The sequence below is a fragment of the Phyllobates terribilis genome, unplaced genomic scaffold (assembly GCF_046119375.1).
Source record: "Phyllobates terribilis strain yellow unplaced genomic scaffold, ASM4611937v1 Scaffold_12__6_contigs__length_324123572, whole genome shotgun sequence".
Taxonomy (NCBI): domain Eukaryota; kingdom Metazoa; phylum Chordata; class Amphibia; order Anura; family Dendrobatidae; genus Phyllobates; species Phyllobates terribilis.
In genome coordinates, this window is record NW_027362772.1 from 191,146,263 (window position 1) to 191,218,351 (window position 72,089).

Below are 72,089 nucleotides of genomic sequence, written 5' to 3' on the forward strand. Positions count from 1 at the left end.
GTAGATAGGTCCAGCACCATAGTAAGAGAAACTTGCCCATGTCATGATACTTGCACCACCATGCTTCACTGTCTTCAGAGTGTACTGTGGCTCAAATGCAGAGTTTGGGGGTCGCCAGACGAACTGTCTGTGGCCCTTGGTCCCAAAAAGAACAATTTTACTTTCATTCACATAATGTTTCTCCATTTCTCTTTAGGCCAGTTGATGTGTTCTTTGGCAAATTGTATCCGCTTCAGTACATGTGTTTTTTTATTTTAACACTGGGACTTTACAGGGACTTCTTGCTAAGAGATCAGCTTCACACAGGCGTCTTCTGTCACAGTACTCACAGGTAACTGTCTTTGATCATCCTGGAGCTGATTATTGGCTGACTCTTTGCCAATCTGGCTATTCTTCGATCCATTCCAATGGTAGTCTTTCACGTCTCTCTGGTTTTGTCTTCCGGTTTAAAGCATTGAAGATCACTTTAGCTGAACAGCCTATCATTGTCTGCACTTTTTTTTATAAGTTTTACCCTCTCCAATCAACTTTGTAACCAAAGTACGTTGTTCTTCTGAGCAATATCTTGAACGACCCATATATCTCAGACTTTCAAGAAGAAATGCTTGTACAACATGAGCCGACTAAACCCTTAAATAAGGGCCATCACATTCACACCTGTTTCTTCACAGAATGATTGACCTCACTAATTGAATAATTGAAAGGGGGTGTGTTCAAAATAATAGCAGTGTGGAGTTCAAATACACAGACTCAAAAGCGTGCAGATCATGAATGCTGAGTCTGTTGGTTTTCTTAGAATCTACTGCACCAACTGCTAAATTCTGACATGTGGCAATATAATTTATACCAAAAACAGTGATTAATATGGTTAGTCATATTGAACTACTATTATTTTGAACACTACTGTACATCTAGTATTTTGTATAGCCTTCATTATATTTAAGGGCCACAACAAGTCTTCTAGGCATGGAATGAACAAGTTGGCGACACATTGCAACATCGATGAGTGATTGAGAGAGATGCTCAACTTGCCTCTTCAGAATTACCCATAGGTGTTTTGGTTGGGTTCAGATCAAGAGACATAATTGGCCTTTGAAAACACTTTCACTCTGTTCTTTTTCAGAAATGCAACAGATGTCTGTTTTGGATCATTTGTCATTTTGGGAAAGTGCACATCTACCAAAAGAATGGAGTGATAGTAGCATCTTCTCCTTCATATAGACCAGTACATTTGTGAATTCATGATACCACCAATGAAATGTAGCTTCCTGTCACCAGCAGCACTCATGCAGCCCCACATAACGACACTGCCACCAGCATGCATTTAGAAAAATGCATGATGCCTACAGTGAAACATAGTGATTGCAGTGTCCTGATGTAGGACGGCATGAGAGCTGTTGATATCGGTGAGCTACATTTCATTGATGGAATCATGAATTCACAGATGTACGCTAGGGAATTCTGAAGAGACAAGTTGAGCATCACTCTCCATCCAGCACCCAGGTTCAAAAAGAGGAAAAAGATGAAGAATAGAAAAGATTGAAGAATGGAAAAAGATGTTGCAATATGCTGCCAACTTGTTCATTCCATGCCTAGAAGATTTGGTGCTGTCCTTAAAAATCATGGAGGTCATACAAATACTAGATGTAGTAGTTTTTTTCATGTGGGGTGTAATCATTTTTGCATAAGCTAATTTTAGTAAAACTGAAGAAGATTTTGCAATGAAACTTTGATTATTAACCTTACTTTCATGTTATGGGTTAAAAAATGTTCTATGGGGGCATGGCCTGGATCCCGGTGATGTGAGTCGTAGAAGTCCGGAGCTCCAGGAATACATTCTCGTTATAAGCGACAAACAGAAGATTCTCAGTCTCTATTTCATTTAGGGAAGACTCTAGACACCCTGTAGAGTATTTAGAGACCTAAACCATCTTTTTTGGGTGCTGGCTGATACTCTGGAGATATTTGGAGTTAAAGCCCCTGCCCGAGCGTGGAGAATCATCAACGTTTCCCTTCAGCTATTCCTGACGGCGTCATGGAGGCCTAGGGGTACCACCAAAAGCTATAGAAAATAGAGGGCATCATCCGTGAAGTCAGCTGAGGTGATCCTGCGACAGGACCTGGTCTGACAGCGAGTGGTGTGGACTGTCCATTACATACAGAGGTCTTATCTGATCATTGCTGTCAGCAGCCAATCCTGTGGAAACCATGTAAACGCTGGGTTGCAGTAAGCTGCTTTGATCTATCTGCAGCTGTGGCAACTTTCGTTTTCCTATTAGTCTCCTGAAGGGTGTTTGGTGAGGCCCTAATCTGTCACTCGGTTTTGAAGAGAGGAGGGAGATTTTGAAGCCTCAGGATTTACGGAGGTGGTAAATGAGGCGAAAATATATATATTAGCACTGAAGTGTCCAGGCTAATTTCAGAAGGATCCTCCATTTCTAGTGAGAATTTGGGTTTATATATTTCAGTGCCACATTATTACAGGAGACAGAGGGTTTTTCTCAACTGTTTCCTGTGTTATAGTGCCATTTCCTCGGAATTGGCCCTCATTCATTCTGAATTCACTAATTAATTATACACACACACATACATACATATATATGTATCACATACATACACATATACAGTACAGACCAAAAGTTTGGACACACCTCATTTAAAGATTTATCTGTATTTCCATGACTATGAAAATTGTACATTCACACAGAAGGCATCAAAACTATGAATTAACACATGTGGAATTATATACTTCACAAAAAAGTGTGAAACAACTGAAAATATGTCTTATATTCTAGGTTCTTCAAAGTAGCCACCTTTTGCTTTGATGACTGCTTTGCACACTCTTGCCATTCTCTTGATGAGCTTCAAGAGGTAGTCACCGGAAATGGTCTTCCAACAATCTTGAAGGAGTTCCCAGAGATGCTTAGCACTTGTTGCCCCTTTTGCCTTCACTCTGCGGTCCAGCTCACCCCAAACCATCTCGATTGGGTTCAGGTCTGGTGACTGTGGAGGCCAGGTCATCTGGCGTAGCACCCCATCACTCTCCTTGTTGGTCAAATAGCCCTTACACAGCCTGGAGGTGTGTTTGGGGTCACTGTCCTGTTGAACAATAAATGATGGTCCAACTAAACGCAAACCGGATGGAATAGCATGCCGCTGCAAGATGCTGTGGTAGCCATGCTGGTTCAGTATGCTTTCAATTTTGAATAAATCCCCAACAGTGTCACCAGCAAAGCACCCCCACACCATCACACCTCCTCCTCCATGCTTCACGATGGGAACCAGGCATGTAGAGTCCATCCGTTCACCTTTTCTGCGTCGCACAAAGACACGGTGGTTGGAACCAAAGATCTCAAATTTGGACTCATCAGACCAAAGCACAGATTTCCACTGGTCTAATGTCCATTCCTTGTGTTCTTTAGCCCACACAAGTCTCTTCTGCTTGTTGCCTGTCCTTAGCAGCTATTTTCCCATGAAGGTCTGCTGCACAAAGTCTCCTCTTAACAGTTGTTGTAGAGATGTGTCTGCTGCTAGAACTCTGTGTGGCATTGACCTGGTCTCTAATCTGAGCTGCCGTTAACCTGCGATTTCTGAGGCTGGTGACTCGGATAAACTTATCCTCAGAAGCAGAGGTGACTCTTGGTCTTCCTTTCCTGGGGCGGTCCTCATGTGAGCCAGTTTCTTTGTAGCGCTTGATGGTTTTTGCAACTGCACTTGGGGACACTTTCAAAGCTTGCCCAATTTTTCGGACTGACTGACCTTAATTTCTTAAAGTAATGCTGGCCGCTCGTTTTTCTTTACTAAGAATTTGTATTATGGCAAGAAAAAAGCAGCTAACAGTCTATTCAGTAGGACTATCAGCTGTGTATCCACCAGACTTCTGCACAACACAACTGATGGTCCCAACCCCATTTATAAGGCAAGAAATCCCACTTATTAAACCTGACAGGGCACACCTGTGAAGTGAAAACCATTTCCGGTGACTACCTCTTGAAGCTCATCAAGAGAATGCCAAGAGTGTGCAAAGCAGTCATCAAAGCAAAAGGTGGCTACTTTGAAGAACCTAGAATATAAGACATATTTTCAGTTGTTTCACACTTTTTTGTTAAGTATATAATTCCACATGTGTTAATTCATAGTTTTGATGCCTTCTGTGTGAATGTACAATTTTCATAGTCATGAAAATACAGATAAATCTTTAAATGAGAATGTGTGTCCAAACTTTTGGTCTGTACTGTATATATACACACACACACACACACATGTACATATGTGTGTGTATATATATATATATATATATATATATACACATACATACATACATATATGTGTGTTTGTGTGTGTGTGTATTGTAATGCAGCGGCTTGCTGCATTGCTAGAATGTCCAGGGGGTGTGCTCTAGCTGACCATTTACCTCCCCCTGAGGTGACTGATCACGTGACTGTGACATCATCACAGGTCCTGTGTGCACAAAAGGATATATAAACCCTGGTAGTTTTGAAACAGGGAGAGAAAGTGTGGCCTGGTGAGGCCTAGAAAGAAAGGCCTAGTAAAGCCTGGAAGGCAGAGGCTGGATCGCCTTATGTTTAGGATACCAGTAGCCTTGGAGGGCGAGAGGCCTGGTCCCTGTGTGGGACTCCACTAACCTGGAAGGCAGAGGCTGGATCCCCCTGTGTGTGAGATACCACTAGCCTTTAAAAGGTACCTGGTCCGGAGGCCCCATCTGGGAAGCCTTAAAGCCACAGCTGTGGCAGAACAGAGCTGACTGAAGCAGCTACGACCCGGCAAAGTTAAAAACGCTGCTTGATGTGGACATTGATAGTTACCTTGCTGAAGGCTGTGTCTGGAGCCAAGTGGGCATATCTGTCACTGGAAAGGCTCTTGGATGTTATGTGTAGCATGTCGGCGAGCCACTGAGATAGACTATGTTATGTGCGGTTTATGAGGTGTAATAAACTGCTGGACTGCATATTACCGGAAAACGTTGCATGTGTGCTTTAATTGACCCGGTGAAGCGAGTGCCCCCCCCAGCGTGATGAATAGCGCTACCTTATATGTGGTTGGAGAATGAGGGCAACTGCAGACTGGTTGCTAGGGGTAACGGCACAGGACGACGATTGTGGATGCAAGCATCTTGCTTTGGCTCGGCAAGGTCACGAAGATTAAAGCATCTTGCTGTAACTCGGCGGGGTTACGAAAATTGTCGTCGCACTCAAACCTGGTTTGCTGTGGCTTGGAGGGGCCACGAAAATTTTCCGGGGAGAGCGGTGTGAAATGTGTAGTGTGAACAGCGTACCGCGATGGCTATGAATGGAGCAGTCTCCCCAGACGGAATGGAGAAGTGGTTGGATGACCGGCTGCAAACACTCTTCAGCAAAATAGAGTTTTCTGAAGAGGTGCAGGAGCAGATGAAAATGACTGTGAAGGGAGCAGCAGATGAGACTGAAGCTGCTGAGCGGTTAAGGTACCTGTTAAAATTACAGCAACAGGACATGGTGCGGGAGCTGTTGGCACCATATAGAATGGCGGCAGCGGAACATTCTGTGAGTTCTCCTGGGGCACCGGTATTGTCCGAGAGTGCCCAGGGAGGTGGTAAGAGATGTTTTTTAAAAAATCCCCCTACAGGTGTGGGTGTCCAAAAGGGGGCGGAGTGTCAAAAGAGTGTGGAGTATAGAAAACCAAAATTGGTTACTGGTTGTGGGTTGGTACTGCCTAAAAATGACAATTTGACCATTGATAACGGGGTAGCTCCAGTAGAAGGGGTTGACGTCAAAGTGGGAGGTGACTTGTTGGTCCACAACATCATGGGGAGTGACACAGACCCCATAGCTGACGGTGACACTACGAAAGTAAAAAGACAGTTCAGTCAGGAGGAGCTAGACGAGGTGAGAAAGTCCCCCTCTCAACGTCGACGGCGCAAGGGCCACAAAAAGCTGCTCCTGTAGACTTTGCTGAAAGGGCAAATAAAGAAAATGCAATGCTGTGTGCTTTTATTCCGAGTGTCGATCCTCTTTTAGAAGCAGAAGAGGTGACGTTGCCAGTAGCAACCTCCGGTACAGTACTGAGACAGAAGGATCAGGATCTGACAGCCCTGAAAGAGGAGGCAGCCAGTCTTGACCAAGAGCTGGAACCTATCAGGCAGCAGTATAAGAGTGACGTGCAACAACTAAGGAAAAACCTGGAGAACGTGTCCTCAAACCAGCCGAGCCTGGAGTCTGAACGGCAGAAAATAAACCAGGGTGTGAGGAACTTACAGCGAGAACTGGGGGAAAGTAACAATTGGAAGGAAGTTCCAGAAAAGTAAAGAGGAGGTTTTCAGTTGGAGCTTGACAAAGTGGAATTTGAAGATGAGCTGTGCGAGTTGAAAGATCGGTTCTCCCTGGCACATTTAGAGCTGATGCAGGTGAAGCAAAAGCTGGATAAGGGACTAGACCAGAGGGATAGGGAGCTGTCTGCCTTAAAAGATGCGCTGCAGGATGAAGTTTCTGGACATGACCAAAACCTAGAACGACTGCGCGAACAGTTCAACCGGGAGCTGTGTGACTCCAAGAAGGAGTATGGTGAACCCATGAGGGAGCTGCAGCAATTCCAGGACCAAGTAAAGCCTCTAATGCAGGAGAAGGAGCGGTTGGTGGACTTTCTGTACCAGCGAGACTGGGAGCTATCCGCCCTGAAAGAGGAAATAAAAGATGAAGTGTCTGGTCACGACCGTGAGGCAGAAAAGAGGCATGAAAAGTTAAATAGGGAACTGCAACAAATCAAGAAAGACTATGAGGATCTCCTCAAGATTAAGGAAAAACTAGAGGATGATAAAACTGATGTAGAGCACATGCGCAAAGTGATTGAGACTACTCTACAGGACACCCGTGCTGAGAATGATGATCTACGCAGAAAGATCCCAGGTCTGGAAGCTCAGGTGAAGGAGCTGCAGACGTTCTGTGGTGATCTCCAGAGGGCAGAGATGTGCCTTAAGGATAGAATCTGCAGGATGGAGGAGTCCTTCGAAGAAGGGAGGTATGAAGCAAATGCCTCTTCGGATAATGCGAGCTTGGGTGATTCGGTGGATGTGAGCCGAGATCAAGGAACTCAAGGAGTCGCTACAAGCCCATTGGAAGCAAGAGAAGCTTGAGAGACTGGCTGTTGAGAGCAGAGTGGGAGCATTGGAGACAGAGAGCTCTGAGAAAATTCTGCTGATAAAGGAGCAGTTGAAGCCAGAAGAGCTTCAGAGATGGGCTGCTGAGAGGCGAATAGCTGAGCTAGAGAAAGAAGTTGTCGAGCTCAAAGGCCGCCTGGCAAAGTACCAATCAGTGAACGAGGCCTCCTTGGAGAAGGGCAAACAAGTTGCGCTCAGTCTTTTGGGTCATGAGAGGGTGGACTTGAGGAGAGCTGAGAGAGTGTTGAAAGAAAATAAGTATGAAATGGGAGTGGTCAAGACGAGAATTCTTGAGTTCATAGCTGTGAGTCAGCTCAGGGGAAGCATACAGGGTGAAGAAGCTGAAAGTCAGTTGTCCCTGAAACCTGAGCCAGATGATCATTTGGAGACCACTGGTGAGACAGAAACGTCTTGGTACAAGTGTCTTATAGATGTACCCGAAGATTTGAAAGAAGAATGCACCAGAGAGTCAGTGCATGAAGAGTTTAAGAAGGCCGTGGGAGCCTGTAAGGTGTACTTGACCTCAGAAGCTAAACAGCTGGTGGTCCTGTCCACAACCGAAGTCACAGTGAAGAGGGTGGCTATCCTAAGTGACATGCACTGGCGATGTATTCGCACAAAGCGGTTAGTCCGGTTGAAGACGGAACAAGCCATTAGACAACTGGAGCTTATGAGAAAAGCTTAAAGTCTGCGGAAAGAAGTCATCCGGGTCCCTCATGCTCTGGTAAGAAAGCTCATTGGGAGGAATGGTCAAGCCATGCAAATGATGGTAAAGAAGTCTGGTGTGATAAAAGTAAGCAGTCCACGTGATCATCAGGACTGGATACCAGATGAAGACGGCATGGTGTCATTCTCCGCTGTAGGAAAGGAAGAAAATCTTGCATATATACGCATGCTGATGGAGTACCGAGTGACCTACCTGCGAAAGGTAGAACAGTTGAATCTCACCAGACTGCGAATGGAAAGACAGCATCGTCTGAGCAGCAGAAGATGGCAGCCGTCTATAAATTGTGAGACCAAACAGAGAAAGGGCCCTTCAAATAATAGCACGGCTACAGTAGAAGTTAGAGACCTTTTAAGATGTCCTGAGGATAGTGGGCGTGGGTTTAGAGGTAGTGAGACCTCCAGTAACTCAGGTCTGAGAGGCCCATACAAACTGTAACATCCCTGGCGGCATGCTTGCATAGTGCACCACCTCCCACGATGCAAGACCGCAATTTTTACCTGTCAGTCCAGCCTGCAAACCTTGCTCCAGTTCATGCTGTGTGCATGTCTCTTGTCTGATTGCTTAGGGCGGCGGCCCAGTTACTTCCTGATTCTTATAGCTGCTGTGGGCGCGCTCCTATGCGTCCCCAGCCTATTGCTGTGAGTCACTGGATATTTAAACTCCCTCCACCCAGAAGGAGGTGCCTGAGCAACACCTTCACTCAGTTTGTCTTTGTAACTGAATTGCCAGGTCCTGTCCTGTATCTTGTCTGTTTCCGCCACTGTGGGGGCTGTATACCCAGGCTCGATCTTGTATCTGGTTGCAGTAGCAGTTCCTGTCTGAACTGTATCTTAGCCTGTTACCTGTTTGTCTCTATGTCCATACCTTGCCTTTACCTGCAGTATCTGAACCTGCACCTAACTCCAACTCGTTCTCTGTGTACTTCTGTTTGTGAGTTTTGTGTCCACTCGCTACTTCATAGTAAGTACCTTGTGTGTATCTGGTTCTGCACTTTTTTGTTAAGTATATAATTGCACGCATTAATTCATAGTTTTGATGCCTTCAGTGTGAATGTCCAATTTTCAGTCATGAAAATACAGAAAAATCTTTAAATGAGGTGTGTCCACACTTTTGGTCTGTACTGTAATATATCTACAGTAAACTCCCGATTTCAGATAGTAATAAAGCTATGCCTCAGAGAGTGAGATTATCTCAGTCTTCTTCTTCAACCTTTACTTCTTTGGGAGACTCAGCTAAACGCATTAGCACCAGGTAAAAAAAATGACCGGAAAACTGAAGATCCACAACGTAACCCCTTTATTCTCGAAGGTTGTTTGCACGTTAATGACCAGGCTAATTTTTACAATTCTCACCAGTGTCACTTTATGAGGTAATAACTCTGGAACGTTTCAATGGATCCCACTGATTCGGAGATGGTTTTTCGTAACATATTGTACTTCATAATAGTGGTAAGATTTCTTCGATATGACTTGCATTTATTTGTGAAAAAATTGGAAATTTGGCAAATTTTGCAATTTTCAAACTTTGAATTTTCATGCCCTTAAATTAGAGAGATATGTCACACAAAATAGTTCGTAAATAACATTTCCCACATCTCTACTTTACATCAGCACAATTTTGGAACCAAATTTTTTTTTTGTTAGAAAGTTACAAGGGTTAAAAATTGACCAGCGATTTCTCATTTTTCCGACAAAATTTACAAAACCTTTGTTTGCTTTTTTTGTTTTTGTTAGGGACCACAGCATATTTGAAGTGACTTTGAGGGGCCTTTATAACATAAAATACCCCAAAATGACACCATTCTAAAAACTGCACCCCTCAAGGTGCCAAAAACTACATTCAAGAAGTTTATTAACCCTTCAGGTGCTTCACAGAAATTTTTGGAATGTGGAAGAAAACAATGAGCATTTACATTTTTCTCACAAAAATTATACTTTAGACCCAATTTTTTTTTTATTTTCGCAGTTAACAGGAAAAAAATGGACCCCAAAATTTGTTGTGCAATTTCTTCTGAACACACCGATACCCCACCGATGTGTGGGAAAACCACTGTTTGGGTGCACGGCCGGGGTCTGAAGGGAAGTACTGCCATTTGACTTTTTGAATGTAAAATTTGATTGAATAGTGGATGCCATGTCGCGTTTGGCGAGCCCCTGATATGCCTAAACAGTAGAAACCCCTAACAAGTGACCCCATTTTGAAAACTACACCCCTCAAGGATTTTATCAAGGAGTATAGCGAACATTTTGAACCCAGAGGTACAACACAGAATTTGATAACATTGTTATCATATTGAATAAGTTGTCATTAATCTTGAGCGCAAGTGCATGCTACTTGAATTTGCATCGGGTTCTCGAGTGTGCACCAAGTATCGTGGGTGCTTGAGTGACATGCTCGTGCCCCCACCCCGCATGTTTCACGGTTGTTAGACACCCAAAAAAAGAAAAAAAAAAAACACAACACAAATATTCAGGGATTGTTCGTGTACAGCAGGCATGTTTTTTTTTTAGTTGTGTAACAGCCGCGAAACATGTGGGGCGGGGACTCAAGCATGTCACTCGAGCACCCGTGATACCCGAGCACACGATGAAAACTAAAGTAGCAAGCACTTGCGCTCAACACTAGTCGCCATATTGTCATTTTTTTTGTTTACTTTTGAAAAAATACCAACCATAACCCCCAACACAATCCTAACCCCATCCCGAGGGATCCATTCACTATAATGGAGGCAGCAGAGTTAATCTGGACTCCGTCTGGCCTCTGTTTAGCGGTGTTCTTTTTTCAGAGGTTCACAAAACTGTAGCTGATGGCACTTTTATGCATGTCTAACAAAAAGACAGACACCGTGGGATCACAAGCCAGACGGCGTCCACGGTGCCTCCATCTACCTCATTACAGGGAATCTTCCACTGGGGGTTCCGTCGGAATCACGCATTTCAGAGACTTACATGGAAATCCCACTGTAAGCGCAGGAGAAATGTGAGCAGAACCATACTGCGATCTTTGGGAGGCAGAATGAACAAATCAGCAGCAGGTGAAGAATTGGTTTTATTTATTTTTTACACTGTTCCAAGGGCAGTATAAGTGATTAGCCGACTTTATTTTTCAGGTCTGTGCGATTACGGTGATTACGATTAGTCACACACTAAAAAACGCTTATTTTCGCAAAGACTTGTTTTTGCATTGCCATATTTTGAAAGCCATAATTTTTCCATATTTCGGCCAACAGAGTCATGTAAGGGCTTGTTTCTTGCGGGACAAGTTGACGTTTTTATTGGTACCATTTTCAGGCACATGACATTTTTGATGGCTTTCTATTCCAATTTTTGGGAGGCAGAATAACCAAAAACCAACAATTCAAGAATAGGGGGGTATTTTTAATGCCATTTTGCATGTTGTAAAATTGATAAGGCAGGTTTTATTGTCGGGTCAGTACGTTTACAGCGATACTACATTTATATAATTTTTTTATGTTTTGGCGCTTTTACAGAAAAACACTTTTTTGCATCGCTTTTTTCTAGAAGCTATAACTTTTATTTTTCCGGCTGATGGAGCTGTATGGCGGCTTTTATTTACGGAACAAGATGACATTTTCAGCGGTACCATTTTTATTTACATTCGTCTTTTTGATCGCGGTATGATGATATAAAGCATCGTTTTTTTGCTTCTTTTTTATTTTTTACCGTGTTCACTAAAGGGGTTAACTAGTGGGACAGTTTTATAGGTAAGGTCATGCCAGACGAGGCAATACCAAATGTGTGCTTTTATTGTTTTTTTTTTTTTCTTTTTCATAATATTTATTCATAAGTACTAAGAGATTATATATATATGTATTCAAAGAAGGGCTGAAGGGATTGACAGCTGAATCTATAAATAGTAATCTTAATAAAAAGAGCCAATTTAAGTTCATGACCATGGACTCCAATGTTACTACCTCAGATGATATGGATACAACTCTATCTGCTAAAAGAAAAGAGCCAGAAATGTGGGGCTGGCAGAAAGACCAGAAAGACACGAAAGACTCCTCTCCGAACCAAAGTCCAGAAAAAAATAGACCAAGATTAGATCATAAAAAGGGACTTCCCGTTCAAATCTGTGATGTTAGACCAAAGATTTTTACTAGAATAGACGACCTCCCTTCTACAGAACAAAATGCTTCCGAAAATTTCATGAGGAGTCTAACTAAAAGCATTAAATGATAATATTGAAATCGTATTTGAAAAACAGGCAAAACTGCTGAATGAATGAGTGATCTAACAAAAACTCTTTACTGAATTTGACACTTATTAAATCTTCGAAAGTTAAATGCTATTCTTCATTAATAAAACCTACTAACTTTATGGCTCAAAGATTGAAACAAGCTAGAATAAAGAGCAGGATCAAAAAAAATTACGCTTTCAAATGGCAGTGTTAAAATTCATCCAAATGATATTGCGGAAACTTTCGCAGATTACTACTATAACCTTTATAATTTAAAACGTAATAAATCTTGCCCTCTACCAACATTAGAAAGTATCAGTAAATTCCTTTCTGATATTAATCTCCCAATAATATCTCAAGAAGGTTTAAAAGGCACTAACAGACCGTTTTACTGAGATAGAAATCTTGGAAGTTACAAAAAAACTCAAACTTAAAAAAAAAAAAAAAACACCGGGCCCAGATGGTTTTTCCAACGAGTATTTTAAATCATTTTCGTCTCTTCTGGCTCCTCACTTAGACATAATATATAATAAGGCTTCTGAAATTGGATCTTTCCCATCCGAAATTATGCAAGCTTCCATTATCCACATACTTAAACGTAAAGGAGATCTTGATTCAGTAAAAAAATTATAGACCAATCTCACTTATTAATTCTAACATCAAAATTTACTCTAAAATACAAACAGATTAAAAAATATCCTTCCCAAATTAATAAACGACCAGTTGGCTTTTGTCGAGGGCCGCCAAACTTCGTACGGTACTAGGAGAGCTAGGACGGTTGAGCATTATTAATCTCATAAATACACCAAAACTCCCTGCTCTACTTCTCACATTTGACACTGAGAAAGCCTTCCGCAGGCTAAATTGGGATTACCTTAAGTCAACACTATTCAAATTTGGCTTTAATAGCAATTCACATTCAACTATTTTTGCACTATACTCAAATCCCAGCATTAGAATTTATGCCAACAATCATTACTCTGACCCCATCTCAATTTCTAATGGAACAAGGCAGGGATGCTCTTTATCCCCGGTTGTTGTTCGCCTTAGCAATGGAACAGTTAACAGAAAAAATAAGAAACCCAAACATAAAAGGTGTTAATTTGGAAGTGATTATTAATTAAGAGTATTCATTTATTTATTTGCCGATGACACAGTTCTTTCTTTAACTGACCCATATATCTCCATAAAAGAAGAGAAGTCCAAGTGGTTTTAGACAGTTTCACATGGGCCTCCTATTTCAAGATAAACGCAGAAAAATCCAAAATTTTATGGTTTAACATTAATAAACAATTAAGAGGCAAAATAAAAAACACTTCCCCTTTCGAGTGGGAGAAAGAATTCCTAAATACGAGAGTCAATTAACTAAAAATTGCAAAACAATTATTTCTTCTAACCTTGACTTGTGCAATAATATTTCAAAAGAGTTGCATATTTTTGGAAAATCCGAATCAACTTGGCTAGGTAGAATTATAGTACTTAAAATATTTATTCTCCCCAAAATTTTGTATTTATTGAGAACTTTACCCATTCTAATTCCTCTTAATTACATCAGCAAGCTTAAGATAATGCTTAACAATTTCATCTGGAACAACAAGAGGGTGAGAATATAAAAAAAAAAAAAACTCTGGAAATATAAATCTCGAGGAGGTTTAGGTCTTCTGCACATGATGTTATTTTTACACAAATCTCATTAAACAAAAGCATGCAGTGGTTCAAAAAAAGACTCTTCCTCAGCTTGGTTGGACCTTGAAACAGCAATTAATGATAACAGACCTCTTCATGAAGTTATTTTAAGACATATATTCAATCCTTCCCTTCCAGAACCAGTGTATCCCAGATTTCAGCCTACGATACGTGCATGGAAAATTCTACCAAAACCCAAAAGGAGCTCACTAAAACTCAACCAACTAAATAATATTCCTTTATCTTTTATAGAATTCATGAATAAGGTAAAAATTCCAGGGTTAAGGAAGATTAAAGAGGTTTATGATGGGGAGAAATACTCGTTTCAAGATCGCAAACAAAAGCATAACTTAACAAGTTCAGATTTCCTTCACCATATGTTTGGTAAAAGTTTTAATAGCATCCTTAACTAACAAATTCCCCCTATCTGAGGCAGTTTGTCTACTTATAGGAAATGTAGATAATAAACATCTATAGAAAACTAGCAATTTGTAGAGTTTTCTAAATAATACCACTTTTGAGAAAAATTCTCATATGGCTAAATGGGAAACGGAGCTGAAGAAAACATTCTCAGAGAAACAATGGGAGAGAGGTCTTAAATTCACATACTCCTCAAACATCTGTACACGAATCTTAGTACAAAATTTTTACCAGATGGTACTATACCCCTGTTTGATTGGAAAAAGCCTTAGCCAATCTATCTCCCAAATGTTGGAGAAATTGTGTTTACAATAGTGATCTGATCCACAATTATTGGAATTGTCATAAAATTAAACTTCTTTGAAATAAGGTGTCAACTTTAGTTAATCTAATATTAAAAGTGCACATTACTTCTCAAAATCGCTCTCCTTTCTCTAGACATGGGACAAATTGATCCAACTATGAGACCAATAATTATCTATTTATTCCTAGTAATTTACAACTCGATAGCCGCCTTGTGGGAAAAAAAAGAACTCTCCTAAACTTCCAGACATTATTAGAACCATTTCTTCCTACAATTTTTTGAATATACATACGCTATAGCAAATAACAGGTACAAAAATATAAAAATAAGTGGGAAATTTGGTCTCAATTTTCCCTTAATAGGTTCTCACTGTAATTTAGTAAACTTGTTTGTTTGCCATGGTATAACATCACCATGGTTATTTTGGTTCAGTATGGTTTGCTATTATCGTAAATGCTTATAGTATATTTTTGTTTTATTACCGTAAAGATCAATTCATATTATCTTGATGTTAGTATCATTTTTTTTGTCAATCTCTTGCTTTATCAGACTGTATTATCAGTTCTCCCATTCATTCCTCCCTTTTTTCCCCCCTTATCCTTACCTAGACTCCCCTCCCTAATAAAGATCCTCCCCCTTTACCTTATCTTTCCCTTTTCCTCTATCATACCCCATGTACACTTTGTTTAAAAAATAAACCCCAATAAAATTGAAAAAAAAAAATGTTCTATGAAATTCTGTCTTGTCAAAATTATGGAAATTGTTCTTGTGTTAAGTGAGATATTGATTAAAATCTTACGAGCACTGTATATTCCAGAGAACCATTTATAAAAAATGTAAATGATCTTCCAAGTGACAGTTAAAAATGATAACACTTGGTTGCGAGCAATTGTTATATTGAGTTTATAGACATATATTAAGCTTAAATAGAAAGAACGACCAGAAACAAACCATAAAGCATACAGCATATAAATCATGGAATGAACATTTAAAGAATTAAAGCGGCTTTCTCACAAATAATGGGACTGCCAGCAGCAACAGTATATAGTATTCACCTATCCCCCATTCTGTGGGATCAATAGAAATAGCATATACGACTAGCAGCTAAAGCATCTCTACATGATCGGGCACAGGCAGTACACAGGATGCATCAGAGGCACCACTACAAGTTTACCTATGCACAGAAACATTGCATTAAACACATTAATTGCGGAAGCGCTTAATCTCCATGAACTAAACAGCACTTTTATTCATAGGACAACCGGCTTTAAATACTAAAGGATATCAGTGAATCATAAAAAAGTTCATGTTATGACAACAAAAAACTTGTCAAAAGTTCAAATTTATCAAAGTGTTGTCTGGTATTCAGGATATATTTTTAGCAATCTGTTTCAAAGGCATATCTCTTACATTTGTGCAGGAGGATATGCCAAAAGACTATGCAGAGGTTGGATACAATTCTCCCTATTGTACATGTCCTTTAGGTTATATGCACACAACATCTTTTAAACTCGGGTGAACCCGGTGAGATTTTTAAGCAGAAGACTGCAGTGTTTTTAATGAAGCAACTTTACCGTCATTTTAGTCTTTTTTTTTTTTTTTCTCTACAGCTTTACCGCCGGCATTTTGTTTTACTTGTATGTATAAAATAGGGAGTGACTTCCAAGGCGGAGATGTCTAAACAATGGGTATGTCACTTCTTTTAACAGCTTTGTGGCTTCCAAAACTTGAACTGGTTAAAACAAGCTCAAAAGGCTGAACATATGAACAAGTAGCTTTAACACAGGGATGTCAAACTCAAACACATAGAGGGCCAAAATGAAAAAATGGAAAAAACTTTCACAAAGTCACGGATTAACCAGTATACAGAATAACGTGACCCACATAGTTCTTTATACAGTATAATGGGCCCCACAAAGTTCAACAGACAGAATGGCCCCACATAGGGGTCGCGGTTCTGGTGTCGCGGGCCAAATATAATCACCCTGTGGCCCATGGGCCAGAGTTTGACACGTATGCTTTAACATTAGTGTTTATTTAAAGCTTTTTCAGATGTGCAATAGTATACCTGCCTGAAAAATATAATGTTCACATACACTTATGTATCAAATTAAACATATTAACGTTCTTGGCATTTTTTTTTTTTTTTTTTACAGTTACCAGATCTGATGATACCATGAACTTTATGAAGAATCCTAGAGAGGGGGAAAAGTGCACACAATAGGGCACTACCATTTAAAAAGAACACTACTGAGGAAGGGAGTTTGTGAAGGCACAACATGTGTTTAAATGTGACTACTATCTGCTGCTGCCCCATGGCTTGATGAGATATCTTCCAGATGTGTATTTACCAGAATGGTGAGAATCGCGTTAGGCAGGCTGCGATGCAGGAAATGAGGAGCCTTGGAGCTTCAGATAAGGTTTTCATTAGTGCCGCCAGACCGACACCTTTCTCAGTTTTTTGAGCTTGAAAAAGGTGCCAAAATGCATTGGTACTAATAAAAACCTCATCTGAAACTTCAACGCTCCTCATTTCGCACAGTACAACCCGCCAAACTTGATTCTCTCCATTCTAGTAAATGTATGAACTTCAGATATCTTACTGGATATGGTGACAGACGGGACTTTTTTTTTAATTTTTTTTTTTTAACTAAGATGCACAAATTTTGGGCTAAAAATTAGTTTTGAAATGAGGTTTCATAAATACAATTCATTGATACAATTAATCTATTAACACTTAAAGATTTAAGGCTATTTATTTTCATGCTCACTGTTGACAGCAGAATGGGATTAAGGCTATATTCACATATCCTTGTGACATCTCTGTGTGCTGGCCTATTTTTTTTCTTTATCAGCACACAGACCAATAAAGTAGAATGGATGCAGTGCACCGACGCCGGGAAAGGTCAAATAGCCTCGACCCATGCACACTGCAGTACTTTGCTCTGTCCTCAACAAGACAGAAGTACACCTGCGCAGGAGAGCAATGCCGAGGAGACCGTGTAGATGAAGTAGGGATGCGTCATCCATTCGAAACAAGGCGGAGAACAGCGATCGTAGGAAGATGGGATGCGCCAGCCCAAAATGAGCGACGCCCCTTGGACCGGACCGCCCCCCAGGCGAGTGTAATAGAAGCTTTTTTTCTTCTCTTTCAGGTCAGGTTTGGGGCAGATATACAACATTTTATAATTCTGTATATCAGGCCTCAAAGGTGGTGGCCTTACCTCATATCGGCCAAACCTGGTGACAGGTTTGCTTTAAGGTAACGGACAGGGATAATTTTTGCAATAGGGTTACATAAAAAAAAAAAAAAATGCACATTTTGCCTTCTATAGCCTCTGTGTTGCACTGTCTATTGCAAACTGCAAATTAGTTAACTCTGTCTTTTACAGAACTTTTACAGCTGATTTAGGACTACATGAAAGTTAACCTCTCCTTTGTTGTGGTTTGAGGTCATGAATCAGATGAGAGGAGCTCAGTAAAAAAATAAGAAGACAAAAGTTGTAAACTACATCAGAATTAGGGTTGGATTATAAATTAAATTTATACATCCATGTGAGTGTTATCATTCAAGAGAAATGAAACAATTTTTCTTTTCAGGTGTCTTCCTAGTTGCTTCATTTTTTGCTCTTCAGTCTTTTCACTGAAGAGGTGTTCTTGCTTCCAAGCCAACAAAAAGTACTTGGAAGGCCACGTGATTTTATTCAAGTTTATCACTATGCAACAGATCTGTGAGACTGAAGCAAAATGGAAGTAAATTGGAAGCCTTCTGATTTGTATATGTCTCATAGATCCCCAAAGACTTGAATGGCGGAGTCTGATCTGCAAATCTGATCAGAATAGGATCGGCTCAAAGTCACACGGATCTCGGGTCCATGATTTCAATTGATGTGTGAATAGAAAAAAAATAGGCCAGCACACGGAGATGTCAGAAGGATATGTGAATATAGCCCCTTGGACTGGACCGCCCCCCAGGTGAGTATAATAAAAGCTCTCTTTCAGGTCGGGTTGAGGGCAGATATACATCGTTATAGAATGCTGTGTATCAGGCCTGAAAGATCGTGACCTTACCTCATATTGGCCAGACCTGGTGACAGGTTCGCTTTAAGGCCAGGTTTAGACGGCTATATTGAAAATCAGACCCATCACGACAGCAAATTGCAGACCGAATTGGATTTGTGTGAACCCCGTGTTCATTCTAGATGGCTGGAGGAGCTAGTTTTACACTTAATTCATTATTCCGGTCCATAAAATGGACTAAAGTAGTGGATGCTGTGATTTTTTTTGTCAGCTGATATATGCTGCCCAAACCGTGGGCAGCATGAATCAGCCACTGGCTGTAGTATCTCAGCCATGTATGTTTGTATCTGAAAGGCTGCCGGGGACCGAGCCGCACTGTACACTAGTCGTTCAGCAGGGTCCCAAGCGGCATCGCCCCGCCCACTGACAGTGACTGACAAGCCTCTGGCTGCATGCGTGTATAGGAAGAGGCTTGCCAGTCACTGTCAGCAGGCAGGGAGAAGTCACCCACCTGTACGACTAGTGCACAGTGCGGCTTGGTCCCCAGCTGCTATTAAAAGTGTATTAACGAAAAGCTGCACTCACCGTACCATTACAGTAAAAGAAATAATCCTTTTTCATATCAATATAAAAATTATGGCGTGCAGGGAATTATTTTTATATGGATATGAAATAAAGGATTATTTCTTTTAATGGTACGGTGAGTGCTGCTTTCCTTTTTTTCTCCATTGTTATGCTATTTTCTATTTTCCAAAGCATTGCACCACCATAACCATATTTGCAGATATGTGCCTAAATTATGGGTTGTGTGTTCCTCCTGCAATATAAGTAGCGCAGGTATTCTTTCACTTGCTATTAAAAGTGTGTTTCTCTGGAAAGTCACAGATTTTCAGACACAAACATACAGGTGCATCTCACAAAATTAGAATATCACCAAAAAGTTCATTTATTTCAGTTCTTCAATACAAAAAGTGAAACTCATATATTATATGGAGTCATTACAAACAAAGTGATCTATTTCAAGTGTTTATTTCTGTTACTGTTGATGATTATGGCTTACAGCCAATGAAAACACAAAAGTCATTATCTCAGTAAATTAAAATAATTAACAAAAAAGACCTGCAGAGGCTTCCTAAGCATTTAAAAAGGTCCCTTAGTCTGTTTCAGTAAGCTCCACAGCCATGGGAAAAACTGCTGACTTGACAGCGGTCCAGAAGGCAGTCATTGACAAACTCCACAAGGTCCCAGAGTTCCAATTTTAATTTGGAAATCAAGGTCCCAGAGTCTGGAGGAAGAGTGGAGAGGCACACAATCCAAGCTGCTTGAGGTCTAGTGTGAAGTTTTCACAATCAGTGATGGTTTGGGGAGCCATGTCATCTGCTGGTTTAGGTCCACTGTGTTTTCTCAAGACCAAAAGTCAGCGCAGCCGTCTGCCAGGAAATTTTAGAGCACTTCATGCTTCTCTCTGCCGACAAGCTTTTTGGAGATGGAAATTTTTGGCACCTGTCCACACTGCCAAAAGTACCTATACCTGGTTTAAAAACAACAGTATCACTGTGCTTGATTGGCCAGCAAACTCACCTGACCTTAACCCCATAGAGAATCTATGGGGTATTGTCAAGAGGAAGAGGAGAGACACCAGACCCAACAATGCAGACGAGCTGAAGGCTGCTATCAAAGCAACCTGGGCTTCCATAACACCTCAGCACTGCCACAGGCTGATCGCCTCCATGCCACGCCGCATTGATGCAGTAATTGATGCAAAAGGAGTTCCCACCAAGTATTGAGTGCATTTACTGAACATACATTTCAGTAGGCCAACATTTCGGATTTTAAAAACATTTTTCAAGCTGTTATAAAGTATTCTAATTTACTGAGATAATGACTTTTGTGTTTTCATTGACTGTAAGCTATAATCATCAACATTAACAGAAATAAACACTTGAAATAGATCACTCTGTAATAGCGCTATATAATATATGAAGAACTGAAATAAATTAACTTTTTGATGATATTCTAATTTTGTGAGATGCACCTATATATACACACACATGGCTGGGATACTACATCCAGTGGCTGATACATGCTGCCCACGGTTGGGCAGCATATATCAGCTGACAGGTTCTCTTTAAAACATAAATTGTAGGTGTTGTGGGTCTCAAGCTCGACATACATCAAAGATCATTGGCATATTCAACTTGTTCTAGTAACAGCTGATGGTAATCTTTTCAGTATGACCTCTACTGTCATTAGAATTTCAGTTGTTCACTAAATTTTGCAGAATTTGAGAACGGTCTTCGTAAAAAATAAGTGATAGTAATGCGTAGGTTGAGGAAACTTTTCCACAGAGCATTTACTTCTCAATTTCCACAGCGGAATAAATGCAGTAAAATCCACAGCATAAAGTGACAGTAAATGATATTAAATTAGTAGAACTGGTCAAGTTCTATTATCGATTTTCCCAACAGCATGCAAATGAGATCTTGAAATCTCTTTCATAGCACTTCTGTAATAGACAGTTAATTTTATGCATGAAAATCTACAGTGGGTTTACCCTATGCTTGGGTAAGACTTTCAGGCTATGTGCACACGGTGCGTTTTTTGTGCGTTTTTGATGCAGTAAATCTGGGCGGATTTGGCCCCAAAAAACCATTGCAAACTTTATCCCAGCATTTCCTATGAGATTTTGCAAGATCTGTGCACATGATCAGGATTTTTCCTCACAGAATTTCATGTGCGGAAAAAGAAGCAGCATGTCCATTCTTTGTGCATTTTTGCATGTGTTTTTTCCTATACAATGCATTGGAAAAAAACGCATAGCAAATCTGCAGGCAAAAATGCACAAAAAAAACAAATGAAAATGCAAAAGGAACACATCAAAAACGCAGAATTTCTGCAATGTTTTTTGCTGTCAAAAGGTGCAGAACCTTGCAGAAACGCTGCAGAAATTTCTGCAAGCAAATCCTGATCGTGCGCGCATAACCTTAGACAGTTTTTTTTTTATTTCAATAAAAGTTAGACTTTGATCCAAAGGTGACCATGAGTGTAAAGTGCTAGATGGAGGTTTGACAACAGGTGCCCACTTTTATTTATAATTATTAATTTAGGTCTGTTTTTCTGTTTTTAACAAAAAGAGCAAAATGTCCAGAACCTCTATCAAGCATTTGATTGCCCTTCTGTTCTACAATATATGGCCCCTTGAAATGAGTGGGCAGTCTGTTATTCAGACCTGCCTGGTTCTTGAGAGAGATTGCTTTGCAGCCATTTCCAACTCTGGCTAATTGATTATCTCAAATGAGTGACTCCCACTTCAGTTGCCATTAGGCTTTTTACTACACCACTGATGTTATGCGGAAGGCTTTAAAGAAAAAAATATGTTGTACTATATAGTGTTCACTTCTGGAAAACTGATTGCAAGCTTCATATTAGTGTTTTTTTCTCCAGTATGGGTCTGCTGATGACGTGTAAGCTCACCAACATCTCGAAATCTGCGTTCACATATTTGACATTGACAAGGTTTTCCACCAAAATGAGTGTATTTATGGCGTGTAAGATGTGATGTTCTTTTAAAGGCTTTACCACAGACCTTGCAGACATGAGGTTTTTGTTGAGAATGAGCAATGCTGTGCCTCTGGAGATAGGAAAGATACTCAAATATTCTAAAACACACTGGACACTTATATACTTTTCGTGGGGAGGACGATTTTGCGAGCCCAGCAAGTGGCCTATTGGACCATGATGTACTAGTTGAATTGCTTAAGCCAATAGATATGGGTTCCTCTACAACCACAGTGTATGGCAGTCCTTGATTGTCAATAAGCAAAAATCTCCTCCGTGTAGAGCCTCCTTCAGTTGTGTCTTTTGCTTTAAAATTTGCTAGCCCTTCTTTCATTTCATCGGGTGATGAATGTCTAAATCTATTTTTCTGCATGCCATTTCTTGCAGTCTTACATTTTACAGAACTAGTGAAATCTGGGTAAGCCAGCGCATCACTTTCAGGAGGCATTTGCCTGCATGTCACTTGATGATCGAACATTTTCTGGTATACTTTGTGTGCTGTAGTTCTAACATCACTAATCTTTATTCTTTTACATGGGTCAATTGCATCACTGTGATGTTGAGCTTTTTTGTGTAATATAGCTCTCTTTGTGGAATTATTAATTGAAATTCCATGATGAACACGAGTATCCTGAGAGCAAATATCTTCTATACCTTGGAAAAAGGCTTCTTTTTTCAGAAAATCATTTGGTCTCACACTTTTAGTGTTGCTGCAATGATTTGAAACTAGATTTCTTACTTTATTGTAATTGAACATCCCATCTTGTCTATAATGTATTGAGCTTCTTTCTGGTCTACGTGGAATAAAAGTATGGCCAACTTCACCAACCAAATTAGGCAGTCTTTTATTTTCTACCTCAGAGGGCAACTTGGTCACATTCTGGCACTCCATACCAGATGGCTGAAGTGCTACATTTCTTTTATAGTCCATGGAATGGAGCATCATGTCAGCGCATTGGTCTACTGAGGACTTATAGATGTTTGGTTTTCTTTGTTGTATACAAGATTTTACCACTTCATCTTGTTCAGTGGATTTGAATACATTTGCACAGTTTACTATTCCATTAACACCTATATCATCTTCCACCTTAACAGAGTCTTCACTTAGTGCAATATTACTTGGATTCTTAAGAAGTCTTTCTGTAGGTGTGTACTTGCATTGGTTATCTTGAAGGATTTTTGAAACAAATATGGGTTTTTGATTATTCATCATTTTGAAGCCATTTTCTGCCATTTTTCAAACTTCAGGATTCATTCAGCATTGTAAATCGGAAAATAGACGATGGGGAACCTAAAGTACAACAACAACATACTGTTAGTAAGCAAAGTCTTTATCTTTTAATAAAAAAAAACCAAAATTTAACCATATCCAGTTTGTTAGTATTGCTTTGATTTCTTCTGCTTGATAATTTTATATAAAGCAAACAATTAGCATAATATGGGAACGTTGATCCTCTTAGCTGGCCACTAAAGAAAAAAGTAAAGACACTGGTACAAATAGTACATTGTGTAGCAACATTTCTAAATATACAGAGGGCAAGCAATAATAAGAAAGTCACAAAAATGGAAAGACGTACAAAAGATCGTTTGAGCTGCCTACATTTTAACAATATAAATCTTTATTAAAAAACAAAACACAAAAACCTAAACAAGACAAATAAAAACAGTTAGGAATTCATACATTGCTCCAGAACCTGTTTACTAGGCCAAAATATGGCACAGGGATAAAACCCATACATGAGTGACATGACCAGCAAAGCCATGAGAATATAATGGATAAATGAGCTAGGTATGAATGGGCATTACCCCTAATGTGATAGCTAGTAGTATTCAATAATGAAGAGTTGGAATGCACATATACAGATAATACATGAATAATGCAGTATCAAAAGAATATAAAAGAGTTAAGTACCATGTGCATAGTCAAGCAGGTAAATTGGCTCATAGGAAAAGCATTAAATGGGAAGGAGGAGCCCATGCATATTGCCACAGGAGGTGGCTTCCTCAGGGGTCACCTTTGGGTGTTCTCATTCCCATATGATAATTTTCCTATAAGCCAATTTACCTGGGTGACTATGCAAATGGCACTTTATTGCACAGTGTCACTAGTTGCCTCTTTTATAGTCTTTTGATACTGCATTATTCATGTATTATCTGTACATGTGAATTCCACCTCTGTTTATTATTGAATACTATTTGACATCACTTTAGGGGTAATATTAATTCATACCTAGCTCATATATCCATTATATTTACAAGGCTCTATAGGTTATCACGTCTGCCATATGAGTTGTATCCTATTGCCAGATTTTGGGCCTAGGAAACAGGTACTGACTAGTGATGGGCGAGCACTAAAATGCTCGGGTACTCGTTGCTCGGGTCGAGCACATTGGAATACTCGGGTGCTCGACCCGAGCAACAAGCCCAATGTAAGTCTATGGGAAACTCAAGCATTTTTCAAGCAGCTCCCCCCAGCTGTCTGTAGAGGGCCTAAAAATTGCCCAAATCAATGGGAACAGTGCTCAAATAACATGGGGACAGCATCGGGAAAAAGACCCCTGGAAGCATTTCTGACTCCCAGGTTACTGATGTCAACAATGTTGTTAGAGGTATTAGGCCACTTTTACGGACTCACAATAAAACATACAAAACGAAACCAAAATGGATTTTCCTGGGAAATATGTTAAGGAACAGCCTTTCCAGGGTAATGACCAAAATAAATAACCAAAAATACTACTCCACACCTTGGGCTATGTTCACACTTACCGTTTTTGATGCGTTTTTGCACTTTTGCATTGCTTTCAACCAAGACAAATGCATGCACTGGGAAATCTCATTTTAACATTTTACAACGTTATCTGGCCATGTGGTGCGTGACACATCATCAGACACTTCCTGTTTCATTTAAGTAGGAGGGACTCAAAGCCTATTTTTATAGGGCCATCAGGCGACCTTTACTACATGCAGTGCTGAGCAGCATGGGGAAGACCCCTGGAAGCATCTCTGACTCCCAGGTCACAGCCTAAAAGTGTGCCCATCATAAGTGATCTTTGGCGCATGCGAAGATGCCTCCCGCCATGCACCGGTCGTTGCAGACTTGCAACAATCACAGTCCACGTCCTTGTCCCAGTTTAGCGTTCAGTTGTCCCTACCCCATTCCTTGGAATGCAAACAAAAGTATGCAGCCAGCCACCCATCCACCCACCCACCAGCTGCAATACTATACTGCCAAATTTTTGACAGCTGCTTGCACTTGAAATGTGGCCTTTTAGGCTTGTGGAGGCAGAAGCTTGTCACAACCTCATGCCGGCGGCGACCGGGTGTCCATACTCGGTCCCCAGCCGCCACTATTTCTCCCGATATAGTCTCCGCCTTCCACAAGCACGGGTCCCACAACATTACCCGTGCCCTCACCAGTGCACTTACTGGGAAGGACCGCCTAACCAAACACTTGGTCAAGTGAATGTGGCCAGGGACGGTACAAAGCCAGTCCACAGCTTTTTTCGCTGAGAGTTGTATTTCACCACAGCCATATTCTTTGGCTTGGTGAAAGGACTTGGGAATCCATATTTAATCCAGCTGTCAATTCTCCCAGGAAGTCCTCTAAAGCCGCTTTCACTTGAAATGTATGAAATAAAAAGGAGAGAAAGAGCGCACTATGTGTAGAACCAGATGATTAGGTTATTAGATATGGGGGGCCAAATTGGCCACTCACCTAAAGGGTTTGTGCACCCCTGCACAACCCCAGTGAATGCCTTGTGGCTGGAAGGACTGGTGCTCGCTCAGCGTGCTGCAGACCGCCGTCTGTCACTGGCGCTTCCGCATTCCGGTCACGGACCACGTGACTGGAAGCTGATGGTGCGTCACCGCAGGTCCTCTAGGTTAAAGGTAGTGGCTCCAGTGCCACAGGTCCTCAGTTGGATTGGAATTGTGGGAGTATGATCAGCTCAAAAAGCTGCTCCTTCCGCCTACTCTCAGGATGAGGGAATAGAAATAGATGCACAAAGTGGAAAGCGGTCTGTGGAGCACTAGGATAATGATCACCGGGGGGACAATAATTAGGGCTGAAAAAAAAAAAAAAACCTTATTAGCCCTCTCCACAATGCGTTTTGATAGCAATACTATCTTCATCAGGTGGTACAGGGGGAAACATAAGGAAGGCATGACATTAATTGGTTAACAAAATGATTGGCTAATCATGAGCTCAACACCCTTCGTGTGCCAGTGTATAAGCACAATTCATATATATGCATAAACAACTAGCACACAAATTCTCAGAGCAAGGGAATATAAAACATAAAAACAATGAAATATAATAATCCATGTTAATGAAAAGTATTACTAATCACAGTGTAAAAGATAAAAAATATTAAAATAATGTAATAATGAAGTATGACATGATAAAAATAATAATAATAATAAATAATAATAAAAGAGGGAAGGGGGTGAGATCACCCACAAGCTTAAAAATGACCATTAATAGCCAACCACATTCTCAATGGCCAAATATAAACCTTCGGGGGCTAGTGTGCCCAGTTTAAAAATCCAGAAACTCTCGCAATTAAACTGACCAACCGATCTGGAACAGTATCTATCACATGATCAATGATGGTGAGCCTCATGAATTTTGGATCTTTTTGATGGACAATACTAAAGTGCTTAGATACCCTATTCGTATATTAGGTCTATGTTTATTAAGGCGTGCATGCATGGTTTGTATCGTGCGACCCACATATTGGAGGCCACACGTACATTCCAGTAAGTAAGTTACATGTGTTGATTGGCAATTCACGTCATGTCTAATAAAAAAAAATTTCGCCTGTAGTTCGTGATGAAAAAATTTTTTGAACACCATTTTGAATCAAACATTTTGGCGTATTACAGAAGTAACAGCCCAAACGGGAGCTATCATATGATTTCTGAATTTTTGACTTCAAAGATGTATTACTTGGTGCAATTAAACTTCACAGGTTTTTATTCTTTCTGTAAATGATTCTTGGTCTATTGGGTATGTATTGCCCTAAAATTGGATCCCCTTTCAGGATAAACCAAAATTTGTTTAAAAGGTTCTGAACGGTAACTCAGGATTGACTGAACCTGGTGACCATACTCCATTTAGTCAATTCAGAGACCGCCTAGCTTTTGTCAGCAGATGATTCTATTTTGTCAATACAAGTATCCTGAGTAAGGAAATATATCATTTAGCAGTCTTTTCGGGTAACCTTTTTGTATGAACCGTTTCCTCAATATTTTTGATTCCACTAAGAATTTGGAATCTCTAGAGAAGTTTTTTCAAACCCTCCAATATTAGCCGTAGGGGACATTAGTGATCCATTTTGGAAGATGTCCGCTATCGAACCTCAAATAGCTGTTTACATCCAAAAAAGGTTGATGTGAACAATCTTCCCATGGTGTCAAACTGTACGATTAAGTAAAAAAATTGGAGGGCAGTTTCTGAGATGGTTGCTGTGAAAGATAAGCCCCAAGAATTGTAATTCTGCTCATAAACAAATTTAAGTGCACTCTCACTTATTCCCCTCCAGCCTTTTAGGCTCGTGGAGGCGGAAGCTTTTCACAACCTCATGCCGGCGGCAGCAGGGTGTCCATACTCGGTCCCCAGCCGCCACTATTTCTCACAGTATCGTCTCTGCCTTCCACACAACATTACCCGTGCCCTCTCAAGTGTACTTACTGGGAAGGACCGCCTAACCACAAACACGTGGTCAGGTCAATGTGGCCAGGGACGGTACGGAGCTAGTCCACAGCTTTTTTTGCTGAGAGTTGTATTTCACCACAGCCATATTCTTTAGTTTGGTGAAAGGACTGGCATAGAGGGAAACCGTATCTACTCTGGGTGTCATTTCTCCCAGGAAGTCCTCTAATGCTTGTTGCAGAAGCAATGGTAGCCCGTCCAACATCAGCTCGCACTTGTCGGTGGTGCTTTGACACACAAACATCTTTCTTTGCGCCTTTAATTTCATGACTACAGAGTTGGGCAATGGCCTGATCTGTAATGCGGTTTGAAAAATAACATGCATAAGCACGTCCAATCTCCATTAAAAAAGCAGCCATAGAGTGTCCGGGAACCTTCCCACACATTTTTCTTAGCCAGGGCTGCTTCTCGGCAGGATTGAACAGGCTCACCAGAGAACCGGAGACTCCTCCGGTGGGCCCTGGCCTATCTTTCAGGAGAGTTCATAGTGCAGAGGTGAGGCCATGATGATGATAGAGGCCACCATCTGCTTAATTTTCTGTTACTTGGAATGCAAGAGCAAGTATGCAGCCAGCCACCCACCCACTGACAGGCCGCAATACTAAACGGTCAGATTTCTGGGCAGCGGCTTGCACTTGAAATGTGGCCTTTTAGGCTCGTGGAGGTGGAAGCTGTCCACAACCTCATAGCGGCGGCGGCCGGGTGTCCATACTCTGTCCCCAGCCGCACTATTTCTCCCGGTATTATCTCCGCCTTCTACAAGCGTGAGTCCCTCCCTGAACATTACTGCTGGTATTTTTCTGTGGGAATCTGCTTGCCTCCTATCAGCCTGGAATATTTCCAGTAAACTCTGGTACGACGCCATGGTATTAGCACAGCCCCCAGTATCAGTAGCAAAGCCATCCCCAATTTCCTTCTCAGGAATTTTATTTGGTAGACTGAGTGGCTGCCCAAATACATTAGTTTCTCCCAAAGGAGCTGAAGATATAATGGCAGTAGGTGCAAGTTTCTCCAGCCTGTTAGATATCACAGGGTGACCGGCAGCACATTGGATCAGTGGTTAGCACTGAAGCCTTGCAGCGCTGGGATCCTGGGTTCAAATCCCAGCAAGGACAACATCTGCAAGGATTTTGTATGTTCTCCCCGTGTTTGCGTGGGTTTCCACCTCAGTAAAAAAGCAGCCATAGAGTTTAACAAGTGGGTCTCCTATACTGTTATTGCGTATGCAGTGACTGCAAGGGATGCACCAAAATTCTACGCAACCCAATACCCATTTGAAGAGACATAGAGAAGGGTCTCAGTAAAAAAAATGTTCCCATTACAAAAGGAGCGGGCTGTGACTGCAAGGGCTGCCAAAAATTAGGAGGCACTCCAATGCCCCTTGGAAGAGACTTAGAAGGCCTCAAATAAATGTTGCCATTAGAAAAGAGCGGGTCTCCTATACTTGTAATGCCCATGCACTAAGTGTATGGGCTGACAAACATTTACGACTGGGGGGGTATACATGAACATACTGTATAATTTATTTATTTTTTTATACGGGCATCATAAACACCCTATAAAAAAAAATTATGTGGGTGTGGCATCACGGACCACGATCACCCTGGTGATATGGTGGTGGAGGATGAGGGTGAGGAGAATGAAGATGACAAGAGCAAATAGCCAAAATCAGGAAGCATATACCCATGTGTGGGTGTGATAAGGTGCATGGGAATACACCTCCCAAAAAAAGACACTGGATTTGAGTTTGTTACGCTATCATTTGGTGGTGTTGAGAAGTCTAGCCCAATCCAGCCCTTGTTCATTTTTATAAGAGTCAGCCTGTCTGCATTTTCAGTTCAATATAATTCCACCAGCGGAACTAAAAACCCGCTCTGATAAAACGCTAGCTGCAGGGCAGGCCAGGTCCTCCAAGGCATAGAGAGCCAGTTCATTCCACGTATCCACCTTGGATACCCAATAATTATAAGGCACAGAGGAATCGCGGAGGACGTTGTTACGGTTGGCAAGGTACTCCCTCAGCATCTTTCCAAAATTTGCACTCCTTGTGAGAGTAGCCCGCGCTTCAGGGCCTGAGCGATGGGAGGGGCTGAGAAAACAATTCCAGAACTGTGACAGTGTTCCCCTGCCTCTGCTGGATTGGAGTTGTGTCTCTCTCGCCTGTAGTCCTTGATTGTCCAACGAAGTGTGCCCTCTGCCGCCAGCGTTTTTCAGATGGGAATTTTTTTAATAGTTCGGCAACAAGGGCCTTCTGGTACTGCCCCATTTTTGTAGACCTGTCCGCCTCAGGAATAAGAGATATAAAGCTCTCCTTGGTAGCGTGGGTCTAGAAGTGTCACCGACCAGTAATGACTGTCACCCAAAATTTTGAGAACGCGAGGGTCATGGGAAAGGCAGCGTAACATAAAAAAATAAATGACAAAAAAGCTCACCTATTAGTATAAAGCAAAAGGTATTTTCCCCCAACATGGAGCACCAACACCACCAATATTGGTATACCCCTAGTAATGCGGACCACATCAAGTAGAACCTGCGACTATTTTAGCCCTCCGAATCCCCTCCCAGCGATGTCTACCATCGTGAAGCACAGGCTTTGCCCTCCTGCATGTCAGTTTGCACACTGCTCAGCCCGAAACATGTGAGTGTAAAACCCAAACTACTAGTCTCTCTAGGAAAGAAAAATTATTCAGTTAAAAATGGCCTCACATATGTCGCAAAGCATTGGGTCCTCCAACACCTTATGCACATCATCTGCTCTTATGAGTGCCCAGCTCTGACTGCCTTGTCTAAAAGGATTGTGTGTGTCATAATTAGCAGTTGGAAGCCCAATATCAGCAAGGCATTTATTTGAAAATTGATGCAAAACAGAAATCAAGTTAAGGGTTGGCCATCGTCAAGGTGCAAATAATAACTGGATGGAGTGCATTTTCGCATAAATTGCGTAACTGAGAAAAGGGGTAAATCCTGTCTGGGACTGCTTTTAATGCCACTCATGTCCTGTTGCCTAACTGGTCTGTTTCAATTTTCCTGGGTGGCAACAAGCTGGTGGAACTATTTTTCCTACTGAGTAAGGCAAAAAGGCTAAGGAGATGGCTGTGCTGAGCAAGGTAACTTCATAACATGTGGAACATGCTGAATGAAAGGGCTCAATCACACCAAGTTATAAATCGGATGAGTGCATTCCGAGGGGAAAAAAAAACAAACAAAAAAACCTGCGATTTCACTGATCAGAAATCAGTACGGTGCAAGAAGGAAAATCACATGCTATATGGACCATCAGAGTAGCATCCAGTTTTTATGGATACATTACAATTCAGTAACATTCCTAACTGTGAATGGTCCTGTAAAAGATTAATAGATGCAGAGTTAAAAAAAAAATGATTGCATATGAACAGCAACGGATGACAAGTGAGAAAAAAAAATTCTTCCATTCTCCTGAATTTTTTATACGCTAGTGTGAGCGCACCCTAAAGCAGATATTATGCACAAGAGAAATTCCATAGTTACTGGGCATTTGTATTCGACCGGACTTGTTCTTTTCTCCATTTTGACAGGGCCTGTCAGATAAAGAAATGTTTGGCGATACGTTCCTGCCATCAAAACTTAACTGGTCGTGAAATGAAAGGGCCCAACATTCCATTCTGAGCTACTGTTGCTGGCGCACTTATCCTATGCAAGGATAGAAAATAATCCAGCGTGACCAAGAGAACCTTCTTTGAGCAGTTAATGGCCACTGAATCACCCACACATTGAATTCATTCATTCCATGCCTTTCCATTGGAGGCTTAAGTTGAAGGCGCTACAGGCCCTTTCAGCAGTGGCATCAGATCTCGGTGATAATTTACTAGAGCTAGTTTGGACAGGAGTAACCTTCTTTGTCAACCATTGCCACCAGCTTCTGAAAAATTCTGGAATTCAGATCGGGATAACAAGTCAGCAATATGATTTAATTCACAGGCAGCATAACACTAATTGCTGAAGAGGTATACGACCAGAGGTGATTATGAAGATGAATGGTTGAAATAGTAGACGAGAACAAAATTATTTTCATAAACCACTGTCCTGTTATACTTCCACCCAGGCTACCAGACACCAATGAGTTCCAAGGAAAGGGAAACCAGTGGCATCCATTTATAGCGCTATTCCAACACCAAAAACACGATATAACATTATATTTTCTTAAGAAGTGATAACACCATGATCTCGATTTTTAAGGTTTTTGTTATATGTATTATTTGTAGGGGACCTTCGTGAGGTACAACTATCTTGAGAAATAAAGGCACATTGGCATGACTCAATAGGCAAAGACCAGCAGGTACTACAGATGGTAGTGTTACCTTTTTCCCACTGAAACAACCTTCTAATATATTCCTCAGACAGAAGAACTCGTCTTGGGGAAGGCGATAAAACATCTGGACCGTATCTAGCTCAATGCCCAAAAAAGGACAGAGAAGTAAAGGATCTTTCATTTTATTATTCTGGTAGAGGTACACCAAAACAACTCAATATATGTCACCAAAAAGATGTGTGTCTTTTTGTTCTCAAACAAATCCCTATAAAATATCTGGTTTACCATCAGGTGAAACCATATTTAAAGAGAATCTCTCACTAGGTTTTTGCTATGTAATATGCAAGCAGCGTGATGTAAGGGCTGAGACCATGATTCCAGCGATGTGTCACTTGATGATCTGCTGGCTGTCATTTTGATACAATGACTGTTTTCTCTGCTGCAGATCTAACAGTGCTCAGAACGGTGAGCCCTGTATAACCAAGCCTACACCACAGATTGGCAGCTTTTTGTGTAAACTGTACATTGACATAAAGTTGCTAATCAGTTGTAGGGGAGCAATTGACTAAGATGGATGAGACACCTAGTCCTGTAGTGTAAATCTCCTGATAAACCATTGACTTTTTTGAAACAGCAACACACAGCCAAGTAAGTGACACCTGATTGGAATCAGTTTCTCACCTCCTACATCATACTGCTCACAGATTACATAACACAATCTGCTGACAGATTCCCTTTTAAGTAAAATTACTGCTGTCCGATGTATTCACAACCAATAACAGAGCATTTTTCCGACTTAGTGGGCAGTGATTCAGTTGCATTGGAAGCCAAACATCATCATTTTGTGAGGGTTAATCACAGTTTATTGTATTGTTAGAGCACGAGGGTTTCGGCAGTTGGTGAGTAGTTGGGAGAGAGGCAAAGAAGAAACCGGAGGGAAGTGGAGGTGCAGATCCTTGGCGAAAGACTGCTTAGAGCGGTGCGACTCTGGATCTGTTGTTAACTCGACGCGTTGTTCGGCTTGACATGAGCCGACTCAGTGAAAACAGCCAAGTATACAGCATCTTGGGCTAGTCCACGTGAGGCCTCATCTTTAAGGACATAGGGAAACCCTGCATTGGAAAGATTGGCTTTTTCTAAAAACTTCAAGACTAGGTTTCTGATTATGCAGTACTTAGCCCAGCAGGGAACCTTCTTCTACTTTAGTCTCAGCATGTACTGGTACCATCTTACATCTAAATAGCCTTATAGAGGTCTAGTTAGTTAGGGGAAAAGGCCTTTTATAAGAGACTTTTCGAAAATTGCTCCGAATAGGCAATTACTAAAGTACTGGCACAACACTGTCATTTTATTGATCAATGCATAGAAAGGGTTGATCGCGTTGTGAACTTCACTGAACAGGTGATGACAAATAGCAAGCTTTGGAGATTAGAAAGATCAGAAAATTGCTCAATTCCAGGGTAAAATCTGTGTCGGTGAAGATAGAATGTTCCATTACAGAGATAGAAGAGGACAGTCGCCACTGATAAGATTCTATAAAGATAGGAGGGAAAAGCTCTGCTTCTAGCACCTCCTTCCTCCTCAATCTTCTCTACATGGAATCTCATCAGTAGCAGATGTCTACTACTATCTCCGTATTAGAAAAAGCTTTCACTGAACACAGATTTTACTCATGAATTGAGAATTTTGAAAATGACAGATCAGTCCTGGAGGAAAAAAGAAGCAGATTTTTTCTGATAAGATATATTGTAAAAGTTTCTTATTTCCATGTATACTGTCAAGGATAACAGCCGAAGGGGTCACCTAGATCCTACCGCTTTTACCAGTTTGTCACAGATGACACCGGAGAGATCACCCAGATCTCACCGCTGCCACCAGTTTGTCAAGGAAATGCAACTCCACTACCTCCAATCGTCAGGACAATTACAAAATTAAGTAATGGATGAGGCCGCGGCTGCTTCCACTGCTAGGCTAGTCATTGTGGAACTCACAGTGAGCGTATGGTGTATACACCTCTGGTTCTAATGCATGGAATATAATACAATATATACCACCTGTACGGTCACTGCCAGCTTCATAATAACAAAAAGAACTGCTAGCTGCCATCACCAATCGTTTATACAGGTCGATTGGACACCAGTTACAGGAAGAATATGGCTTCAGGTGGTGCGGTTTACAGGGCAAGAGGAACAGAGCTATTCAATTTTATATATTTAATAATGTTTATAAAAATCTACAAAGAGGATACAAAATGTGAACACAGCAATCTAATATAACCGGGGATGCGTCCTTTTGTCTGAAGTCTCGATAGACTGCGCAAGCGCGACGCGCAGTCTGGCTCCAGACAGAACGCATGGAGCTGTTACAGGTAAGAGGAGTGTACGGCGCCGGAGATCGCGGTATGCGTAGACATAACGCATACCGCGATGTCCGGTGCCATACTTACCTGACCGGGAGGAGCGTTGCCGTGGTGCCTCTCTTTGCCAGAGACCGGGGCAGGAGTGAGGCGTCGGATCGGAACATGCGCATAGCACATGCGGGGGCTACACATACCAGGATTGGGGTGAGGAGACCACACATTCCAGGATTGGTGGGTGAGGGGTGCCACGCATACCAGGATTGGGGGGGGGTGAGGGGTGCCATGCATACCAGGATTGGGGTTGAGGGGTGCCATGCATACCAGGTTTCTGGGATGAGGAGGCCATACATACCAGAATTGGGATGAGAGGTGCCATGCATGCCAGGATTGGGGGTGAGGGGTGCCATGTATACCAGGATTGGGGGTGAGGGGTGCCATGCATACCAGGATAGGATGGGGGCAGCACAAATACCAGGAGGGGGACAGCACATACCAGCATGGGAGACCATATATCAATAAAAATGCTCGCCACCCCGGTGTAGAACGGGTTCAGTAGCTAGTACAATATATACAAACACATAACATAAAAAGGAATAATGAAAGAAATTTACTAAACCTGACTTCACGGAAATGGCTGAAAGCTTAGTGGAGGGAAGCACTCCGATTAGGAAAATGAACCACCCTCACAGCAAACAATGACTTCCAGAAAGAACCAATGACCCAAACCCAAATTCTACTTATTATCTCTGGTTTACGCCCACATACCTCCCTTTGATGAGCTTATGTCGGAGGCCGATTGGGAGATGTGCTCGGCCCTTCAGAATTTTAGGAGATCTCCAACTTACATGATATCTTCACCTCTGGAGGTAGATATTGTCGTCATATTTCTTATCACGATTTTACATTTACATAGAAATCAAACATGACCTGAATAGCCTCATCTATCGGACAGTTACTAAGTTGGAGCGGTAATAATGGCCTTACAGTGATGTGAGTGAATGCGTCATTTTCGTCACTTCGCTACGACACTGAAAATATAACTCCCATAATTATTGGATCCATGCGAACCCCAATATTCATATTTGGACGTCTGAGACAAAAAGTCTACAAAGCTTCTTTGAAGAGAGGTAGAGTTACCTCTTAAGGTGTTAGATTTTTCACTTCTCTGCTTCTTGAATATACAAATCCCAGTCTGGGTGGCTGTTTCCCAAAATAGACCTCTGTGGTAATAACCTAGTCACTACAGGAGGTCTCAGCATCAAAAGGTTGAAGCGTCATCTCTCTATTTCCCCTGTTTTAAATTACACACGTGGTCAAAATTGTTGGTACCCCTAGTTTAATGAAAGAAAAACCCACAATGGTCACAGAAATAACTTGAATCTGACAAAAGTAATAAATTAAAAATCTATGAAAATTAACAAATGAAAGTCAGGCATTGCTTTTCAACCCTGCTTCCACATAATTAAAAAAATAAATATATATATATATTATATATACACACTCATGAAATAGACCTGGACAGAAATGATGGTACTCTTAACTTAATATTTTGTTGAACAACCTTTTGAGGCAATCACTGCAATCAAACGATTCCTGTAACGGTCAATGAGACTTCTACACCTCTCGACAGGTATTTTGGCCCACTCCTCATGAGCAAACTGCTTCAGTTGTCTCGTGCTTGAAGGTTGCCTTTTCCAGATGGCATGTTTCAGCTCTTTCCATAGATGCTCAATAGGATTTAGGTCAGTGCTCATAGAAGGCTACTTCAGAATAGTTCAATGTTTTCCTCTTAGCTATTCTTGGGTGTTTTTAGCTGTGTGTTTTGGGTCATTATCCTGTTGCAAGACCCATGACCTGCGACTGAGACCAAGCTTTCTGATATTGGGCAGCACATTTCTCTCTACAATCCCTTGATAGTCTTTAGATTTCATTGTACTCTGCACAGATTCAAGACACCCTGTTCCAGATGCAGCAAAGCAGCCCCAGAACATAACAGAGCCTCCTCCATGTTTCACAGCAGGACAGTGTTCTTTTCTTTATATGCTTCATTTTTCCATCTGTGAACATAGAGCTGATGTGCCTTGCCAAAAACTTACATTTGTGTCTTATCTGTCCATTGGACATTCTCCCAGAGGCTTTGTGGTTTGTCAAATGTAGTTTGGTAAATTCCAGTCCGGCTTTTTATGATTTTTTTTCAACAATGGTGTTCTCCTTGGTCGTCTCCCATGAAGTCCACTTTGGAACAAACAAAGATGGATGGTGCGATCTGACACGGATGTTCCTTGAGCTTGAAGTTCACCTTTCATCTCTTTAGAAGTTATCCTGGGCTCTTTTGTTACCATTTGTATTATCCGTCTCTTTGATTTGTCATCAATTTTCCTCCTGTGGCCACGTCCGGGGAGATTGGCTACAGTCCCATGGGTCTTAAATTTCTGAAGAATATGTGCAACTGTAGTCACAGGAACATCAAGCTGCTTGGAGATGGTCTTATAACCTTTACCTTTAACATGCTTGTCTATAATTTTCTTTCTAATCTCCTGAGACAACTCTTTCCTTTGCTTCGTCTGATCCATGTTGAGTGTGATACACACCATGTAATCAAACAGCACAGTGAGTATCTGTAGCCCTATATACAGGCCCACTGACTGATTACAAGATTGCAGACACCTGTGATGCTAATTAGTGGACACAACTTGATTTAACATGTCCCTTTTGTCACATTATTTTCAGGGGTACCATCACTTATGTCCAGGCCTTTTTCATGAGTTTAATTTGCTTTTAATTTCTGTGGAAGCAGAAAAGCAATGTCTGACTTTCATTTGTTCATTTTCATAGATTTTTAATTTATTGTTACATTTGTCAGATTCAAGTTATTTTTGTGACCATTGTGGGTTTTTCTTTCATTAAACGAGGGGTACCAACAATTTTGACCTCGTGTCTAGTTTCTCTCTTCCTAGCTATAATGAGTTACACATGTTCAATGTGTAGTCCTACTTCAAAGGAGGTTGAAGTCTCAGCTCTTCTCAAATATGGAAAGGTCTTATGGATTTTAAATTTTCCTCTATGAAATGCATAGCTCCCAACCGTCCCGGATTCGGCGGGACTGTCCCGATTTGAGGGCTCAGTCCCGCATCCCGTCACAGCTGTTCTCCCAGGTTCTATTTATGCTCACCTCTCCAACGTTTTCATTGCTCCCATAGATCCTCCTCCTGGTGGACGGGCCGACTTCTCCCTGTGAAGTGCATAAATTAAATACTCACTTCCTCTCCCTCCTGTGATCGGTCTCTGTGGCTGTTGCTTTACCATTGAACTACAGCCCACACTGCTACAGATAGGAGAATTAAGGCTGAGTTCACACGATGCGTTTTTCATGCGTTTCCGCGGCGTTTTTGCAGTTGCGTAAACGCAGCGGAAACGCATGAAAAACGCATGGTAGAAGGGCAGCAATGTTCCCCAATGGAAATCCGCATGTGCTGTGCCCATGATGCGGATTTTTCCGCAGCGTAAACGCTGCGGTCAAAAATCCGCAGCATGTCAATTAATTTTGCGAAACGCTGCTCTTTTGCCGCCATTGACTTGCATTAGACCGCATGGAATCCGCATCACTGTATATGTTGATGCGCTTTTCATGCGGTCTAATGTGCGGATGGTACCCGGGTGTGGATGAGAGGACTCTCATCCAGACCCAGGTACCATTAAAAAAAAAAGAATAAAATAAAAAATATATATATTCTCACCTTCTGACGGCCCGCGCTGCATCCTGCCGGCTTCCCGGGCACTTCGCGGTTGAATGAAGAAGGACCTTCGCTGACGTCAGAGTCATGTGACGGGTCACGTGACGCTGACGTCGGAAGGTCCTAAAGTCTTCACTGCCGGCAGCCGGGACCGATGAAGCAGGACACCGGGGGCCATCAGAGGGTAAAGTATAGATTTATTTTTTATTTTTTGACATTCACACACTATATAAATCCATGCCGGCTGCATGGATTTATATAGTGTGAAGTTGACAAGCACTTTCCAAGTGATGCTAAAATCGCTTGGGAAGCGCTTGTCAACCCGCATGCGGAAATGAAAGTGAAGACCGCTTCATTTCCGCATGTCCCTGGCAGGAAACCGCATGTACAATCCGCATGCGTTTTTTCCTGCCAGAGAGATGCAGAAACGCTCAGGAAAAAATCCTGAGCATTTCTGCATCGTGTGCACATACCCTTAGTTATCTTGGCCTTGGTTGCAGGTAATGCACCCAGAAGCAGAGTATACATATCCATAGAAATACGTTGTGTATGTAACATTGTATTTTTATAGTGCCTGTATACTGAGATGAAGAAACATTTTTTTGTTCTTATTAAAGTATTAAAAATATATTTTTTTTTTCCTGCTAGTCTTGAACTCCCAACCTTAAAACATTACAGATTAGGTGCTTTAAGCTGCTGAGACAAGCCCTGATGAGGTTATTGGCAGAATTTAATTTACTTGATCTGTAGTGCAGCCTCTGACTACAGGCAGCTTATACTGTAGAAATACACTGCTGTGTACAATGTATGGATTCTAGAGAGAATACGTTTTTTTCCATTCTATAAAATTACTAAAAAATAATAAAAACACTTGATTATTTATTTTTTTATTATGTGTTTTTTTTTTTTAAATAATGAACATCACAAATCAGCAAATAACATGGACATATTTAGTGTCCCTGTAATCATAATAACCCGCACAACACAGCAATCAGATTAATTATGAGGATCGGTAAATGGCGTAAAAGAAGGCGTAATTTGTATTTTTTCTCTAATAAACCCATAGAAAATGTAGTAAAACAGTAATGCTGAGGCCGTGCTCACACGTAGTGTAAATGCTGCATTCTTTCTGCAGGTGTCCGCACCACACGACGCAGTAACAATCTTCTCTGATTATTTCATGTTTGCTGCGTTTCTTTTATACGCTTTCACCTTATTCGATGTGTTTTTAATGCTATTTTAATAGTACAGAAAAGCTTTGATTCTGCACTTAAAAATGTAACGGCATTCTTTTTTTTCAAAAGAAGTCTATAAAGAAAAAATGCACCAAAACTGCAGTTCAGCAGCGTCTTCAGACCACAAAAGTGGAGATTTCAAGGAATCACGTCCACTTTGCTTTAAAATTTAGACCGTGTTCACATGTATCGTAAATGCTACGTTTGTCAAGCGTTTTTGCATGCAGGTTATCAAACGTTTTTCCAAGCGATTTTAGCATCACTTGGAAAGTGCTTGACAACTTGGTCACACTATATAAATCCATGCAACCGGCATTGATTTATATAGTGTGACCAAGTTAATAGTTGAAAAAGAATAAGAAGAATAAAAAATACCGTTTATACTTACCTTCCGATGGCCCCCAGTATTTTCTCCGCTCCGTCTGGTTTCCCCGGTGTCTCGCGGTGGTGTGAAAGGACCTGCGATGACGTCATTGAGTCATGTGACAGGTCACGCGACCGCAGACGTCAGCGATCGCATGACCTGTCACATGACGTCATGGCAGGTCCTCACACCACCGCAAGCCGAACCAGAGACCGGATGCATTACGGAGGAGGCCGGGGACATCAGAAGGTAAGTATAATCTTTATTTTTTATTTTAAATTATTATTTTTTTTTTTACAGGTACCATAGATGAGAGTCTCCTCTTCTCTAAACCCGGGTACCATCCGCACATTGAAACGCTTAATATCCGTGTGTACAAGTGTACTGACACGGATATTATGCGATTCAATGCAAGTCAATGGCGGCAATTACGCTGCGTGTCCGCAAAATTAATGGACATGCTGCATATTTTTCCGCAATGTTAATCCACAGCGGAAATTTCAGCAGCATGTGCACAGCACATGCGGATTATTATTGGGGACCATTGGGCACGTATTACCAAGCGGTTTTTAAGCGTTTTCGCTACGGAAATTCGCTTGAAAAACGCATAGTGGGCACGCAGCCCTACTCCTAAAAAGGGTTTTCCAGGCTTTCTTTATAATTTGTGTGTGTACTTAGGCTGCAGAATGCTGACAGGTTGTAATATATTCCCTGTCAGCATTCTGAACCTATGCGTCAATATCACACTTAGTCATGTGAGCAGCTCTCTCCTGATTCTGGAGGGGCTGCTCACACCCCTTTCCCTGTCTGGCAGAGACTGGTCATAAAGGCACAACTGAAGCCACGCCTCCAGTCTGTCAGACCCTCCTCCTGCTCCAGCCTCCAAGTGCAACACACACACAGTGCAAGGCAGCAGGGGAAGGACTCAGCTGATAGCTGAACTGAACAGTGGAGAATACAGCTGAACGTTTATTTCTCCACTGTTCAAATCTCAGGAAAATCTGAAGTTCCTGCCTCGACCTTTGGGTCACGTGATAACCTCATGTGACTGGAAGACAGAAATAAGAAGGTGACAAACACCGAGTGCTCTTCTGAATCCCCTGGAAGGAAAATGCTTCCAGATAGGCGAGTAATGTGCCCGTCTATTCATCATTCTATCAATGTCTCTATTATCTATCATGCTATCTCATATCATATCCATCTACAGTGGCTTGTGAAAGTATTCACCCTCCTTGGCATTTTTCCTGTTTTCCTACCTCACAACCTGGAATATCACTGTTTTTTCATAACTATTCATCCCTCTAAACTATGGTACTTTGTAGAGCCTCCTTTTGTGGCAATTACAGCTGCAAGTCGCTTTGGATAAGTCTCTATGAGCTAGTTAGATGGTTTCCCTGGTGAACAGCAATCTTCAAGTCGGACCACAGATTCTCAATTGGATTACACGTTTCCCCTTAAACCACTCGAATGTTGCTTTAGCAGTATGCTTTGGGTCATTGTCTTTTTGGAAGGTGAACCTCCGTCCCAGTCTCAAATCACTGACAGACTGAAACAAGTTTCACTCAAGAATATCCTTGTCTTTAGCACCATCTATCTTCCCCTCAACTCGAACCATTTTCCCTGTCTCTGCTGAAAAAAAAATATCTGCACAGCTTGTTGCTGCCACCACATTTCACTGTGGGGATGGTGTTCTTGGGGTGAAAAAAAATCAAATGCATTAATTAATAACCCAACTTTGACTTGTAGTTCTCAACAACTTTGTCCCTAACTTGTTTGGAGATCTTTTTTGTCTTCATGGTGTTGTTTGGTTAGTGGTGCCTGTAGCTTAACCCCTTAAACGACCAATGGCAAACATAGCACATCATGACATTCTATGTCGGTCATGCACTTAAACTGTTCACATACTTGGAATGACCCGATCTATAAAACTGACACACTACTTAACCCCTTCAGTGAACGCTATAAAAAAAAAAAAAGTGGCAAACTATGGTTTTTCATTCATACCGCTGGGAAAAAAAATGGAATAAAACACGATCAAAAAAACAAATGTAAATAAAAATGGTACCACTGAAAACATCACCTTGTCCTGCAAAAAAAGCCACCAAACAGCTCCATTAGCGGAAAAATTAAAAAATTAAAAATTATAGCTGTCAATACAGTGATGCAAACATTTTTTGTCTATAAAATTGTTTTTATTGCGTAAAAGCGCCAAAACATAAAAAAAAAAAAATGACATAAATGTGGTATCGCTGTAATCGTACTGACCAAAAGAATAAAGCTATTTTATCAATTTTATCATAAGTGAACAGGCATAAAGAAAAAAAATAAATAAAAAAATAAAGAATTGCTGGCTTTTGTTCATTCTGCCTCTCAAAAAAAATCGGAACAGAAGGCAATCAAAAATGTTATGTGCCCGATAATGGTACAAATAAAAACAAGCCCTCACATGATTCCGTATTCAAAAATATAGGAAAATTATAGCTCTCAAATATGGCGATGCGCAAACAAAATGCCTCTTTTAATGTGTGATAGCAGCCAAACACAAAAAAACTATATAAATCTGGTATAGCTGTAACCGCACCAACTGAAGAATAAAGTAGTCTAATCACTTATACAGCGCGAGGAACGGCGTAAAAAGTAAAACCAATTCTTCACCTACTACTGATTTGTTCATTCTGCCTCCCAAAGATCGCAGTAAGGTTCAGCTCACACTTACCCTTGCGCTCTACACGGGTTTTCCGTGTAAATCTCTGATATACGTGATTCAGACGGAACCCCTGGCGGAAGATTCCCTATAATGAGGCAGACTGAGACACCATGAATGCTGTCTGGCCTGTGATCTGGCAGTGTCAATCGTTTTAGGCGTGCATAAAAGCGCAGTCCACTACAGTTTTGTGGGGGGGGGGGGGGAAAAAAAAAAAAAAAAAAAAAAAAAAAAAAAAAAAAAAAAAAAAAAAAAAAAAAAAAAAAAAAAAAAAAAATCGCTGAACAGAGGACCAAACAGAGTCCAGTGTAATTCTGCTGCCTATTTATAGTGAATGGATCCCTCATCTGAAATCACTCGAAGATTTGGATAGAAGCCCCAAAGTACAGTACAGACCAAAAGTTTGGACACACCTTCTCATTTAAAGATTTTTCTGTATTTTCATCACTGTGAAAATTGTACATTCACACTGAAGGCATCAAAACTATGAATTAACACATGTGGAATTATATACTTAACAAAAAAGTGTGAAACAACTGAAAATATGTCTTATATTCTAGGTTCTTCAAAGTAGCCACCTTTTGCTTTGATGACTGCTTTGCACACTCTTGGCATTCTCTTGATGAGCTTCAAGAGGTAGTCACCAGAAATGGTTTTCACTTCACAGGTGTGCCTTGTCAGGTTTAATAAGTGGGATTTCTTAACTTCTAAATGGGGTTGGGACCATCAGTTGTGTTGTGCTTAAGTCTGGTGGATACACAGCTGATAGTCCTACGGAATAGACTGATAGCTGCTTTTTTCTTGCCATAATACAAATTCTAAGTAAAGAAAAATGAGTGGCCATCATTACTTTAAGAAATGAAGGTCAGTCAGTGCGAAAAATTGGGAAAACTTTGAAAGTCTCCCCAAGTGCAGTTGCAAAAACTATCAAGCGCTACAAAGAAACTGGCTCACATGAGGACCGCCACAGGAAAAGAAGACCTCTGCTTCTGAGGATAAGTTTATCCGAGTCACCAACCTCAGATATCACAGGTTAACAGCAGCTCAGATTAGAGACCTGGTCAATGACACACAGAGATCTAGCAGCAGTCACATCTCTTCAACAACTGTTAAGAGGAGACTTTGTGCAGCAGGCTTTCATGGTAAATAGCTGCTAGGAAACCACTGCTAAGGATAGGCAACAAGCAGAAGAGACTTGTTTGGGCTAAAGAACACAAGGAATGGACATTAGACCAGTGGAAATCTGTGCTTTGGTCTGATGAGTCCAAATTTGAGATCTTTGGCTCCAACCACCGTGTCTTTGTGCGCTGCAGAAAAGGTGAACGGATGGACTCTACATGCCTGGTTCCCACCGTGAAGCATGGAGGAGGAGGTGTGGTGGTGTGGGGGTGCTTTGCTGGTGACACTGTTGGGGATTTATTCAAAATTGAAGGCATACTGAACCAGAATGGCTACCACAGCATCTTGCAGCGGCATGCTATTCCATCCGGTTTGCGTTTAGTTGGACCATCATTTATTTTTCAACAGGACAATGACCCCAAACACACCTCCAGGCTGTGTAAAAGCTATTTGACCAAGAAGGAGAGTGATGGGGTGCTACGCCAGATGACCTGGCCTCCACAGTCACCAGACCTGAACCCAATCGAGATGGTTTGGGGTGAGCTGGACCGCAGAGTGAAGGCAAAAGGGCCAACAAGTGCTAAGCATCTCTGGGAACTCCTTCAAGATTGTTGGAAGACCATTTCCGGTGACTACCTCTTGAAGTTCATCAAGAGAATGCCAAGAGTGTGCAAAGCAGTCATCAAAGCAAAATGTGTCTACTTTGAAGAACCTAGAATATAAGACATATTTTCAGTTGTTTCACACTTTTTTGTTAAGTATATAATTCCACATGTGTTAATTCATAGTTTTGATGCCTTCAGTGTGAATGTACAATTTTCATAGTCATGAAAATAAAGAAAAATATTTAAATGAGAAGGTGTGTCCAAACTTTTGGTCTGTACTGTACGTGCTCAGCGTAGGATAAATGTGATGCAAAATGTTAAGTAAAATGTTCCCAGCAAAAGCCTCAACTCAATCCACAAAAAAGAAAGTCCCCACTCAGGTCCGTCACATGTTAATAGAAATATCAGGGGCTTCCACATTACTGGTAGTACAAAGGCTCTGGAAAAGCGCTATGGCTCCTCACCCCCCAAAAGAAATCCAGTGAATTCTCCATCCCAAATCCAAATGCCCCTCTGCCTTCTGAGCCTCACAGTGTGCCGAAAACACATTTAGCATCCACATGTTTAGCAGGGGTATAATTTCCAAAATGGGGTCACTTCAGGGGGGATTCTGCTCTTCCAGAACTTAGGGGCTCTGTATAAGGACTCTGCAAACAAATCTGCACCAGGAGGCAATTAGCGCTCCATCACTCCAGATGTGTGGCTAAGCAGTACTGTACAGCCACATATGGGGTATTTCCACGTTCAGTAGGAATTGTGTGACATATTGTGGTGCATTTTACCCATTTCCCCATGTAAAATCTGGGGTTAATTTTTTTGTGGTAAAAATGTAATTATTTTTTCTTCACGTCCTAATGGTATAAAATTCTATGACACACCTGTGGTGTCAATATAATCACTGCACCCTTAGGAGGAATTCATTGGGAAGTGTAGTTTATAAAATGGGGTCATTTATGGTGATGGGGGGGTGGGTCTGCTGTTCTGGCACCTCATTGACTCTCCCAGTGGGTCATGGCACCCACAAACCATAACAATAAAATCAGCACTATAATATGGCACTCCTTCTATTCTGAGCTATGCACTGTGCCTAAAAAGTAGTTTCCGATTACATGTAGGGTATTGGCGTACTCAGGTCCATTTTTTCCTACTAGCCCTTATAAAAATTAAAAATTTGTGAATTCACTGCCCAATGGTATAAATTTCTGTGAGGCACATATGGTGTCAATATAATCACGGCACCCCTAGATACATTTATTGAGAGGTGTAGTTTGTAAAATGATGTCACTCATGGGGGGGGGGGGGGGGATTTCTGCTGCACTTATGGGGCTCTGCCAATGTGACATGGCACCTCAAACCATTCCAGCAAAATCTGAACTATAATAGTGCAAAGCTCAACCACATATGGGGTATCTCTGTATTCAGAATAAATTGCACAAAAAAATTGTACTGTGCATTTTCTCCTGTTACCCTGAAAATAAAAAAAAAAATTGGGGCTAACAGAACATTTTTGTTCATGGCTCTACATTATAAACTTCTGTGAAGCACCTGGGGGTTCATGGTGCTCACCACACATCTAGATACCTTCCTTGATGGGTCTATTTTCCAAAATGGGGTCACTTGTGTGTGTGTGGGGGGGGGGGGGTTCCACTGTTTAGGCACATCATTGGCTCTCCAAACGCAACATGGCATCTGCTCTTGATTCCAGCCATTTTTGTGTTCAAAAATTGAAATGGTGCTCTTTCCCTGTCGAGCCCTGCCATGCGCCCAAAGAGTAGTTTTCCCCCCACATATGGGGTTTCAGCGTACTCAAGAGAAATTGAAAAACAAATTTTGTGGTCCATTTTCTCCTGTTGCCCTTGTGAAAAAAAATTGGGGCTAAAGTAATATTTTTGTGGATAAAAAAAAAAAAAAATAGTAAAAAGTTCATTTTTTCCTTCCACATTACATTAATTCCTTTGAAGCACCTGAAGGGTTAATAAACATCTTGAATGTGGTTTTTTAGATTTTGAGGGGGTACGGTTTTCAGAATGGTGTCACTTTTGGGTATTTTCGGTCATATAGGTCCCCCCAAAGTCACTTCAAATGAGATGTGGTCCCTAAAAAAGATTGTTTTGTAAATTTTTTGGAAAAATGAGACGTTGCTGATCAGCTTAACCCTTTTAAATTCCTAACAAAAAAAATTATGTTGTTTCAAAAGTTGAGCTGATGTAAAGTAGACATGTGGGAAATGTTATTTATTAACTATTGTGTGACATACCTCTCTGGTTTAAAAGGCAAATAATCTGTTTTTCACAAATAATCGCAAGTCATATCGAAAATTTTTTACCACCACCATGAAGTACAATTGTGAAGACCCGGGGTCTTACATAGGCGTAACACTACTCAGACAACACAGGGCGAGGGCAATACTTTATTGAACCACAAAATAAACAAATACGTAGAACAGTCCAAGCATAAAACCAAGATGGTACAACAGTACACAGTCTCACACTTCTGCTGGCCCACCTGAGATAGAACAGCTGCGATGTCGGGGCTTCCAGGGCCAACTACCCCCACCAGTGGCACCCCGCTTTTGGCGGGCCCCTAAAGAGAGAAGGTAGCAGTCCATCAAGGTACAAAGCCAGGAGACCCGAGGGTCCCACCCTGGCCTCTCCGAGAGTTTCCATGGGTCCAGATGACTAGCTGTTCCCATTCTGGCTTCTCTGCATGTCTCCATGTGTTCCAGGTGACTGGAGGGTCTAACCTGGCAACCACAAATAACATATCCATGGGGCCAGGTGACTTCATCATCCCAACCTGGTCTCCCCAGATATATCCATGGGCTCTCTGATGGTCAATAAAGCAGATCTGTATCTTTCCAGTCAGGGCCATATACCCTTAGGCCAGAATCATGTAGAATCCAAATCTGTGTCTCTTTGGTTAAAGCTATGCTTCCAAGCTGATGGTCTGAGAGAGTCTGATCTTTGATTCTCCATGTAAAGCATCTTTCCAATCTCTGTTTCAAATCTCCCTGCTACAGAGGCACATGTCCCTTAAAATAGTTAGTTGTCCTTTCAAGTACACATTCACAGGTAAGAGGTTAGGGGGGGGGGCATTACTCACAGGGCTCAGGTCTCATTTTTTGAGCTAATCAATTTACATAGTTGGTAGCACTTGTAAATTAACTAGCTAGCTTAGTATAATATGCAATTAGCATAGTAACAGACATCATTGTTCACAGAACCAAAAAGGAGACAACAATCAGTGTTATACAAACAGTATGACCTTCTTGACCAGCCAGAGAAATACACACACATGGACAAGTCAACATAAACACAATAGTGTATTTCTCTTGGACTGACAAATCTAATAGTCTGGCTGATCAATATTATAAACTGTATCGTCACAACAATATGTCACGAAAAAACAGTCTCAGAATCAGTGGTATCAGTTGAAGCGTTCCAGAGTAATTACCGCAAAGTGATAATGTTCAGATTTAAAAAATGAGGCCCAGTCAAGTGGCTTGGTCTTTTAGAGGTTAATGGTGTTGCAGCTTCTGTGGCCTTTCAGAAAAGGTGTATAGACTGACAGACCATGTGACACTTAGGATTCCCACAGGTGGACTTCCTTTCACTAAACATTTGACTTATAAAAGGTAATTACTTACACCAGAAATTTTTAGGGGATTCATTGCAAAATTGGTGAATATATATATATGCACATGCCAATTTTTAGTTATGTGATCCCATAAATTTAATTTATGCCTATATTTTTCTCACTTCACCAACTTACACAAGACTATTTAGTGCAGATGCATCACATACAAATTGGATTACAAAAATGTTTAAAACACAAGTTATAATGTTACAAAATAGGTAAAAAGCCACGGGGGAAGGTGGTGAATACTTTCACAGGCCACTGTATCCATCTATCTATGCATCCTAGAGTCACCGAGTCACGCGCAGTGCAGTGACCCGGAAGTGGCTGTTGGCAAAGTCCATGGAGTGTCAGAACGAGGCTCCATAGACTTTGTTTGTCGGATTCGCTGAACTTCGTCGGACCTGTGTAGGATTTTTTTTCTTTTTTTAAAAAAAAAAAAATAAAGTGGTGAAAGAGGGAGTGTTTATTCTAATAAAAGTATTTGTGTGTGTTTTTTCCTTTTTATTATTGGGCTAGTAATGGGGTTGTTTGATCGACTCCTCTCCACTGCTGACCCCAGGGTTTGATGACATTACACAGCTGACAGCAAACCAATAAACCATTACCCCGATTACTACCGTACCAGGGCAATCGATAAGAGCCGAGGCGAAGAACCAGAATTAGCGCATCTAATGTGATTTGCAAATTCTAGGGCGGCTGTGGGCTTATATTTTGAAGCTGGGAAGAGGCCAATAACCACGGACCTTCTCAGCCTTATAATATAAACCCACAGCTGTCTGCTTTACCTTCGCTGATTATCAAAAATAAGGGGGACCCCACATAGGAAAAAAAACTATTTATTTGGTTCACACAAAGCTGGACAATAAACTCCACATGCCAGGCACTAAATGGTGCAATTTTATAATATCTTGTGTGGCTGTGAAGTCATATCTGCCGGATAGCTACTATCTATCTATTTAGATATCATTATCTTTGCACATCTTTAAAGGGAACCTGTCATCAGAAAAAAAGCTATTAATCTGCAGATATGGGGTCAATCTGAAAGTTAATAGCGTTACTAACCTGCCTGGTGCCCATACTTAGCCGAACACTGCGGGGAGAAAATTAACTTTACTCCTCCCCGCAGTATTCGGGTTTCAGTTACGGGGGCGGCGCCGGCTCAGTCACCGCTGTGAACATACAGATCCTGCAGAGTAACCCTATATCTACAGATTAATAGCGCTTTTCCTTGTTACAGGTTCCCTTTAACACATAAAAATCAGTAATTTATTGAATGCATTTTATTCTGGTATGTGTCACATGTACGGCACAGGCGTACACAAAGATGGTAAAAATGGATCATGCCACACTTTCATGTGTAAGATGTAGTATGAGGTTCTGCAGCAGCTGAGGTGTGTATTATGAGATGTATATGTAGATATACACACACAGCTCTCGACTTTTCACTTCACAGTACTCATATGTCAGGGGTAATGTGTAGACATGTGAGGTAGTGATGAGCGCAAGTGCTAGTTACTCGAATTTGCCTAGGGTGCTCGGGTATGAACAGAGTATCATGGCTGCTTGAGTGACATGTTCGAGTCTTCACGGCTGCATGTTTCGCAGTTGTTAGACAGCGACAAAACATGTGGGGATTGTCCGTGTTTGGGCTCGCTCTCACTTGCGATTAAATCCGACGAATGCAATCCAATAAAAAAAATTTAAAAAAAACGGATTGCATTCGTACCAATTTAATCCTATGATGGTGTGTTCAGTGGCGTTTTTTTTTCCCCCAGTTCTGATCGGATTGCGATCAGGCTGAAAAGAAAACAAAAAAACGCAGCATGCTGCGATTGCTTGCTGGATTCAGATCGGACACATCCATATAAGCCTATGGGTGCGTATGAAACATCGCACAGTACTTGGATATCACCCGAGTGCAGTACGATTCCCGTAGACGCCAGCAACAGAGGATATGAAGAAATTACTTTCTCCGTCCCCTCCGCAGCTGTGCTGCAATCCTCTCTGTGTGAGAGGATCGGAGCACAACGCACTGACACTTGGGTCACACTCGCAGAGCGGGAGCCGAGTGTCAGCATATCCCATCCGATGCTATTGCATAAGATGCCATATGCTGGTGGGACCCCGGTCTTTGTCAGGCAATCCCTGCATGTTTTGTAGCTCACCTGCACTGCTTCCAAAACGCTGCATTTTATGATACAAGCACAGTGGATAGGATTTATAGAAATCTCATGCTCACTGTGCTTCTATATGACGCTGCGTAAGCTCACCCGCGGCGAGGGTTTACGAGCCACAGCATGTCAAATTCTGTTATGGATTTTTCACAATAGAATGTATTGGATGTGTTAAATCCACATTTTTCAAACCAACACTGGTGGATTTACCTGCGTGATTGAATGCAGCATTTTGGAAGCAGGGAAAATACGCCGCTTCCAAAACGCAGCTATATCCTGATTGTGGACACATACCATAACAGCCCTGAAACATGCGGCTGCAGGGACTCTTAACATGTCACTCGAGCACCCACGATACTCAGTGCATACCCAAGCACCCTCGTGTAACAAGCACTTGCGCTCATCACTAATGTGAAGCTCTATGACCACTGTGGATCTGGATGCGATATAGAGGGAGTGGAGGGATTGAGCTGCTTTCCACAGATGACTACACAGGATCACCGCTGTTATTTCCAATACTGGAGTGATGACAGAGGTCAGTGCTGGGGCAGATACTAACAGCCGATGAATGTGCAGAGGGCGGTGCTGTATATTACAATAAAGCACAGATTAGTTTAAAAAAAAAGAACAACTTTGGATTTCAGGGTCGGACACCCTCTAAGCGTCTTCATAAGGCAAAGTATAACACCTATTTATACAGCAGGACACAGGACTAGTGGGGAAATCAGACGTGATGGGAAGCACAACTATCAGTTTGGGAAAAGGGAGAAATTGTTGTGCAGTAAATTTTGGTGTATTTCTTACATAAGGACTATGGAAGTTGTGTGGTCAACTGATGAGGGTCTGGTCCAGGGGTTATGATGCCCCCACATGGTCTGAGGAGCACATTCTTTAATTGATGTAGAAAGGCAAAAAAAACAAGCGTCACATTTATTTCTGCTCTGAGCCTATGATCAGACCAGGCATTAATGTGTCACATCGATTATTGTCATTCTACATCAATGAAGGAATGTGCCCATCAGACCCCAGCTATTTACCAGACCTCAATCAGTGGACAACACAACTTTCACACTCCGTATGAAATAGTTTAGCAATAGAAAATGTATAATTGGTGGAGAAAAACTTAACTTGATGGACGTAGGTCTTTTTTCAACCTATGTAACTATGAACTGATCAATATTTACTGCCACAACTATATCTCCTTTCCCATATGGATAGTTCTGCTTCATGTAACTTGCCTTATTACTGCACTATTCTTATGTCCTGCTGTGTATCAAAATGTGACTCTTCAGATATTGTGTTATATCCTACCTGATGAGGTCTCAGTAGTATCGATAAAAATTATTATTATTTGTATAGCGCCAACATATTCCACAGCACTTTACATTTTAGAGTGGACGTGTACAGACAATAAAGACATTACAGAGTAACACAAAATAACTCAGATACCAAGAGGAGGGAGGGTCTTGCTCTCAAGCTTACAATCTATGAGGAAATAGTGGAGACACGAAAGGTGAGCATTAAAGGGAACCTGTCACGTCCTCGTTGCTATCATCACTGCCCCCATTACTTTGTTAGTGATGCAATGTGCATCACCAACAAGCTGTATTCATGAAAATTGGTGGTATTGTAATGCTTTCCTAACGTTTTATATACTTTGTCCTACCTGCTCGTATTCCGTCATAGGGGTGTGATTCTCAGATTCAGTCATGGGCGGTCGCTGAGTTCAGTTAGTGCTGGCGCATGTATATGAATACTGCTCCTGGCAAGCGCTAGGTTTCATGCGCATTTGCACATGTCAGGCCACTGGTCCGGCGCTTGCGCACTGAGGCTGTGTAATTACCAGCTTCAGTGCGCACGCGCTGTGACCTGTGGCTCCTGGCACGAGCGCAGTCAAGGTATCTTGTGGTCACCACATGCACAGTGACACTGCAGCAGTGACCGCAAGATATGAATAAGGGACATGGTGTGTAGATATGGGGATGTTAGGGGGGGGGGGGTGGATGATAAACTGGCAAGTGTGATAATGGTGGAGGCTGTGCGGGATAGTAATGCATGATGTGTGGATGGAGGGATAGTAGGGATGGATCTACATGGGGATGAGTGGAAAGTGGTCCATGAATAAGGGACATGGTGTGTAGGTGTGGGGGATGATAAAAGGGGCAAGTTTGATAATGGTGGCTGCAGTGTGGGATAGTAATGTATGATGTGTGAATGGCCTAGCATATATTGGTGGACAGCAGGGATATTGAAGAGAAACATGTAACTAATGTGAATTCATGAGGATGCTGGAGGGGAGGGACAGGACAGGCAGAAGCAGGTAGAACAACTCGCCTGGGGTTTGTGGGATACCCATTTAACATCTCTGGAAGAAAAAGATTGCATCAAGTTAATAGTTTAATTTCAAGGTAGAGGCCTTTAGGAGACAGTTTGAAGAGTGTGTATCCAATATGATTCACGTTGTTGAAGGAGACGAACGTGATCCCCCCCCCCCCCCCCCCCCGCCGTGGCCTGGGGACCTGTTCGATCACCTGACATCTTAATTTTGATATTGTGCGTTTTGCATTGGAGAAATGGTGGGGTAATGGTAATGTAGCACCCTGAGGATTCGGCTGCTACAGGGGTATTGCACCTCAACCCAGAGGTGTGATATTCCACTCCCGGGTAAGGATGGAGTGTGGATCTGAGCTCGGTAGGCTGCATGCACTACATACATCCCATTTCCGAGGAACAGGCCGACAGTACTCCCACTTAGAAATGTGCAGGTACGACCGAGTCTGTTCCTGGCTGGAGTGGGAGGGGGGTGGTACATCCCAAGTAGTGTAGGGGCAGATAGGGGGAGCAGCCTGGGTAAAGATAGGAGCTCATTGGGTGCTGGTCACCTGAGCTCACACATAGAGGGTGTATATAAGGTGGGCACCATCAGAGATCAGGGTCAGTCAGTCAGTCTTTGCAGAGGAGGAAGAGGAGCAGAGCAGCCCTAGAGAGAGAGAGAGAGAGAGGAGAAAGAAGGAAAGACCCAGAGAGGGGACAAAGAGAGGACTCTGAGAACCCAAATTCAAGCTACGGGTGAAGAGTCGGCAGCAGGGTACCGGAACCCAAGCTGGTGGGGGCAAAAACACACCCCAGCCAGAGACCGGAGGCCGTGGGCAGCGTCTGCCACGGCCACCCACCACATCCACCACGAAGGCATACCACGTGGAGGGTCAGGGAACCCAAGGCCAAGGGTCACCCAACAGAAGGCCCGAGGGAGCTGGACCTGGGTGGATCAATAGTGGGGACGGCCAGAGAAAGGACAGAAGGAGAGCTCAGGGTCACGCTCCGGACTCGCTTGGGGGTTGGCTGGATCCAGGACCTGGTGGACGCAGCACGGCTCGGGAGGTCACTTGAAGCTGGAGTGACCGGAACATCAGCAGTGAGTAAATACCCTAAACTGCACAACCCGACTGTCTTCCTTTAACATCTATGCTGCACCACCACAACCCCCATCCTCTGCACCTGACCCCCTGAGGCTATACCCCACCCGTTGGGGGTTATACCACCAAAAGCTGCACCTACACCATCAGCCTCAGCGGACCCTGCTGCAGCGGCGGCCATAGTGACCGCAATACAACGGGTGGCGTAGTCGACAATAAAGAACTTAATAACATCTGTAGGACTGCCACATACAACTGAGTTTGACACCCTGGGCACGGACCGGGTCACAGCCACTCGGAAGACTACAACTCCCATCTGATCCGGCTCCGGATATTCCCCCTAAAGAATATGGCCCAGGGGGCGCGTCAGTAACAAGGTTTTGCCGCAATGTATTGTGGATTTGTGGCTGGCGATCCTGTCCTTTCCATGCTGTGTAGTCTCTCCAACGTACAACAAACCACACGGGCACTTGATGACGTATACCAAGAAATTGGAATCACAGATGTGGTAGCCTCTAATTAGGGATGAGTGACCGTATTAGACTTAATGACATTGGAGCAGGCAGCACAACTGAGGAAAGGGAAAGTGCCACGTCTTGGGAGTATTTAGGAACTATTGGATTCGTATCCTCTGGGTGCTGCCTGTGTCGGCTCTGATAAGATCATCCTTTATGTTGTGTGGTCTTCTACTGCACATAATTGGTGGGGATTTGAAAGCCTCAATGATGGGATAAGCCCTATTAAGTAGTGGCCAGTGCTTGCAGATCATAGTGTGTATTTTTGGCATGAAGGGGTGGTACGTGTGGACAAAAGGGATTTGTTCAGTTTTGTCAGGTGCGGGTACTGTCGTAGGTGGGGTGAGGGTCCCAAGTTTCTCCTTCTTAAGCAGGTCTGGTGGGTAGTGTCTTTCTCTGAATTTAGTGGAGATGCCATCCAATTTTGCGGTAGGACAGATTTGTCACTAACAATACAAAACTAACAAAACAATTTGCTGGTATAGATACATTGAAGACCACTTCTGTATCTGGCATGGCTACTATGACTCCCTCTTTGCCTTCTATGCTACCATAAATTCCGTAAAGACCAGAACTCAAATTTTCCCTCCAATAAAAATAACCAGGCAATACCATTCCTTGACACACAGGTTCTCAAAAACAACCAGGGACAACTCTCCATGGACCTTTACACTATACCTACAGATTGCAACAGTCTCTTACTCTACTCCAGCTGTCTCTCTAGATCCACCAAAAAACAGCTTACCCCATTCGCAATATCAAAGAATTGCATGTATTGTTAGTGACAAATCTGTCCTCCCAGCAAGATTTGTTGACATTTCTACACTAAATTCAAAAGGAAGACACTACCCACCATACTTGCTTAAGAAGGAGAAACTTAGCACCCTCACCCGACCTACAACACTACCCGCACCTGACAAAACTGAACAAATCCCTTTTGACCACACGTACCACCCCTTCATGCCAAAAATACACACAATGATCTGCAAGCACTGGCCACTACTTAATAGGGCTTATCCCACCATTGAGGCTTTCAAATCCCCACCAATTATGTGCAGTAGAAGACCACACAACATAAAGGATGATCTTATCAGAGCCGACACAGGCAGCACCCAGAGGATACCAATCCAAAAGTTCCTAAATACTCCCAAGACGTGGCACTTTCCCTTGCCTTAGTTGTGCTGCTTGCTCCAATGTCATTAAGTCTAATACTGTCACTCATCCCCAATTAGAGGCTACCACACCTGTGATTCCAATTTCGTGGTATACGTCATCAAGTGCCCGTGTGGTCTGTTGTACGTTGGAGAGACTACACAGCATGGAAAGGACAGGATCGCCAGCCACAAATCCACAATACGTTGCGGCAAAACCTTGTTACCATTACCCCACCATTTCTCCAATGCAAAACGCACAATATCCAAATTAAGATGTCAGGTGATCGAACAGGTCCCAAGGCCACGGCGGGGGGGGGGCAATCACGTTCGTCTCCTTCAACAACGTGAATCATATTGGATACACACTCTTCAAACTGTCTCCTAAAGGCCTCTACCTTGAAATTAAACTATTAACTTGATGCAATCTTTTTCTTCCAGAGATGTTAAATGGGTATCCCACAAACCCCAGGCGAGTTGTTCTACCTGCTTCTGCCTGTCCTGTCCCTCCCCTCCAGCATCCTCATGAATTCACATTAGTTACATGTTTCTCTTCAATATCCCTGCTGTCCACCAATATATGCTAGGCCATTCACACATCATACATTACTATCCCACACTGCAGCCACCATTATCAAACTTGCCCTTTTATCATCCCCCACACCTACACACCATGTCCCTTATTCATGGACCACTTTCCACTCATCCCCATGTAGATCCATCCCTACTATCCCTCCATCCACACATCATGCATTACTATCCCGCACAGCCTCCACCTCTACATGTTTTTTACTATGGTTTCTTTTCTTCACAGCGACTTTATATGAATAAGACCCTGGTGGGTCGAAACGTTAAATTAGTTTCAGTCACAATTTCCTGCACCTTGTGAAAATAAACTCTATTTGAAATTAGCAAACAGAAGTGTGTGGTGAATCTCACAGCCCATCAATTAGCGGTGAGCGCGTCACTAGGTCACGCCCGACTTGATGTGACTTTTGTGGATGCAAGAGCCGGTTGCAGCTGGGGGTCACGTGATGCCTGTGAGGGGTCAGCGATAGCGCCGCTCACAGGCAATAAAGACCATGCAAGGTAATTAGAAAAAAAAAACTTCTCTGCACAGTTTAAATACATTGGGGGCATTTTAAATAATAGTGGACAACCTCTCTAAGAGGAAGTCCGAGATCAGCTGCAGCCTGGACTTCCTCTTCATGTTCGATTTGTCCGAAGGCGGGGCCAGTGACGCCGGAACTGATTGGGCACCGGCGTCACAACAGCAGCACGGGAGTCCCTGGGACCACAAGTGCTGACACCGTGGGACCGGTGCTGGCATGGAAGGTGAGTATAGGCTTTTTTTATTTTACTGGGGCAAAACATTTTGTTCAAGAAGGGTTTGTCCCAAGTAGCGGACAACCCCTTTAAGTGCATGGAGGGTGAGTAATCAGATGCTACGAGGGACCAGATTTGGAAGAAAAGCTGCCATCACCTGTTCTGTTAGCTATTAAACGTTACATTTGTAGTATTGTTTCTATCTAATGGCTACCATGGTACAAAGATACAGGTTTCCTGATCACATAGTAGTGCCACTGTTGTATGGCAGGGAGCTGAAGTGGAGCAATGGCAGAGGGAGCTGCCTGCGATAAGGCAGCAGTGCTGGTAGTGTAGGGGGCTGTCAGAGGAGCCTCCCTCTGGAAGGTGTCAGGGGGAGCACAGGAGGGAAGGGGGGCTTTATCCCTTCTCTGGTGCTGTGGTTGAGGAGGGAGTGGGGCTCAGATGTGCAGGCACCAGGCTCCACACTGATCTGGAGTGCAGCTGCAGCCAGTACTGCTCATGTAAGGCAGCCGTCCCTCCCACGAGGCAGACGTCCCTCCCACGAGGCAGACGTCCCTCCCACGAGGCAGACGTCCCTCCCACGAGGCAGCCGTCTCTTCCACAAGGCAGCCGTCCCTCCCACAAGGCAGCCGTCTCTTCCACAAGGCAGCCGTCTCTCCCACAAGGCAGCCGTCCCTCCCACAAGGCAGCCGTCCCTCCCACAAGGCAGCCGTCCCTCCCACAAGGCAGCCGTCCCTCCCACAAGGCAGCCGTCCCTCCCACAAGGCAGCCGTCCCTCCCACAAGGCAGCCGTCTCTTCCACAAGGCAGCCGTCCCTCCCACAAGGCAGCCGTCTCTTCCACAAGGCAGCCGTCTCTCCCACAAGGCAGCCGTCTCTTCCACAAGGCAGCCGTCCCTCCCACGAGGCAGCCGTCCCTCCCACGAGGCAGCCGTCCCTCCCACGAGGCAGCCGTCTCTCCCACGAGGCAGCCGTCCCTCCCACGAGGCAGCCGTCCCTCCCACGAGGCAGCCGTCTCTTCCACGAGGCAGCCGTCTCTTCCACGAGGCAGCCGTCTCTTCCACGAGGCAGCCGTCCCTCCCACGAGGCAGCCGTCCCTCCCACGAGGCAGCCGTCCCTCCCACGAGGCAGCCGTCCCTCCCACGAGGCAGCCGTCCCTCCCACGAGGCAGCCGTCCCTCCCACGAGGCAGCCGTCCCTCCCACGAGGCAGCCGTCTCTTCCACGAGGCAGCCGTCCCTCCCACGAGGCAGCCGTCCCTCCCACGAGGCAGCCGTCCCTCCCACGAGGCAGCCGTCCCTCCCACAAGGCAGCCGTCCCTCCCACAAGGCAGCCGTCTCTTCCACAAGGCAGCCGTCTCTCCCACAAGGCAGCCGTCCCTCCCACAAGGCAGCCGTCCCTCCCACGAGGCAGCCGTCCCTCCCACGAGGCAGCCGTCCCTCCCACGAGGCAGCCGTCCCTCCCACGAGGCAGCCGTCCCTCCCACGAGGCAGCCGTCCCTCCCACGAGGCAGCCGTCTCTTCCACGAGGCAGCCGTCTCTTCCACAAGGCAGCCGTCCCTCCCACAAGGCAGCCGTCCCTCCCACAAGGCAGCCGTCCCTCCCACAAGGCAGCCGTCTCTTCCACAAGGCAGCCGTCTCTCCCACAAGGCAGCCGTCTCTTCCACAAGGCAGCCGTCTCTCCCACAAGGCAGCCGTCCCTCCCACAAGGCAGCCGTCCCTCCCACAAGGCAGCCGTCCCTCCCACAAGGCAGCCGTCCCTCCCACAAGGCAGCCGTCCCTCCCACAAGGCAGCCGTCCCTCCCACAAGGCAGCCGTCTCTTCCACAAGGCAGCCGTCTCTTCCACAAGGCAGCCGTCCCTCCCACAAGGCAGCCGTCTCTTCCACAAGGCAGCCGTCTCTCCCACAAGGCAGCCGTCTCTTCCAGAAGCAGAGTCACCAGTCGGTCAGCCGCATGGTGCTGGGGGGAGTGGGAACTGACTGCTAGTTACTTGCCACCACAGAAGGGGTATGGAGAAAGCCCTCCTAACCTAGGGAGGGTCTTAATACCCGTCACTGTTACACCATGTGACCCCTCAACTACAAATCCCTGTCACCTTCCTGTAAGTTATTTTAACCCTTCACGCCACCTACCTTTGCAGTCAGAGCCTTTCCATACGCTTACACAATGCGCCCCCTTGTCACAACCAGTGCAGCAGCTACATGTCATACGAGGGGGTCTTTACACGGAGCACGGCATCTATGGCGGCCCAGACTAGGCCTCCAGCCTCCCCAGTGAGGACCCCGCTCACCTCCCTGTAGCGCAGAGACCATGGAGCTGCTGGCGCCTCTATGGCTCAGGAGGATCACTCCTCGCGCAGCGCTGCTCGGCCATCTTCACACTGCTTCTACCAACTCTGAACCTCATCCCTTTAAGTCAAATGCGTTAAAGGGACTGTCAGAACTTTTTACATTCGGAAGCTCCTCCTTTCTTAAAGAGACAGGACATATTCCCCTATTAGCAAACGGAGAGTGTATTTTACAAGTTCTTTTCCGATAAAGCAAGATACTGTCCCTGAAGCCTTTTCTATCAACCTTTGTGTAGGCAGACTGGCTGTAGATCTTATGAAACAAGCAAGGATCTGTTCCTCTATTTAGATTTGATTTTTGGCCAGCGGTATTGAAGTCTGCCTAACATTGATGAACATAGATGAGTGTGTGAACGCCCCCCTAAATGTGCTATTTCCTGGATGTTGTTTCCAGTCCTGGTGGTCATTCCTGACCTTCTGAAGTCCATTTCTCAGAAGGTGTCAAGTAACAAGTAGAGATGAGCGAATGTGTCAATATTCGGTTCGGATTACGATCCTCGAATCTGCAATATTTGCCGATTTATTCGTCGAACATTAAGGAACGCCATAGGATTCAATGGGGGGCAAAACCATGGTGGTGTTGTTTTTAGATGGTTTTAATCTTTGTCACATGTGTTATGTCTTAATAAAATGTAACTTATTAATTTAGGTGTGCACATTGTTAGTGTATTATTGTCCCTTTACTACAGTTTTGTGTTAATACACAATGTAGCACCCTATATTTATATTGTAGTTGTGCATCCTATTTTGTGTTTATGGGGGGCAAAGCCAAACGCATATACTGTACAACACCTTCAAACGGGCCCCAAAGCTGCCAAAACACATCAAATTAGGGGTAGACACCAGGAAAGTGCCAATTGACCCAGAGTACAAGTAGTATAATTATTATTATAGCGCCATTTATTCCGTGGCGCTTTACATGTGAAAAGGGGTCACCGACTGGTACAAGAGGAGAGAGGACCCTGCCTGCGAGGGCGTACAACCAATCTACAAGGGATGGGTGAGGATACAGTAGGTCAGGGTACAGCTAGTCGTGTAGCAGTATGCTGGAGCGAGGGTTACCGCAGATTGTATGCTTGTCACAAGAAGTGGGTCTTCAGCTTCCTTTTCAAGGTTTCCACGGTAGGCATCAGTCTGATGTGTTGGAATACAGCATTACACAGTAGTGAAGATGCACCGGACAAATCTTGTATGCGATTGTGGCAAGAAGAGATAAGAGGAAAGTAGAGAAGGAGATCTTGGAAGGATGGGAGCCTGCGTGCAGGTAACTAGTACAGGGAGACTAGGTCACACATGTATGGAAGAGACAAGTTTTCGATGGCTTGGTATGTCAAAGTTAGGCTTTTCAACTGGTGTCTCTGGGCAACAGGGAGCCAGCACAGGGCTTGACAAAGGAGAGAAGCCGAGGAATAGCTGGGTGACAGGTGGATTAATCGACCAGCACAGTTTAGGATAGATTGGAGGGGTGCACAGAGCAGGAGCTTGTAGTAGTCGAGGCAGGAGATGATGAGGACGTGCACTGGTGTTTTTCTAGATTCATGGTCGAAGAATGTGTGGATCCCCGAAATATTTTGGAGTTGGAGTCAGCAGCAAAGGGAAACGGCTTGGATCTGACGTTTGAAGGACTGATCAGAGTCAAGCTTGCGGGATTGGGGAGAATGGGCAGCCATTCACTTTGATGGACAGGTCAGTTGGTGGGGGTGAATGAGATGGTGGAAAGATGATGCATTCTATTTTATCCATGTTAAGTTTTACATATCTAGCAGAGAAGAAAGATGAAGTAGAGGACACACATTGTGGGATTCTGGTTAGTAAGGAGGTGATATCAGCTCCAGAGAGGTAGATCTGTGTGTCAAAAGCATAGAGGTGATACTGAAAGCCGTGAGACTATGAGCTGTCCCAGAAGAAGGGCTAGATGGAGAAGAGCAGGGTTCCTAGAACTGAACGTTGGGGGACACTAACACATAGGGGTGAGATGAGGAAGTCGTGTGTGAGCGGCAGACACTGAATGTCCTGTCGGTTAGGTATGAAAAGTCTGTGATGCAGAGAGATGAGAATCTGTAGTAAGAGGGAATGGTCTACTGTCTCAAAGGCAGATGACAGGTCTAGGAGGAGGAGGACAGAGTAGTGTTGTTTGGATTTGGCAGTTAGTAGGTCGTTGGTGATTTTACCAGTTTCAGTGGAATGGTGCGGTCGGAATTATTCACTGTATGAGGACCTAAAACTCACAATACTGAATCCTCCAACAAAAATCAAATTAGATATCACTGACTATAGCAGACCAACAATTAAAAAAATAACCTTTAATAATAATTTAAAATAATTAATGTCCACCGTTCTATACAACAGTCTATCCACTATATTCCACACTTTATTATAGTACATCTAATATATAAAACTGAATGTGTGTGTGTGTGTATGTATGTATGTACAGTATGTATGTGTGTGTGTATGTCCAGGATTGGCATCTGCACCGTCGCAGCTACAGCCACAAAATTTTGCACAGTCACACGTCTGGACCCCGAGAGCGTCATAGGCTATGTTGTGAGGTGAAATTTTAACCCCACGCATTCCAATTCACCAAACAATTTTGCCCCTATCTACATAATGGGGAAAAAGTGAAAGGAAAAGTGTTGGAGGCAAATTGACAGCTGCCACATGTGAACAAGGGAGAATTAAAGAATGAGAGTGATGGCGCCAAAGAGTATATACCGTACAGTTGCTTAGGTGGGGCCCCGACATGGGATACTCATACTCACCACACACGGGGATATGAACACACACACAAAATGCGCCACACACTACCAAGTGCTTGAACACATATACCACCTGCAGCACACACAAAACTCATCTCACAAAGATTTATCAGGCTGCCAATAGCAACCAATCACAGCTCAGCTTCTATTTTGCTACAGTTAATTAATCTGAGCTGTGATTGGTTAATATAGGCAACAAAGGACATTCTCAGTATAACAAAGCTTGTGTAAGGTAATAAGATGTCAGTTAGGGTGTGTTGGTGGAAAGGCTGATGTCAGTCACATTACTTCTATGTGAGAGGATATAGAAACTGACAGTTACAGACTATTTTTACCACAATAATGTCTCATAAGAAAAGGAATTTCATGGCACGAATGTCAGCTGATGCGAAAAGAATAGCTGCATTATGGGCCAATGAAAAATATGAAGACCGAGAAACAAGGCTGACACACATGAGAACAGATGCTGCTTCCTCAAGAGCCAATGAACTTTCTGAGCAGAAGGAAGCGAGGCTTGCAGACAAGAGAACATGAGCTGCTTCCTCAAGGGCCAATGAACTTTCTGAGGAGAGGGAAGCAAGGCTTGCAGACATGAAAACAAGAGCTGCTTCCTCAAGGGCCAATGAACTTTCTGAGAAGAGGGAAGCGAGGCTTTCAGACATGAAAACAAGAGCTGCCTCCTCAAGAGCCAATGAACTTTCTGAGGAGAGGGAAGCAAGGCTTGCTGACATGAAAACAAGAGCTGCTTCCTCAAGGGCCAATGAACTTTCTGATGAGACTGAAGTAAGGCTTGCAGACAAGAGAACAAGAGCTGCTTCCTCAAGAGCCAATGAACTTTCTGAGGAGAGGGAAGCGAGGCTTGCAGACATGAAAACAAGAGCTGCTTCCTCAAGAGCCAATGAACTTTCTGAGGAGAGGGAAGCAAGGCTTGCAGACATGAAAACAAGAGCTGCTTCCTCAAGGGTCAATTAACTTTCTGAGGAGAGGGAAGGGAGGCTTGCAGATAAGAGAAGAAGAGCTGCTTCCTCAAGGGCCAATGAGTCATCTCAGCAAAGAGAAGGCCAACTTGCCACTAAGAGAATTGCTATTTCTTCCACCAGGGCACAGGAAATGGTTGGAGATTTGAAACATGCTGCCTTTTGTTACAAGTCAGACATAAACTATGAGGATAATCCTAAAGTTGAGAGAGGAAAAATGGATGTGGTCTGCATGTACTGCAGTGCCCTGAAATGAAAAGATGAACCGCTAGGTTTATGCTGTGCAAATGGCAAGATAAAACTTCCACCTCTCCTGTCACATATTTATGGTGAGATCCCCTAAAGTCTCTGATGACAGGTACCAGTACAATATCAAAGCATTTCTTGGACAACATTAGGAAGTACAACTCCTGCTTGCAAATGACATCATTTGGTGCAGCAAAAGAAATGTTTACAACAGGATTTATGCTGACATTTAAAGTTCAAAGACAGGTTTACCACTCAATTGGCTCACTGCTCCATTACAAGGAGAAGAACCTCAATTTCTTCGACTCTTCTTTATGGGAAATGCAGAAGCAAAGGCTCAGCGGAGATGCTCTTTAATTCCTAACATTCGCCTTGATATTGTCACTATTTTGCAGCAGTTCCTTCACTCCAACAATCTATATGTTCAAATTTTCAAGACTGCACTTGAATGCATGCAAAATGACGATTACAAGGTTGTCATTCGAGCTGACAAAACACCACAAGGTGAACATCAGCGACTTTTCAATGCTCCCACATTTGATGAGGTAGCCATCTTGATTGTAGGTAATGATTTTCAAAGCCGTGACATTGTGCTTCAGAAAAGGAACAATAGTTTGCCACGAGTAGCAGAAACTCACAGGTCCTATGATGCTCTGCAATATCCAATCATCTTTTGTCAGGGACAGGATGGCTATCACTTTGGAATACCTCAGACAGATCCTACAACAGGCAACCCTTCAGGAAAAAAAGTGTCTGCCATGGACTTCTATGCATATAGGATCATGGCAAGATTTGCAGAGGAAAATCACATCTAGAAATGCAAACACCTCTTCCACCAATTTATTGTTGACATGTATGCAAAGATTGAGAGTGAACGTCTTATATATATCCGACTAAATCAAAAGAAGCTCAGGGCAGAGGAATCTATTCACCTTAGAGTTGCTGTTGCAAATGATGCTGATCCAAAAGAGTTGGGGAAAATGGTTATTCTTCCATCAACTGTCACTGGAAGCCCAGGACACATGCATGAATACACACAGGATGTAATGACTTATGTGAGAAAGTATGGCCATCCAGATCTTTTCATCACCTTTACTTGCAATCCTGCCTGGGAGGAAATTGGAGGGCACCTGTTGCCGGGCCAAAAAACAGTGAATTGCCATGACCTTATTGCTCGGGTTTTCAAACAGAAACTTTCAAAAATGACTATTCTCATCAGAAAATCACATATTTATGGTGAGACGCAGTGCTGGATGTATTCAGTTGAATGTCAAAAAAGAGGCCTTCCTCACGCCCACATCTTGATTTGGCTGAAGCAAAAAATACAGCCTACCGAAATTGACAATATCATCAGTGCCGAATTGCCAAACCCTCAGATTGACCCATTGCTGTTTGACACCATCACAAAAAACATGATCCATGGTCCGTGTGGGAGTCTGAACAAAAATTCTCCCTGTATGATTGATGGCAGGTGTTCAAAGCATTACCCACGATCCCTGGTCCAAGAAACCCAAACAGGACAAGATGGATATCCAGTCTACCGAAGAAAAAAGCCAGGGGATGGTGGTTTCATAGCAAAGCTCAAAATGCCTGACAATTGACAACAGGTTGGTAGTGCCTTACAACCCTTTGCTCTCAAAAATCTTCCAGGCCTACATAAATGTTGAATTTTGCCACTCTGTGAAATCAATCAAGTATATCTGCAAATATGTCCACAAAGGAAGTGATCAAGCAGTTTTTGAACTCCAGAAAAATGGACCTATTATTGATGAAGTGGAGGCATTCCAGATGGGCAGGTACATAAGCAGCAATGAAGCTGTTTGGAGAATAGTAGGATTCTCAATTTATGAGCGCTACCCACCAGTTGTGCATCTGAGTGTGCACTTGGAAAATGGACAGAGAAATTACTTTAACCCAGCAAACTTGCAGCAGCAGCTCCTAACACCACCTAAGACAACCCTCTTGGCATTTTCTGAGCTGTGTCAACAAGACCCTTTTGCAAAAACAATTCTCTACTGTGATTTACCAAAGTACTACACTTGGAATGCCTCCAGAAAAACATTGGAACGGCACTGGAACGGAGGAAACAGGGGCTTGATATTGAAGGCTATCCAGGGGTGAAATCAACTGATACTCTTGGTCGCGTCTACACTGTTCATCCGTCAAATGCAGAGTGCTTCTAGCTGCGCATGTTACTTCATGTTGTCAAAGACCCTACATCATTTTCTGACCTGAAGACCGTCGGAGGCCATGTGTGTGAAACATTCAGGGAAGCTTGCCAAAGAAAAGGACTTTTGGAAAATGATGGACACTGGGACATGACCCTCAGTGAAGCAGCAGCCACACAAACCCCAGAGCGACTAAGACACCTCTTTGCTATTATTCTAACAACCTGTAGCATTTCAAATCCTCTTGAGATTTGGACAAAGTACAAAACTGATCTCAGTGAGTGACATCCTCATGCAGATTAGAAGGGAAAATCCTCAGCAACTCATCCACTTCACTGAGGAAATGTTCAATGAAACTTTAATGCTCCTTGAAGATCAGTGCATAGCAATGTCAGGAAAAGCCTTACAGTTGCTTGGTTTGCCTGCTCCTATAAGAAATCCTGAAGGCATCCAAATGTGTAGGGAGATTTTCCTAGAAACAAACTACAATATTGATGAACTGACAGCATTTGTGTCTCAGAACGAGCCAATATTAGTACCAGATCAAAGGGACGCCTATAACTACATTTTAAGTTTCAGTGAAACCAACAAAGGTGGGATTGTCTTCCTTGATGCTCCAGGTGGAACAGGAAAGACATTTGTAATCAACTTGCTCCTGGCAAAATTTCGACAACAAAAAAAGATTGCACTTGCAGTGCCATCTTCTGGAATTGCAGCTACATTCGACAGGACAGCACATTCGACATTCAAACTACCACTTAACCTGTCTCATAGTGACAGCCCCGTGTCTAATATTGCCAAGGGATCAGGACTGGCCAAATTGCTTCAAAAATGCAGTGCCATCATTTGGGATAAATGCACCATGTCACATAAAAGGGCTCTGGAAGCAGTGGACAGACTGCTGCAAGACGTGCGTAGCAACAAATATATCATGGGAGGAGTAGTTGTTGTTTTGGCAGGTGACTTCCGCCAAACACTATCTGTTATTCCAAGATCAACCCCTGCACACGAACTGAATGCCTGTCTCGAAGCATCGTACCTTTGGAGAAAAGTAAAGAAAATGTCACTGAACACAAACCTGAGGGTCTACATGACAGGCGATGTTTCTGCTGGACTGTTTTCGAGCCAGCTGTTGACTATTGGAGATGGCAAGGAACCAGTAAACTCAACCACTGGACAGATCACCTTCCCAAGCAACTTTTGTTGCATTGTGACTTCCATTGAGGAGTTGAAAGCAAAGGTTTTTCCAAACATTCAACTCCACTTCAAAAATTTTGGCCGGCTGTGTGAAAGGGCTATTCTAGCTCCCAAAAATGACAGTGTCAACAAGATCAATCTTCAAATTCTAAATCTCCTTCCAGGTGTGTGCACAACCTACAAGTCAGTGGATACTGTAATAGACCCTGCTCAAGTATTATTTTATCCAACTGAGTTCCTCAATTCCTTGGAGCCACAAGGACTTCCTCCTCACAACCTCTTTCTAAAACCTGGAGCACCTATTCTGCTATTGAGAAATTTGGATCCACCAAAGCTGTGTAATGGAACAAGACTCTTGATTAAGAACCTGTTTCCACATGTAATTGAGGCAACCATTTTGACAGGATGTGCCACAGGAGAAGATGTTTTCATTCCAACAATTCCTCTCATTTCATCTGATTTGCCTTTTGATTTTAAAAACCTCCAGTTTCCTGATCTCGACTGGCATTTGCTATGTCCATCAACAAGGCTCAGGGACAGTCCTTGAAAGTAGTTGGAAGAGATTTACTATCTCCATGCTTTTCTCATGGTCAACTTTATGTGGCCTGTTCAACAGTTGGGACAGCCAAAAATCTGTTCGTGTTTGCACCTGAAGGAAGAACTAAGAATGTCGTTTATCAAAAGGCTCTCGAATAAGGAGTAGAAGATTACTTCACATTACTTGGCCAATTTAGTTAAATCTGTGTGGAATATCTCTGGTGTTGAAATATATGTTGTGAAAAGCTTCTATTAGCTTAGTTTTTGCCTTTTAATAATTACATTTCTATCTATTTGTTTTGTGTTTTTTGTGTGAAGAATACATTTTTGTTAACACATTCTATTTTACTAACAGCAGTTATTAACCCGTGCGAAGCTGGGTAGTACAGCTAGTACTAATAATAAAAGACAGGCAAGTGTCAGTAATAAAGAATAGTGTTGAGCCACCGCCCTAGTCTTCGGGTTCGGTTCGGTTCGTCGAACACCGGGATGTTCGAGGAACTGTTCGTCGAACTGTTCGTCGAACACCTTAGAACACCGTCGAACACCGTTAAAACAAATGGCAGGCAAACAAAAACACATAGAAACACATAGATAACACCTTCAAAGGTGTCCAAAAGCTGACAAACTGCTCAGAAGACGCTCTCTTTAAAAAAGCCGGCCAGCAATTAAGCAGCGGCATACACCGGTACCCGACAATTTAGACAAGAAGGAATAGAGCATCACACATAGATTAGATAGATAGAAACATGTCAGTCACATACAGTACAGACCAAAAGTTTAGACACACCTTCTCATTTAAAGATTTTTCTGTATTTTCATGACTTTGAAAATTGTACATTCACGCTGAAGGCATCAAAACTATGAATTAACACATGTGGAATTATATACTTAACAAAAAAGTGTGAAACAACTGAAAATATGTCTTATATTCTAGGTTCTTCAAAGTAGCCACCTTTTGCTTTGATGACTGCTTTGCACACTCTTGGCATTCTCTTGATGAGCTTCAAGAGGTAGTCACCAGAAATGGTTTTCACTTCACAGGTGTGCCCTGTCAGGTTTAATAAGTGGGATTTCTTGCCTTATAAATGGGGTTGGGACCATCAGTTGTGTTGTGCAGAAGTCAGGTGGATACCCAGCTGATAGTCCTACTGAATAGACTGTTAGAATTTGTATTATGGCAAGAAAAAAGCAGCTAAGTAAAGAAAAACGAGTGGCCATCATTACTTTAAGAAATGAAGGTCAGTCAGTGCGAAAAGTTGGGAAAACTTTGAAAGTGTCCCCAAGTGCAGTTGCAAAAACAATCAAACGCTACAAAGAAACTGGCTCACATGAGGACTGCCCCAGGAATGGAAGACCAAGAGTCACCTCTGCTTCTGAGGATAAGTTTATCCGAGTCACCAGCCTCAGAAATCGCAGGTTAACAGCAGCTCAGATTAGAGACCAGGTCAATGCCACACAGAGTTCTAGCAGCAGACACATCTCTTCAACAACTGTTAAGAGCAGACTTTGTGCAGCAGGCCTTCATGGTAAAATAGCTGCTAGAAAACCACTGCTAAGGACAGGCAACAAGCAGAAGAGACTTGTTTGGGCTAAAGAACACAAGGAATGGGCATTAGACCAGTGGAAATCTGTGCTTTGGTCTGATGAGTCCAAATTTGAGATCTTTGGTTCCAACCACCGTGTCTTTGTGCGACGCAGAAAAGGTGAACCGATGGACTCTACATGCCTGGTTCCCAACGTGAAGCATGGAGGAGGAGGTGTGATGGTGTGGGGGTGCTTTCCTGGTGACACTTTTGGGGATTTATTAAAAATTGAAGGCATACTGAACCAGCATGGCTACCACAGCATCTTGCAGCGGCATGCTATTCCATCCGGTTTGCGTTTAGTTGGACCATCATTTATTTTTCAACAGGACAATGACCCCAAACACACCTCCAGGCTGTGTAAGGGCTATTTGACCAAGAACGAGAGTGATGGGGTGCTCCGCCAGATGACCTGGCCTCCACAGCCACCAGACCTGAACCCAATCGAGATGATTTGGGGTGAGCTGGACCGCAGAGTGAAGGCAAAAGGGCCAACAAGTGCTAAGCATCTCTGGGAACTCCTTCAAGATTGTTGGAAGACCATTTCCGGTGACTACCTCTTAAAGCTCATCAAGAGTATGCCAAGAGTGTGCAAAGCAGTCATCAAAGCAAAAGTTGGCTACTTTGAAGAACCTAGAATATAAGACATATTTTCAGTTGTTTCACACTTTTTTGTTAAGTATATAATTCCACATGTGTTAATTCATAGTTTTGATGCCTTCAGGGTGAATGTACAATTTTTATAGTCATGAAAATGCAGAAAAATCTTTAAATGAGAAGGTGTGTCCAAACTTTTGGTCTGTACTGTATATAATAAGTACAGTGACAGTGTTGGTTACTGTACTTGTCATTTAGTGTAAAGGATTTATTAAAAAAAATATTGGTGTTTTCATGCACCGTCTCTTTAAAAAAGCCGGCCGGCAATTCAGCAGCGGTACCTGACAATTTACAATAGAAAGAATAGAGCTTCACACATAAATTAGATAGATAGAAACATGTCAGTCACATATATATGAGGTACAGTGACAGTGTTGGTTACTGTACTTGTCATTTAGTGTTAAAATAAAGGATTTATTAAAAAAAAATTGGCGTGGGGTTCCCCCTAATTTTAGTCTCTAGCGGAGGTTAAGCAGACAGCTGGGGCAGATGTTTGAAGCCTGGAAAGGGGGTAATACCCATGGAGCTTCCCAGGCTACTGATATCAGCCGCCAGCTGAATACCTAGCCTTTACTAGCTATTAAAATGGGGGACCCCCCAAAAAAATGACGTGGGGTCCCCCCTATTTTAATAGCTAGCAAAGGCTAGGCAGACAGCTGGGGGCTGATATTAATAGCCCAGGAAGGGTGCCATGAATATTGGCCCCCTCCCAGGCCAGAAACACCAGCCATCAGCCGCCCCAGAAATGGCGCATCCATAGGATGCGCCAATTCTGGCACTTAGCCTCGCTCTTCCCACTGCCCTGTAGCGGTGGCAGTGGGGTAATAGGGTTGGGGTTGATGTCAGCTTATAATGCCAGCTGACATCAAGCCCAGGTTAGTAATGGAGAGGCGTCTATAAGACACCCCCATTACTAACCCCATAGTCAAAGTTAAAAAAAACCACAAACACCCAGAATAAACTCCTTTAATTGAAATAAAGACACAATTCTTTATTGTTCTAAATTAAACCATACTTACCATCACACCCATTCCAGCTGAAGCCAACGATCTCCTGCAATAAAAGTAAAATAATAAAGCAACATCATCCTTACCTTTCCATGGTTCCCAGGACAGCTTCAGCTCTGCTACATCGAGATGACAGGCTGGACCGCAGCAGAACGCTGCCATCCAGCTTGCCATGCCGCAGACACTGAGAAGCGCAGGTATGCTTGCGCTCCTCAGTGTCTCGCTGTGACGGCATCCAGATGAGCCGAGGTCATGTCCAATGAACTCGGCTCACCTCATGCACGTCACTGACAGCGTGGGAAAATTCTCCTGCACTCAGCGCTTCAGTGTGAGAATTCTCCCACACTGTCAGTGACGTGCATGAGGTGAGCTCATGTCCAATGAACTCAGCTCACTTCATGCACGTCACTGACAGCGTGGGAAAATTCTCCTGCACTCAGCGCTTCAGTGTGAGAATTCTCCCACGCTGTCAGTGACTTGCATGAGGTGAGCTCATGTCCAATGAACTCAGTTCACTTCATGCACGTCACTGACAGCGTGGGAAAATTCTCCTGCACTCAGCGCTTCAGCGTGAGAATTCTCCCATGCTGTTAGTGACGTGCATAAAGTGTGCTGAGTTCAGTGGACATGAGCTCACCTCATGCACGTCACTGACAGCGTGGGAAAATTCTCGTGCACTCAGCGCTTCAGTGTGAGAATTCTCCCACGCTGTCAGTGACGTGCATGAGGTGAGCTCATGTCCAATGAACTCAGCTCACTTCATGCACGTCACTGACAGCGTGGGAAAATTCTCCTGCACTCAGCGCTTCAGCGTGAGAATTTTCCCACGCTGTCAGTGACGTGCATGAGGTTAGTTCATGTCCAATGATCTCAGCTCACCTCATGCACATCACTGACAGCGTGGGAGAATTCCCACGCTGAAGCGCTGAGTGCAGGAGAAGTTTCCAACGCTGTCAGTGACGTGCATGAGGTGAGCTGAGTTCATTGGACATGACCTCGGCTCATCTGGATGCCGTCACAGCGAGACACCGAGGAGCGCAAGCATGACTGCGCTTCTCAGTGACTGCGGGATGACAGGCTGGATGGCAGCTTTCTGCTGCGGTCCAGCCTGTCATCTCGATGTAGCAGAGCTGAAGCTGTCGTGGGAACCATGGAAAGGTAAGGATGATGTTGCTTTATTATTTTACTTTTATTGCAGGAGATCGTTGGCTTCAGCTGGAATGGGTGTGATGGTAAGTATGGTTTAATTTAGAACAATAAAAAATTGTGTCTTTATTTCAATTAAAGGACTTTATTCTGGGTGTTGTGTTTTTTTTAAATACTTTACTAGAAATTCATGGCGGTCATGTCTAATATTGGCGTGACCCCATGAATTTCGGGCTTAGGGCCAGCTGATAATACCAAGCTGGCCCTAACCCCTTTATTACCCAGTGAGCCACCGCACCAGGGCCCTGGATGAGTTGGGTACAGCGCCAGAAGATGGCGCTTCTATGAAAGCGCCATTTTCCGGGGTGGCTGCGGACTGCAATTTGCAGCGGGGGGGGGGCCCAGAAAGCTTGGGCCTCCCTGTGCTGCAGATTCCAGCCCACAGCTGCCTAGTGGTACCTGGCTGGACACAAAAATAGGGCGAAGCCCCACGTATTTTTTTTTTTTAATTATTTCATGAAATTCATGAAATAATTAAGAAAAAAAGGCCTTCCCTATATTGTTGTGTCCGGCCAGGTACAAATAGGCAGCTGGTGGTTGGGGGCTGCCCGTTCCTGCCTGCTGTACCTGGCTGGACACAAATATAGGGCGAAGCCCCACGTCAGTTTTTTTAAATTATTTCAGGAAATTCATGAAATAATTAAAAAAAAATTGACGTCTGGCATCCTATGGATCCGCCATTTCTGGGGCGGCTGACGGCTGGTGTTTCTAGCCTGGGAGGGGGCCAATATTCATGGCACCCTTCCTGGGCTATTAATATCAGCCCCCAGCTATCTGCCTAGCCTTTGCTAGCTATTAAAATAGGGGGGACCCCCATTTTAATAGCTAGTAAAGGCTAGGTATTCAGCTGGGGGCTGATATTAGTAGCCTGGGAAGCTCCGTGGGTATTACCCCCTTCCCAGGCTTCAAACATCTGCCCCAGCAGTCTGCTTAACCTCCGCTAGAGACTAAAATTATGGGGAACTCTACGCCAATTTTTTTTTTAATAAATCCTTT

The 72,089-nt window shown here is 43.0% G+C and overlaps 1 protein-coding gene across 2 annotated transcripts; it reads right to left on the reverse strand.

Moving 5' to 3' along the window:
• Nucleotides 1-20,539: 20,539 nt before the first annotated feature.
• LOC141172390 (uncharacterized) lies at nt 20,540-58,850 on the reverse strand. 2 transcript variants are annotated; one of them, XM_073656537.1, is made up of 2 exons: nt 58,700-58,846; nt 20,540-23,359 (listed from the first exon to the last, which is right to left on the reverse strand). In XM_073656537.1, the coding sequence occupies exon 2, from the start codon at nt 23,300-23,302 to the stop codon at nt 21,893-21,895; it is 1,410 nt and encodes a 469-aa protein (XP_073512638.1). In that variant the 5' UTR covers nt 23,303-23,359; nt 58,700-58,846; the 3' UTR covers nt 20,540-21,892. The 2 variants fall into 2 exon arrangements, with proteins under 2 accessions (XP_073512638.1, XP_073512637.1); XM_073656536.1 differs by having other exon boundaries at nt 20,541-23,359; nt 58,542-58,850.
• Between the last annotated feature and the right edge of the window lie 13,239 nt (nt 58,851-72,089).

What these genes read in the sequence shown, in the direction of transcription:
- LOC141172390 (XM_073656537.1), bottom strand. Translation starts at nt 23,302, where the DNA reads ATGGCAGAAAATGGCTTCAAAATGATGAATAATCAAAAACCCATATTT.